This window comes from Haemaphysalis longicornis, unplaced genomic scaffold, assembly GCF_048455015.1.
Source record: "Haemaphysalis longicornis isolate Haplotype H1 unplaced genomic scaffold, Haemaphysalis longicornis Haplotype H1 scaffold_9, whole genome shotgun sequence".
Lineage (NCBI taxonomy): Eukaryota > Metazoa > Arthropoda > Arachnida > Ixodida > Ixodidae > Haemaphysalis > Haemaphysalis longicornis.
Window position 1 is genome coordinate 79,000,764 of NW_027526460.1, and position 65,483 is coordinate 79,066,246.

Below are 65,483 nucleotides of genomic sequence, written 5' to 3' on the forward strand. Positions count from 1 at the left end.
GAAGCTGAGGACTGGCGATACGGCGTTGTTCTACAATGTTGCATCGGCGGATGCCTGCGATGGCGGTCACTGAATGAACAATCATCTGGGGAGGCCGGAAGGCCCGTGACGGGAAAGTGAAAACGGAAACTGCTCTTCCCATCGGCTGCGCCGTAACAGTCGCATCTGTGCTTGCCATAAAAGTTGCGGAACCTCGATCATTTACGTCCCTGCAAGCAGCAAACATTGCGTACTTTACGCTCAATTCAACGATAGTCTGAACAAACCCATTGCGTTTTTTGCATTCGCGCTTATGATCCGCACGAACGATGCATACGTAGGGCACGTAGTCTGAACGCGGCCTTAGGCTATGTTCAGACTACCGACGCAAAAGCCATATCGTGATCTATGGAATTAAAAAAAAAACGGCATGTCACGCAGTTCAGTTGGCTGAGACGTGAAATGACGCCATTATGCAAAGTTATTACGACAGTTGCGGCAGCAGTATGAACCCGGCCTGGTTCATACTTGCCATCATACATAGGGAATGAGGAGTACCATGCTCTCATGCTGTCGTCAGAGTGTACTCGAACATTACTTCTTTGTTACGAGTAGTAATACGACAGACAGTTGTGAGCCCCTCGTCAGGTGATGCAGAAGATAAAAAACATATCCGTGCGATAGTTTTGTAGCCATTCGTCACGTTATGCGAAACCATTCAGGCGCGCCTTTTTGTTATCTCAGAAGTAGATGTATGTATTAACACCTTCTGGTCTGCACACAGGTATACATTTATCTCGCTGCTGATAACCTGAAAGTCAAGTCATCCCTCCTTTCTAAAACTAGGGGCGAGGTGATGAATAACACTATGACCATTACTGCATTTTAAGGTTTTGTTTTTGGCGGCGGCCCCAGCAGCATTTTGGTGGCGGCAGCAGGACTGAAGCCCCTCCTGTAGATTTAAGCCACTCTAATTCTCTCGAGTATATTAAACTTTTAAAACATCGCGTACGAGGATGTCGCTCCATGTGTCCTAGTTTTAATGAGCTTCCATGTAGAGGACAACTGTTTCGACATAAAATCGCCCTTGGACTTTTGGTTTATGACGGAGAAATCTTTACGACGACTTATAGAACGGAAAGAGAAGTGAAGTAATGCTCACAATATATTCTTCTATCTCAAGCATATCCTCCGTTTCGAATATGTGGAGCCTTCTGCGTTTTCGCTTAGCGTAGCATCAAAACGGGACGTCAATCCTCTAAACTTCCAAACTTTACAAGAATAAAAGCTTGTGATCAAAGTTTAGAATACACTTAACATTACAGCTCAAACAATTGTTCCTTCGGGAATATGAGACAAGACAAAAAAGTGCTGAGCAGTTAAAAGATGGTATTGAAGCTACAGCGGATATTTCACTGCTGCATTCTTATATCCGATCGCATGGGAAGCACGGCACCTTTTCTAAAAGAAAACCATTAAAACTCTGAGGAACAAAAATTTCGCCAACAAGGCGAGCTTTAATTTCGCAATGTCCTCCTTGTGGTCAACGGTTTCATTAAAGCTTACCTTGCGGCGTCGCCTTATTATGTTCCACAGCTTGCAGCGTACCGATGAGTGTTTTGCATCCGTATGCACACACAGTTGTACAAACAGCGTTTGCGTAAAAGAATGCACTGTTATTTGTGTCACGTCTGATAGCTACAACAGACGGGCAGACAAAAACTCCAGTGTCAAACTGAAATACCGACACGAGTTTGATATACGTCCCGTCCTTGACGGGGAGAAGTAGATCTACTTCCACTGCCCGTGATTAATGGAAGGAATTATTCGCACGCCATGTCGTATAATCGTGCTCCTCTGCATCTATGGGGAAACTAGGTAGAAGGAATTATTCGCACGCCATGTCGTATAATCGTGCTCCTCTGCATCTATGGGGAAACTAGGTAGCCATATTTACGGGCAAAGAGAGAGAGAGAGAGAGAGAGAGAGAGAGCGCGTACAAATACTACAAAAATACTACAATTACGGCGGTGATACTGAATAATAAATTCTGAAGTTGAATTGCTGAAACTCTTTACCATCCCCTCTTAAAGAAAATTGAGAGAAGCGCGAAAGCTTTGTTACACCAAAACTGCGCCAAAAGTGCGTCAAACTCTTTGCTAGATGTGCGTCCAATTTTCACCTAAACTGCGTCCAATCGATCGCCAAACCTTCAAAGACCCAAATCGCAAACGAAGAACGAATTGATGCGACCATTTTTCGTGCACTAAGTAAACGTCTACGAACGACCTTAATCAGTGGTTCTCAACCATGAACGTACCGAGGACCTTTTGCGGGCTTTCAAAAGTGATGGGGGACCTTACGAGAGTGGCGTAGCCATAAATACTTCTCGAGGGTGGGGAGGGGGGGGGGGGGGGGGGGGTTATAAGTCACCGTTAAAAAAACAACTAAAAAGAAAAAGAGCCTGTCCAACACCATGTCCCTGACAGCTTTCTTCCTTGCCGTATTTATTTTGTTTTTATTCATTAATATATCGATTCGGCGTGTACATATGAAAAAGACTAAACAAGGGGGAGATGCGGCGATTGTAAAATTTTGGGGTGGTTTGCTGGCCCCGATACACCCCCGATACAGCCCCGCGGCACCGATACACCCCCCCGCCCCCCATCCGGCCCTGCTACACACCTGACACACGATGAACTAATGTTGACTGTGTCATAATGTCAAACAATTTTCACTTGCAACTTAGGTAGCCAACATACTTATTAAATTCCCGCCGGTTATGCCTGACTTTTACCCTTATGCGCGTAATATTGCCAAACAACTTGCTCGTGCAACCAATAACCACCCAGCCTTTTGCGCGTTTTGCTTTTCCACACAGCTAGCTTGCCGTGCGAGAAGCCAACCTTAAAACATGGGCTACGAGGAGAAATTTAACGCCAAAGTCCTACAGCGAGCCACCTTTTCTCCTTTCCAGCGAGGTTTAGCAAAAATAAGAAAGAATGCGGTAAGAGGTTTCGAGGAGTGCATCGGGGATGGTTTCGCGGGCCCCTGAAAATACCTCGCAGATCCTCTGGGGCCCATGGACCCCCATTTCAGGAACACTGATTTAAATGATTGGTTGGTTATGAGGTTTAACGCAGCGACGCTACACAGGCGATGAGGCGCGCCGTAGCGGAGGGCTCCGGATTAATTTTGACCGCCTGAGGATCTTGAATGTCTGCCGAAATTTCGAACACACCAGCGTTTTCGCTTTTGGACTCCATCAGAAAAGTGGCATCGCGGCCGGGAGTCGAACCCGCGTCCTTGGGCTCAGCAACACAACGCATTAGCCACTGAGCCACCGCAGCGGGCCGAACGATCTAAATATATACCGATACGTGGTTTGTGAGATAAAGGTTACTATTGTACTCCTTCATGATCGATGCGTGTATGTGTTATCTAGAACCGTTCCTTTTTCGCGATTTTCAAGTAACTGTTTCAACAGCATGGAAGTCCGGTTCAAGCGCGTACGGCGTGTCTAGAGCTTTTCGGTAAGAGCTTTTCGGTTATCAGAGCTATTCGGTCGACTAACAGGTCTATGAGGAAATATGCAGTTGTTTTTTTGACAGAACCTTCTCGGTTCCACAAAGAAAGCTTTCGCTTTAAAATAAATGTTACGTTCACAGAGGAATTGAGAGATAGATAGAGAGATAGAAAACAACCTTTATTGTGTCTGGCGATGGAAGCTGAGCTGGGATGCCTAGCTTGCTACTACAGAGGAATGTGGTGACGTTGATGTTGAAAATGGTGGCGGTGCTGAAGTTGTCGATGTGCTCAAAGGCGTTCAGTCGTTTACAGTGTCTGGTCAAGACGTGTGTTTCGTAGGTACAGGGTCAGAGCTTTTATCGTGCACGAGGAACGTATCGGGCATGACCACGGATCTAATACGTCCCTCAGCTGAAAACGCGCGGAAAGCGGCTGTCTCAAAGACGCTATATGCGACAGTCTATGTGCAATCAACCACATATGTCTGGTGTTAGACTCTTAAAGCATCAGCACAAGTAATTTGATTAACCGTTTGTTCTGAGTAGCTTCCCTGCCAATTTTCTATCAAGTTCCGAAGCTTGGCAATCAAAAGAATCGAATGAGCTCAAACTAGCGGGATATGTCACCCGGCGCACATTTCACTATACTCAGATTGCATGAAAGCCCGCCTTTTTGTGGCGTTCATGCATTCAAGTTTTTAAAAGCGATTTTAACTAAAAAGGCTGACCAAAAATTCCCCTATTCAGGCCTTGACATTTCAGGACTGTTAAAATTTTAATAGACTACTATTTTAAGGCCTAGTTTAGTACCGAATACCGGCAATATCACCATCAAAGCTATGTTTGATTACGTCAAGGCTCATTCGATCACTTGTTTTATAAATTCTTATTCTTCATTGAGGTACTGTTTCCAGTGCGCGTACTTAAGACTACTTCTCAAGCGCCGCTAAAATATCTCGGTCCTGGAAGCACGGAAGTGCCGTCACCTCTTTCGGGACACCCTTACATCGTTGAGTGTAAGCACAGGAGCCTTTTGTCATTTTTTATTTCTCCATAACAACACAGCCGCTTTCCCGTAGTAGAGGTAAGATGTGTCCTCGACTCTAGGCTTTGTCAGCCCCGTCTTTCTTTGAGGTGTCCTCTTTCGGCTTGGCCGCCGTAGCTTGCTCCTTGGCCTCGCTCTTGTTGCCCTGCTCGAGGGCCTGGAGGCCCGCAGCACTTCCAGCCTTGACCTGTTGGAGGTAAGTATTTATTAACACGAAAGTGTCTTATTCCCGGATGAACAAAGGTTTCAATGATGTCATACCCGTCACGAAAATGACGCCAGTTCAACGAAGCAAGCGGCCTGTAAAGGGTGCACCCATGCACACAGGGTCTCCTTGCGGAAAAGCAACCTTTAGAGTACGTTATACTTAAGGTTATTTTCGGGTTTTATATTTTAACACGAAAGTGTTTAATGCACGGATACACGAAAATTTCACTGACGTCGTATCCGTCACGGAAATGACGCCAGTACACCTTTGCCGAACCGACCCGCCAGCGGTGCGTCGCTAACCGAGCACACCCACAAGACAGCCGCCGACTCGCAAATCATACTCAGCCACAGATTTCGCTGCACAGTTCCCTTTCGTGTTTTACCGACTCCTATGACAGCGGAGTCAATCACAGTTCTTATTTATTTATTTATTTATTTATTTATTTATTTATTTATTTATTTATTTATTTATTTATTTATTTATTTATTTATTTATTTATTTATTTATTTATTTATTTATTTATTTATTTATTTATTTATTTATTTATTTATTTAGTGCACCCTTAAGCCACTAAGAGCTTCATTGAGTTAAGCGGCACAGTGGGAAGGAAGTACTTAGCGTTTTTACAAGGGGGAAATAGCAACACGTTTACGACACCTCAAAAAAATTTACGACCCCTCTGTTGACTTGGTATGACTCACACCTTACTCAGTTCATTAATAAAAACGTTTCGAGACTCGGTGCTACGCATCCCGGTAGCTAAGGTCGCTTCTAGCGAGATTCTGTGCTCTCGAAAGCAACGCACTTCGCGTGAATTCACCTATTTTGCCGGTATTTCAAGCAGAAATATCGACTAGGAGGAGATACATGTAGCGGGTGCTCACAATGGTGACCCAGTGGAAGTCCAGGTCTCCCTCCAAGACCATTCGCTCAGTGAGGAAGGGACCCTTGACCACGGTGCCCGGAAGCTCGACGCCATTCAGCTTAGCTGAGCAGCGGCCGTCCTCCACCCCCGTCACGTCCAAGACGACCTCATCTTGTTCGGCGCTCAGAGGAACATCCAGAGACGCATCGCCGAAGACTAGTCGGAACCTGCGCGGTAACGTGAGACCACGACACCGCCGGCGCGCTTGCATTTTTGGGTTAGTGCGCTAGGAAATAACGTTCTTTTTGGAGCTCAAATCCGGTAGAAAAGCAACACTTCAAGTCACGTGGGGTGGGCGTGGCCCTTACTGGGTATGTCGATGTGCAATACAGTGGTTAGCGGCTCGAAATAAACAAATAAATATTCAGACCAACGCCGTTTGCGTGTCAAGCGGAATGCTGCAAAGTGCACGACGATGAGGCAACGTGTATGGCTACCTCCGGAGGAATTTGTTTAAAAAGTTACACTCACAATGCACCCTACTCAGGTACGTTGCTTTGAGCTGAAACGCGCCAATGCTAGGTAGTTTGAGAGTGAGAATACTGATGCCGTCACGTCGACAAAATTAAACAAAAAATGCCCTATAGGATGTGCACTCTTTCGGAAGATTACCACATTTTAATTTCCTTCGTAGCCAAACGCAAAGTGGCCACGAATTTTTTCTGAGCATATGTTTGCCCTGGGTTTTATAAAATGATGCAAGTAAAAGAGAGGAAGACGCAAAAACAGTGGCCTGTAGCTAAATATTGATCAAATGAAAACGGGAAGTCATTCAATATTCCCGTATAATGCTCATGAGATATAGCTGTAAGCTGATCCATGTGAACTTTGGGGTTTTAGAGGAACCAACTTACGATTAAAGAGCGCAGAAGACCAAATTAAATTAGCCACTCACATATTGCGTGGGGAAAATGTTATATAGGGTGGTTGAGTAGGTGTTTTCGCATATACAGGTGAAAATTACGGTAAACGGGCAAGTCACTTTGGATTAACATTTTCTTCGCGACAAATGCACCAACTTTTACGTAGTCACCAAGCATCAAAACAAAACAAAAATAAAGTACTAAGTTTTAGTAGTCATTGCGTCGGTTCTTTACACTGCATTGGTAACAGGTTGGATTAAATCATTTAGGCCTTGTTTTCTTTTCTAAATTTTTGCCACATGCATCCCAACGCGCGTGTCCGCCTTCAAAAATAACGTTAAGTTCCCACTCTTGGCCAAACGCGTTACCCGTCCAGGCCTTTGCTAACGTTTCATACTCAACTCTTTGGCGTTCCTAGGGTTCTTCCCCTTGATTTGGTAACGGTCCCCTTTCAGGATGCCTGCCGACGTAAGTGGTAGAGACAGGGGCACGGGCTGAAAAAATACGATGTAGAGGACGATGTTAGTCAAGAGTAATGATGTAGCAACTTAAACTTTGTTGCTTGAAAGTTTTTTGACAGTTCAGACAGACAGACAGGCAGTTTAGACAGACAGACAGACAGACAGACAGACAGAGAGACAGACAGACAGACAGACAGACAGACACGGACAGACAGACAGACAGACAGACAGACAGACAGACAGACACACAGACACGGACAGACAGACAGACAGACACGGACAGACAGACAGACAGACATGGACAGACAGACAGACAGACAGACATGGACAGACAGACAGACAGACAGACACGGACGGACAGACAGACAGACACACAGACACGGACAGACAGACAGACATGGACAGACAGACAGACACAGACAGACACGGACAGACAGACAGACACACAGACACGGACAGTCAGACAGACATGGACAGACAGACAGACAGACAGACAGACAGACAGACAGACAGACAGACAGACAGACAGACAGACGACCAGTAGGTATTATTCCGCAGTAGTTACTGAAAAACATGCAGCGCTTTTAAAATCAACGTGCAACAACTCATCCCACTGAAGCGAAACTAAAAAAACTTTCTTCGTTACTATACGCGCGGCTCTCCCAGCCTGCACCTTTAGCTTTGCTCCGTGCAGGCATCTGCGGACATGAAAAGCAACAAACAGGAAAAGTGCTGCGTTCGGAACTTCTAGTAGGCATGTCCTCACCAGAGGTTCTTCGTAAACGACACGGATGACCTTGATGTCGATGTCACCCTTGATGTAGAAGCGGTCGTACGGTGTTGCGTCTGCGAACCGGTCGAGCAGCTCAAACAGGGCGTACCTACCGTTGATCCGAACCTGGAGGCCAGGAGGAAGGTGTTAAAGGAAACTTCGTAAAGCAAACTGAATGCCGCAAATCAACAGTAATATAGCACGCCTGGTGGCATAACCATACGCATTCCGCCATGCAAACAGCAAAGTCCTGCAAGCACACACGGTTTCTTCAAGTCGGAGCTGGACACTGCAAGTTTTTGTTTTGTCCTATTTACACTATTTATTCGAATAATGAATGATGAGTGGTTAAGAATAAGCAATTCTACGCAATAAGTTGTGACTGCGCCGCTTCGATCCACCTTTATTCCTTTATTGAGTCCGCGTTCCCCGTAATAAAAAAAAACAAAAAAGTAGGGGAACGAAACCCGCTTCAGCCAAGCTATGGCAGGTTAACAGCCAATAAAAAATAAATAAAAAGGAGCGAAAGTCCAAAGGTATTTTTCCATAAAAACCCGCTTGTAGATGAGAAAAAAAAAGACCAGAGATGCCGAGCGGAACGCGTTCCGCTCCCCGCTAGCAGACGACGCTCGCTTTCCTAGCGCAACTCGCAACCGCAGCGCCGCGGTGGCGAGAGTCGTGGCCGGCCGCATTCTCTCCACGGCCGCGGCGGGAAGATACGGAACTGAAACTAAAGCGTGGCAAACTGTTCGCATGGCGACGCAGTGAAACATGCCCCTCGCGAGGGGCACGATCAAATGCAGAGCATTTCCGGGGGCGCACGACGTTAAGTAGTTTGCGTACTGTTAATGTTGTTGCACTTGTGGCAACTGCTGACGAGAGAGCGCTCGTCAGCAGTAAAATTGGCAGCCTCGGCGCACGTTGAGTCCGAGAGAGGGGAGAGAGTGTCCTTGGAACGTGCCTGGGCGCGCTATCGAATGTTCATCGCGCCGTTAGCGAAACGTCTGAGCAGGGCATGTCGAGGCGAGCGATGCGGGCAACTACGGACGCCAAGAACGGGTGACATCGTGAATTAAAGAAATGCTCTGCATTTAAAAAACAGTGACACTTAGCACAAAACCAAACTCTCCCCACCTACCCAAATCGCAGGGAGGAAACAGGTGAATCACGCACCAATGACAAATGTAAATCAGAATCACTACAAATAAAACAGACACACCAAGGCATCCCGCACACAGGGAAAAGAATAGGTGACCAACACAACTACTATGTAGCTTCGCACAGTCCAGAAAAATGGCCTACGAACAGTATATTGCCGACACCATTCAACAGAAACTGATTGATTGATTGACTGATTGATTGTAAGGTTTAACGCGCCGACGCAACGCGGGCGATGAGGCGCGCCGTAGTGGAGGGCTCCGGAATAATTTTGACCACCTGGGGATCTTTAACGTACGCCGAAATGTCTTGCATATGGGCGTTTTTGCTTTTCGCCTCCATCAGAAAAGCGGCCGCCGCGGCCGGGAATCGAACCCGCGACCTTGTGCTCAGCAACACAACGCCTTAGCCACTGAGCCACCGCGGCGGGTTCAACAGAAAGTGGCGCCTGGGACTAGATTGTCGAAGCATATCTCGCAACGTTTGAAAAAACGGAGAAAAACAGCATGCCACTACACTCTTCACCCTGCAATAAAATGTCCAGGCTGTATTTTGGTGATGTATTATGCTACAAAGGATTTCGTAGATCTATTTTTCTTTTTATTGGGACCGCCCTGGGTGCAAATGTCAGAACAACGCCTATTTATGCATTTCCGCCTAACTTCAAGCACTGCGGCGGAGCGAGAAATACGAAATGACTTCGGTCTCTCTCATTTTTTGCTCGCATCCATTCTTATTACCAAAAGAGAAAGTTGAACAGTCACGCACAATAGCGAGTAAAGAAAAATGGCAGCATCTCCACTCCGTGGATGATGGCGAGGGTGCGGAGTACGGGAACTCGAAATGACATCCAAGTTGCGCCCGAGTGACATCCAATTTGCGCTCCGACCGTCATTCCATTTGAGCCGTGAGTTGCACCTTGATTATTCCCTAAATGAAACTGTAACTCACGGCTCAAACTAAATTTCGCTTGATTTTCGCTTGATGGTGGTGTGCGCACGGATGGACGCGGACGGACAGTTGGAGGTCCTAATGTACTCCGCACCATTACAGGTGAGGGAGTAAGCCCTTTGACCCTCGAGTATTAACTCACAGTTGTAGCCCAATGGGTAAGACGACTGACACTAGCTCTGTCTGGTCTACCAGACACAGGCTCCAATCCTGCCGGTGCCTGTGTCATTTTTTCCGATTGTAAATGCTATGCGCACGGACGCGGACGGACATTGTGAGGTCCTAAGGTACTCTGAACCTAAAAAATGTTGCTCGAATCCACGCCGTGAAAGGTGTTGGACTGCGAAGCAGTAAATTGCAGCCACAACGATTACCCATGCAACGTCACTTGTACTCTCACGCGTGGCTTTACAAAGAATGAAACCACAGTCAAGTGAAATGTACTTAACTGTACTTTCTATTGCTGCACAACGACATTCATGACTACTTTATGCTGTTATTCATCGTTTGGCTGTTCCTGGAATGAACAGAAGGAGGTGCTATACCGGTCTGCCTGTTTATATATGAAAACGTGGTGACATCACTACGTGATTTCTGTGCTGCTGGGCACTTTTGAACTCGGAGCAGCTTACGAAACCGTAATCTTTACAGGAAAGCCCAGTACCCCTGGGTGCATGTATTATGTACTTCCCTTCTTAAGATGATATTCTGCCGACATCGCCACAAGGATTTCCTTGGATGGTAGAGGTGTCGTTCTTCGCAGCAAAACAGACCAGAATTCGTGCGCTAAGCTGCTGTATGGCAACAAAAAAAAAATTTGGCGCAGCTTGTACTAGTGGCGCAAGGCTGGCGAAAGAGCACCGCTGGCGGCCCCTCTCCCTTAGTCGTATACCCGGCTGGTACACTTCACATGAATTTCAGAACTCGCCGCTGAAAGTTCTGCATGACCCGCCGCGGTGCCTGAGTGGCTAAGGCGTTGCGCTGCTGAGCCCGAGGTCGCGGGTTCGATTTCCGGCCGTGGCGGCCGCTTTTCTGATGGAGGTGAAAAGCAGAAACGCCCATGTGCACGAGATTTCGGCGTGCGTTAAAGATGCCCAGGTGGTCAAAATCGATCCGGAGACCTCCACTACGGCCCGCCACATCGCCTGCGTTGCGTCGGCGCGTTGAACCCTACAATCAATCAATCAATCAATCAATCAATCAATCAATCAATCAATCAATCAATCAATCAATCAATCAATCAATCAATCAATCAATCAATCAATCAATCTGCATGACTGCACGCCCCGATTGTTTTGCCCGCAGCCTTTCACATCTCTCCCAAAGTTCACCGCGTTAGTACGCGCTAGAACACGTGGGAACCGGCTTCGCGAACTCGCCATCTGTGCCCCCCGCTTAAGGTGCGAACACGCGGGAACTGGCGAGTAGAACAGAACGCGAGAGGTCACGCCACAAAAGCTGCGAAGAGTGTTCTCAGAGGTGGAGCAGGCTGACGCCGGGTGCTCCTCACAAGGCACATGCACACGTGCGCCCGGATGGGTTGAGTTTTCTTGTAACGCTTTGCGGTGCAACTAAAAGCATAAACAGCCCTGCAGTTAAAATAACACATCGCGTACGCCACAGAACAAAATGCGCCATGAGCGAGTGAAAATATACGGCACGTCACCGGGATGAGTACGCTGGTGAGAAAACTGCTAGCATACCCCAGAACGCAAGTTTTGGGGTATGAATCAAAAGAAAAGGGAATATAAAATGCAATTGCGCTGACAACTTCAACTTCGAAGTTGTTATCGCATTGGCGTTTGTCGCTCGAGCGGTTAGTTTAAGGAATGGGTTAAATGGCACCTGAAACACGCTTTTGGCATGACCAGTGAACTCCCGCAAGCACGAGATTACGTGCACGCTGACGTCTGAGCCGATTATTTCTTCGCTACGAAGAGCATAGAGGTATAACGATGGGACGCTTTTCACCCCTTTCCTGCGCTCACTGTAATTAGGCTTATACTTTCACGAGGATCGAATTATCGCCTGCTTCGCGAATTACTTTCTCTTGGCGAAAGTCTCGCAAGAAATGGAAGCAAAATGTCAAATCCTTCGCACCGAAAATATTAGCTAGCTTACCTCAGTTCAGTTCAGTACAGGTTTTTTTTTTTTTTTTTTCACTTTTTTTGGATAACCTAAGCGAGTGCAGAAACAACAGAGGTCCCGAAGTTAAGAACTGTCGAGGGGACCTCATAAGTTCTAACAGACGAAAAACGTAGTTTTAAGCTCATAACGCGACCGCCACGCATAGTTTGAAATATTTTAAAACAACGCCTTTTGATAAAACAATGACTACACGAAGAAAACCGCCTTTGTGATAACGAACATCCGATTGTCACTGCCACATAACATTCGTCTCACTTACTGTGCCTTCCCATTTCACAGCAGGCGCATAGAATTCAGCAGCCACGATTTTTCGGTCGTATTTACCTAGAATAGGCGGTATTCAATGGCGTGGAATGCATGCAAGCAACCTAGTGCGCGCCGCCATATCTGTGGCCAAGCGTCTGTTGCTAGGCGACGTTGTGCGCACGGCCCGCAGATCAGGTACCCCTCTTCTCCTCCATGCAACCGTGTGAGTGCACCCACGGCCGGGCTAGAGCAGCGGCGTGCGCGCGTTGGTGGCGGAACTTTACTTGGAGACTGGTCTGCATGGTTCTCGCCGCCGCTGCGAAGGCCGCCGCTCTAGTCCGGCCGTGGTGCGCCGTCACTCGTTACGTCGGGCTCCGCGGGATGGCGGTACTTGTCCATGCTAAGCATGACTGTGTTTCACGTTACAAACTCTCCCTCACCGAACGCAAAGTATTGCCTCGAGTTCAATGTGAGTGCGATTAATAACATCTGTGTTGACGCCACCGTTTAGAATCGGATTGGAACGGAGCAAATGACGCACGCCGGTGTTTTCTTCGGCGTGCGGGCGCAGTGGCCCAAGCCGCGCCGTGTCCGTGGCGCATCGGCCATGTCTGTGGCCGTTTCCAGTGTTGCCAAGCTAAGAAATTTACCGCTAACTTTTCAACGAATACCGCCTATAGATTTGCACCACTTCATGTATTCATTCAGTCATATAATTACGTTATACAGTCCCACCCTGCATACTCTGGTTTTTAAAAAGGTTCACCGCAAAGGGTTAGCAACATAGATCTCGGAACTAAGCAAGTGAAGGGTCGGTCATCCTAAGTTGCACTGTTAGGGCGCAGCAAATGCCGGAGCACCTTGCAAGGTTATGTTGCCTATTAAGTAACAACGTCACCAACAACAACAACAACAATTTTTTATTTTGGAGCCGCATTTCGGAAAATTTAGTGCCCGCGAAAGAATTGGTCACTTTGTCCGAGAAACTTAAAATTCCTCAGTAATGGTAGCAACGCTTCCAAGTAAAAGAAAACTTACGTGATCTAAAGACCTTTTTCAACCAATTCGTAATGGGAGCAGCCATTTTATGAACAGTCTGTGCTAGCGCCGACTTGATTGGCGCCGCCGACAGTATTTTCGAACTGCGCATGCGCCGCGCAGTCCTAAACATGACAAGATGTTGTAGAAAAATGAGGCTTATCTTTGAAATAAAGCAAGGAAGTTGCGTTCACTTTACCTGGTTCCTATTACGATACGGCTCAAAAATAAAAATTAAACCCAGCTCCACCCATTACGAAATCTGCTGAAACAGTGGAGGTGTGGTACTTCTGTGTCGGATCGAACATCAATAGGCGCTCGCACGAGAACGGCGGCGCCGTGGCCGCGATAGTTCTACGCTACGCACACGGGAATCGGCAGATAAGGGTCAGTGACGGGAGGCTCCCTCTCCTAGCGGGAGGGAGAGTAACCCGCCCCTGTGAGACCACGGCGCCCTCTATCGGTGGGTTAGGGAACCTTCCCCCACCCTTGCGTGACGCAGGACCTACAGCAGACGGATGAAGAAAACGCTTGAGCTAGAAAGTCTCCACAGTTAAAAGTACGGAAATTTTAAGCCCAAACAGCACGAAACTACGGATGCCGACCTGGGCTACCGAACGCCCACAACGACGCTGTCCGGCGAAGGGTTGGGCTGATCCGCTTCAGGAAAGTGACCTCAAAAATGCATCGCCGAAAATATGTAGAAGATAACCAAGATACGTTTCACGTATAGAAATTCGCCTCCCATTCTTTGAGATGTCGTTCAAGATGAAATTCTGGTTGTTCACCACCCGTGCATCGATTTGTATACACACCACGAGGTATCGGTCCTTGACGTCGTAGAGGAACTTGGTACGAGTCTCCTCTCCCAAATTATAGTAGAAGTCGTTGTTGCCGGCCGCCTCCGTCTTGGTGTTGTAGTCCTCGAGCAAGTATTGCAGCTTGCCCTCGGTAAACTGCTCAATCGTCACTTCGTACAGCGGGAAGTCCATAGTCTTGCTCCACCACCAGTCGTATACGGCACTGCAACGTTTTTGTTTTTTTCGTAGTCATACTTTCTCCTGTTCCTTTACGCCCACAGACACTACGTACTGCGGTCAGCCCGGTGTGCCCTAAAGGAATTCATAAACGCCCCAGCGAATGTCTAAGCGCGTACCTGCTTTGGGCAATTTCATAAGAGCCTGACGTCTGAATGTTTGGACTTTTATTGATTTACTGCGCGAGTGATGTGTATAAGCATGTTTCTAGATTTCAGTAATTCTAGAGGTTTTGACGAGTTACATACAAAACCCGGCTTCTTTGTAGCTCCTATTATTACATGTGCTAACACACCGTCCCATAATAAAAATTCCCTGGCATTCAGCTTTGGTCTAGGACCGTTGTATGCTGTTCTTGACCAAACAGCTGGCTGTACTAAATATCTGCATGAACACTGAAGTTACGCCGTGACGAGGGGAAAGTGCATGCGTAAGGTGAGCCTGGATGCGAAAAGGCGGCGTTTCAATCCCGAAACAATGCGATAAATAAAAAGTCGGGAGATGCCTGCACAAGCGCACGGAGCTGTCTCCTATAATGCTTTCAGACAGTGGTTGAAACCCTTCTCCAAATGCTAATTTATACCTACTGAACAACCCTCTAGCCGTTGCGTTTTTCTAAGTTACTGGGTAACGTATCGGGCTTAGGGGCTGATGTTTTAGATAACGCATCAGCAATAGTCAAGCTTGATAGGTGTTTTCTTTTTTGTTTGTCACGCTGCACATTACAATACCTTTGGTGATTTGTCTAAAGCAACGACTGAAAGGCAAAAGTTCTTCGAACAGGTAAATTATGTTGCCTTCTGTTTTGCATTAGTAAAGGGCACAGTTTTCGGTGGTGTTTGGATTCCGGCCGACATTACCGGTATTCATTACTATTTATGACATGCACAAATTGTATCCTGTTTGCTGCTTGATTAGCTCGGTATTTCAAACAGGTGTCATTCAAAAAATAAAACTTTAAATGATGAGGAATGTGAGCTACCAAAGTGAAACACTCGTGCATAAAAAATGCTGTATGCAAGCATTTAAAGATATTTCCATTTTCTAAAGCTGCTGTTTCTACAAAAATGCATCTGTCCGGTCGTCAACAATACCTTTGTATGAGCTGTAGTTTCTACTGAGCCTTTGTAGTCAATCTTTTATGCAATAACACCAGGCAGTGTATTTTCATTTAATTCGCTAAACCGCATAGAGGTTTGAAGCATTAACGCCTAAAAAGGTACGAACAGTCGGGAACCATTTCAAGCATTGCCGCTGGTATAAATTCGAGGGGAATTCAGTGCCGTCAATGTTCTACGCTTGGCCCTGCAAGAGACACCGTCTCTACTGTACCGTAACGTGTTTACTAATGTCGTCGGTGGGGCTGGTCTTGCAGACCAAGTAGGAACATGATGGTCACTCTGCTAAAATTAGCCTTTTTTATCTGTTACCAGAACAAAACATCTCGCAGTAGTCTTAGCAAAGGTATTGTCGTAACTAATAAAACCGCCCTCACAAGCAGAGTACGCATTGTTTCCGACCCCTCTTAACAAAATGTCACTGATTGCTGACGCCCAAATCGCCTGTACCAGCCAGGCAAATTAAAAACATCCCTATAGACTTATGAAGGATTTATACTTAGATTCACCGATCTCTTACCCTTTTTTTTCATTGTGAGATGGAAAAATACGAAAGCATGGTTCAAGGCGCATTTACCACAACTCTGCGCGCAATCTCCGTTAGGAGGTATTTCCCTACTTTGAACGGTAAGCTTGATTGTTCTAATAAGCATGAATTATGTACAAGATGACGCTATGCGCGGATTACCTGCGTAGCCCTTAAATATTCGAGGTGCGTGTCCCAAAAACCAATGAACCGATAAACCATGGAACCGCGTCACTGCGCCCTCGAAGAGCGGTTTGCCTTGATTCGTCTGGCTACAACTTCAAACTACGTTCCGCCAGCGCCACTTGCTACAACCGAGCGATGCCAGAACCATTGGTTTAGCAGGCAAACAAAAGTAAAAGTCCACGCGGGGTCCGTAGTAGAGCTCGGAAAGACGATGAGCTGACTGGGCGGGCGGGTGATGCAGGCGGCCTTCCTTTATTTTCTCACCAACTGCCGGGCGAAAAATCTATATCTGCTTGTTTACCTTCTATCTCCTGGCTCTTACTTGTCTTTCTTTCTCGGTGGTTCTCTTATTATCCTCCGATCAGCTCGCTGTATGTGTTTTGCAAGATTCCTTTTCCAATATTTTGCCCCCACCAACTCTCGTTTCAATTACTCTCTTTGCTTCCGATATGCGAACTGCTTGTAAGTCTTTTCGTAAGATATTTTTGCTTCTTCTCCTTTCGCAGTAGCATCTGCGGTAGCAGTATCGAAAGCGTCCGCATGTTCGAAACGCTCAATATTACGCAAATAGTGTTTTTCATTACATTAGATTCGCAACACCAAATTCCGCCGCATGGTGGACCTTTTGAGTTGGCTTCTTTGCACTACCAAAATGTTGTGCAAAAATGGCAGCATCTCCAATCCGTCGATGATGGCGAGGGTGCGGGGTACCGGGACTCGAAATGACATCCAAGTTGCGCCCCGAGTGACATCCGATTTGTGCCCTGACCGTCATTCGATTTGAGCCGTGCGTTGCTCCTTGATTATTCCCTAAATGAAACTGCAACTCACGGATCAAATCTAATTTCGCTTGATTTTCGCTTGATAGTGGTGTGCGCACGGATGGACGCGGACGGACATTGGGAGGTCCTAAGGTACTCCGCACCGTTGCAGGTGAGGGAGTAAGCCGTTTGGCTATCGGGTACTAACTCACGGTCGTAGCCCAATGGGTAAGACGACTGACACTAACTCTGCCTCGTCTACCAGACACAGGCTGCAATTCTTCCGGTGCCTGTGTGATTTTTTTTGCGATTGTAAATGCTATGCGCACGGCCACCGACGTACATTGTGCGGTCCTAAGGTAATCCGCACCTAAAAGCCTTACGTGTGCAGGCATTGCCCGAAACCGGTGTAGGCTAACCTTTGTCTGTCTTAGCCGCAAAAGAACGCGGTTGGCTCATAATTTATCAGCCTAAAGGCAAAAAAAAGGTCCCTGCCAGTATGCTGGAATGACTGAAGAATAAGAAGTTATTACTTGTTGAAATGTTTGCACTAAGGTACACGCTTAGGCAACCCTGCAGTTCAGCTTCACCACAATAGACGAAATTGACCAATCCATGCAGTGAACAATGAAATTACGGCGAATGTCGACGCCGACATCATTGAAATGATTCGTCTTCGCTGTTGCCTTACGCATTGTAAGCATGCACAGAGTTCTGTAATGCGCAGTGGCACAGTGGCACAGCGCAGATCACGTTTCTGTGTCACATTGAATGAACGTTGCTGCCATTCCCCAGATTTTCTTTGTAGGTGACATAGAATGGTCACTCCAATGAATTGTAGTGAATTGAACCACGGTACTGCCTAAGAGTGTACTCGTCCTACTAGGCACAACCATGTCTATCTAGCCCATCCAATGGTTCGAGGGACAGTGAAATATATTCCGATCATGTTGAGGAAACAATATTGATTCACGGCAATGTATGCTAATTATTGTTTCAAGATTGATTACCACCTACGGTGCACCGTACACGAGGCGTCTGGTGAGTAATGGTTGGAAATGCGTACCGTGTCGGCTTCCAGTACGCCTAACCCGCGACGGGCAACATGGCGGACTAGTTGAGCGCGTTGGGTCAGTGTTAGCGGTGTTGGGGGCTGGTTATAAAGCTACCACTGTTTAGGTAAGTGTGCAGCCCGAGCATTCTTTGTGAGGCGACATTAGGTACCGCGTGGTCGAGGAGGAGGCGTGAGGAACGCTGATTCGTCTGGAGTACATTTGAGCTTCTGGCCTCTACACGTACTTCTGGGTGATCTAGATAGCAGTTTGGTGCGTTCTCTTGTGCACCGTACTTCTATCCGAAATCTTTCCGTTGCTCCATAGGCGTACATGTTTCCTATTGAACATTTGTTAGAAGGTCACAGGTCGTTATTATTTCGACACAAGGTTGGTTATACTGCCCATGGAAAAACGCCTTCCCAGCAGTTATTTAGCGTAATTCAACTTTAAATTGTCCGAAGTTCAGTTACTTTGTCTTGGTAATGTTGGCTTTCCCAGACTGGCGCAGTGTGCCGCAGTGAAGTTTTACGGGAGGACGCATGACATCTCCCCAAGCAGCATTCTTTGCTGCCTCCTAAACAACCATAACAATAAGAAAAAATGGCTGCGGCTTAGCTCCGCTAACCTTGGACATGCAAAGCAAAAGCTTGGCTTATTCTGGTTCAGTCTTGGCTTCGTTGGTTAACCTTTGATTTAGCTGTATTTCCGACCACGTCTCAAAGCCGTTCGGGTCCGTGCAACGCTCATAGGAGGAGGCCCGGGGAACACGGTGTTCATTCATGGCGAACACACCGTTCCTCTTCGCCGGGCGCGAGACGAGACACGTTGCCCGAAACAACTCAGCGCCGCATGCATGGGAGGCTGCGGGGGTGGTTGCCTGGCACTGCCGCAGCGGCGGTGGTGACCGCTGTCGGCGCCTGCAGGAGCCAACAGCGGGCCCGGCGAATCACGAGATGCGCTTAGAGGGGTGTGTCGCCGGGGTGTGTCTCGGGTCAAAAGGTCATTTGCGCATCGTCCACGAAATCGCTGGACGAAAATAGTAAGGCGTTGCTTTAAAAAAACAGACGTATTGGATACGTCAATGAGTATGGGCGAAGATAATCGGCTGGAAAAGAACGTCTAGGAACCATCTGACAGTTCCCAGTGAAAGCGTTGTGAGATATTTTTTTTTTACGTTTCACGACCAGTGGTGACACAGTTGACCAGCACCGAACTCTTCACCAAGCTTAGCTTGGTAGAGAGATCCTGGTTAGCCGACCCAGACCAAGGTACCATGGACTTAAGGACCCATTCCCCTTCCTATCCGCAGGCGCTTTCCCAGACGTTAGCGGTGGTAGGGTTTCCTGAGTAAAATTTATTCCTCCCATTCATCAAAGTCATAGTAACCATAGACCAGTCATTTTTAAAAGCAACGCACGCTCTCTAAGTAAATCTTCAAAGAACCTCGCCTACAACCTAACCACATAAAACATTTTTTTAATCTTTCCTAGTTTTTCAACGCATTTTTGTTCAAAAGCTGAAACAGCGTATGTGCGCAGTCATTTGTACGTCGTACTGCCGTGTGCCATGTTATACATCGAAGAAACAGCCTTCACGGTAGTGGGATACCAGTATAGAGCATTTTTAATTCGATTAAGGGCTTAAAAACTCTACAAAACAGTGGGGTCAAATCGCTGCAGTCATTCTTGCAGTGTCCAGCTCATGCGCCCGTGAAGAAATCGACAACTAATTTCAGAACACGAAGGTGCGCTTTGTGTAAATGAACATGTCTTCCATCATTACTATCATTTTTTGTTTTAACGTAGCGTCGCCTTCGAATGCACTACTCTGTCTCCTGCCTGCGCCATCTTTTATAACGCGAGCGGACAAGGCCTGACTCAACTTAGAACGTTTAACTCAACGCTAGCTAATGGCTTCTTGTTCGAAGAGCTCTTTAAAGTGATATCATTGAATTAATCTGGCAGGAACGAGTGTGAAGCCCCGTTCCAAGCAACTTGTAGCCCAAATGACTTAACTCAAGAACAACCAAAAATATTGCTACACCTTCGTACTGTTATGTCTCCCCCCCTAAATGTAGCGACGTCTCCCCACTGCTAGGTCTCCCCCAAATACTGCTAGTACCTCCCCCTTAAATATTGCAACCTCTCACCATAACTACCTCTACTAATAAATTGTCACTACGTTACCCCATTTCTACCCCTCCAAAAATTATTGCTACCTCTAACCATTGCTACTACCTCTACGCAAAATGTTTCGCCATATCTCCCCATTGCTACACCTCCCCAAACAATATTGGAACCTCTACCCATCCCTACGCATCAAGTATATTGCTTCCTCTACACATTTTCACCAGTGCCCACCATTTGTACTACATCTCCACATGGCTACATGTCTAAAATATTGCTGCCGCTCCTCGTTACTACGTCTTTTGAATGATATTGCTACATGTCCCCCAAAACAATGCTTCAAAGTCCCCAGAATGCTGCGAAGTCCCAGAAGTCCCAAGAACAAATATTCTTCCCCCAGAATATTTCTGCCTCTCCCCATTGCTAGCTTTGTCAAAAATATTTCTCCTACCTATTGCCACCACTCCCTAAGAATACTCCTACATCTGTCACATTGCTCCCTGTCCCCCAAAAATGGATAAATCTCTACACTCCTACATTTCTTCAAAAGTGTTTCTGCCTCTCCCTATCGCTACCTCTCCAGAAAAGGGTAGTGCTACTTTTCTTGTACTACACTTTCTTTAATTGATTGCACTGACCACAAGAGGCGACCGCAAGTTGTGTATGCCTTTCGCAATGCTCCCCCGCCCCGCGCTTGCAAAAACGGGGAGCTCCTGTTCCCGTTTTACGCACTAAAACTTAAACGCAGTTCTCAGTCGCGACGCTACCCGATAGCCACGCGCATTTTGTTAGGCGCGCACAGAATCTAAAATTAGTGACTGAAAAATATCGCACCGCACAAATAAAGAAGGAACGGCAACAGCGAAACAGTACAGACCGAAATGAGCGGCAATGGTTTGCTCGCGGCCTTGTCGAAAGTTTCCTGGGTCGTTTCTGCTTTAAGGACGACCTTATTCGAGCCCGCTTCGGAAGCTTCAGGATCGTCGGTGCCACTTTCGTCTGGATCAGCCGCCTCAACTTTCTGGAGAGGAGAAGCGATTGTACGGCGTAAACAGGAACGTTGTGAATTTAGGAAACAATTGTTAAAGTGCCTTCGAGAAACTCCAAGTGCATTGCCTCACGGACCAAAACTGAATGAATGAAGTGTACGCATCTGTGCGTGCGTAAGCGTGGTTGGTTTTCTGGCTTTCTGGAGTGATTTGTTTCCTGTTTGTTACTTCCACCTTTGCCTACTTTGTGCCGGTAACCTCCGCCATACAAGGCTTCGATTGTATGATTATAGGCCATTATTTTACGGTCATGCGTTCTCACTGCGTCAGTAAAGGTGTGCTGAATAATTTTGTTGCCTTCCTGGTCTCGCCTTACAGCCCTTATTTCCGTGTTTTCTTCTGTAAATTTAGTTTACTAAAGCGCACACTTTATGTTCGAATTTTCAATTAAATAGACGCAGTTTTAAAGGCAATGATTAAAAATTGTCGCTCTTTCACTCTTGCTGCAACAACCTCATAATGCGATGCCTGCCCTTCCGTTTGTATCTTCTTAGCACGCCCCTTTATTTATCACTTCTGAAAAAAGAAAATACTCAAGTATAAGCATCTAATAACTTCTGAAACATTTCCACTGCATCGCGGTGTTCAAGGTAGTGCAGACGCATCATTAACAGTGCTTTTTCAAACACATTGCCCCAGCGGACGTGGTCTGTGAGAGAGGATCTGTCAAAATGGATTGCCTTAGGATGTACAGCGGGAGAGGGGCCCATACTGACCGCTGGGAACGTTTTCGATTCCTTCATTTCGAGGTGGAACTGGATCTTGTGCGGGGCGCCGGGTTCGAAGCTGTAGCCCTTCTCTGGAATCTCGTAACGTCTCAGGTCGTAGTCGTCCAGAGTATGGCACAACTGCCCCGGCTTGTACTGCTCCGACGTCAGCTCCAGCAAGGGCATATCCATTCGCGCGCTCCACCAGAACTCGAACGAAACGCTGCAAATGGCGCCCGAAACCCCTCTAGGCATCCGCTCGTTTTTTGTATTAAAATTCCACTGACGTAATCTCCACCCTCACATTAAGGAAAACCGGAGTGACCATCACTGTTTTCTTTTTACTGCAAAGCTCGCATTCCACGAAAAGGGAAATTCGCTCAAGCAGGGATAGAGCAAGGTTCTAAAATTGATGAGCACGAAGTAGGGAGATCTGCGGAAACCTAGGGAAATAGGGAAAGTACGGAGACCAATGGAAGCCTAGGGAATCAGGGAGACCTAGGTAAGATTGGTCAACGAAGTAGGGAAAAAGGAGCGCTGAGCCGCATTTTGCATGTGTTTCCAGCCTCGTATGGGTTGGAAACGAACCGTTTCTAAGGGAATGTCCATGCGTGCGCTCCACCAGTCACGAAATGGTGTGTGATCACAACTTTAACTAACTAGTATATTCATCTCATATAAACAGCGCGTTACATGACAAGAGACAGAGGTGAACACAACGTAGCCGTCAGTAAAAGGCGCTTAAACTTTTTAGACGCGCCTTTAATGTTCTCACAAGAAAAGGGCTCATTCGTAGTGCGTAACTGATGGGGATCGGCGCGGCTGCTTTTTGCCTACGTCATCCACTGAGACAGGCATGCTGGGATACACAAGAAACAAAATAGCGTAAATTAAGATAAGCGGCTGGCCACGAGAGTAAGAGTTCGGTGGATATAGTATAAACCCTTCCTTTCATCACCACTTTTAAAAGTTTCCCATATATTCCCAGAACGGGTTCGAGTGCTCCTCTGAAAAGGCTGTGTGTGATTTTCTGGTTGGCAGCATGTTAAATTTCACTAGGACTGGCGACTCTCCCATAATACACCGGTGACCTAACCCTCCCTTCCCTGACATCGCAGTTTAACCGTAGTATTCAGAAATGTCATGTTCTGCTCAATTCTGGAGGACGCTGGACAGTAAAATTAAAAATTGTAAAGCGTGTACGTCGCGCGACATCAGCTTGTTTTTTGCACATTGAAAACCAGCGTGTGAGTTGAAGAGAAAAAGGATGTTCGTATACGTCTTCATATCCTTGGGGAAGGTGGCCTCCATGAAAATATCGTTGAACTTTTGGATGCCTCCTGGGAGATGCAATGCCACGGGAGTTTTCTGCAAAACAGGAGAGACTACATTGTTAGCGCAAATCTGATCCAATTATATGTACCAATTTGTTGCAACTTAGCTGGGTGGTACACTCCGTTTTTTTTATAGTGCCTCGCCTTCAGAATCGTCTACCTTGAGTTTTCATTGAGTGCTTAGACTTTAGTTCCTTAATCACAGCATCCTACACACAATTATCGCGCTTACTTTGACTTGATAAGAAAGACAAATATAAGGTGTAGAAGCTGTTCACCAATCAGTATATGAAAAAATAATCTGGCGCAAAGCTTGAGAACACGTCAATCGGCAGATCACAATACGTGAGTGAGATACGCTCTTACCAGTAAAAGTTATGTCCGCGCCCCAAGTACTTGGTTTGTAGTTTCGACCCCTTCCCATTTACCTTGTTCCAACTTAATAAGCTAGTAAAAGTTTTAGTCACTCTCTTCAAGAGTGGCCGCTCTGTGGGTTAAAATTTCTACCCCCTCGTAACCTTCTGAAATACCGAATTTGCGCGATTATAACGCGCCCCCGGTTGTAACGTGAAGGTACATTTGTATATGAAAACATCATTTCACACCAATTTTGGCACCCGTATATAGACATGACACGTGTAGCCCGAACCAACCCATTCCCGTTTGAACCCGTAACGCTTGAATTCATTCCCAAAACGCCCTTCCCGTTTGATCCGCGCCGTGTGCGCCCGTTGCCGAAAGAACCTTCCCGTTTGGGCCCTTGCCGTTTCAAACCGTATCGTTCGCGTTGCTATTTTTGAAAGTGTTTCCCAAGATATGCGTCCAAGGGAAGGGTCGTGCAGTACTGTAAAAACGTCTATGAAGCAATTTATCTAGAATTGAGCATACGGCAAATATTTCCGGCGTATAAAGGTTTGCAAATACCTGAGTCCCACAATGTACTGTTGAAGCTTTTTGACAAAGTAAATGCTTCCGCGTTTCTCGTTCGTGTCGTTCCGTGCGTGTCGTTTATACGGGATCAAAAAGTTTGTTCGTGTATTCAAGGCTCTGATCAGAAAAGAAACAATGGCGTCGAAATAATTATTATGCTCTCGACAGCCTTTTCCCAATAGTGGTGCTCCTAGCGGCCCCCACGGCTAACTAATCAGTCACAGTCGGGAAGACTTCGCTGTCAAAAAACTTGTGAACAGACCCCCCTGCATCGATCCCGACAGTTGCACGTTTTTTTTATAATCAAGAAGCGTGCAGCCAAGTGGAAATGCAACTACTGCAAGGAGTCATTCGCCGAAACTGCGTACATTGTATGTGATGCATGTCTGTGATGTAGTATCAAATAAAAGTTCCTAAGCTGGCAGCTGGCTCAGCAAAAACAAAATTTGGAGCATTAGGTGAATGACTCCCTAAATGTTATGTATTACATTTGCTTTTCCACGTGCGGCACGCTCACCTATGTACTAGCCGTAAAAATAACACGCAAAAGAATAAAGCTTGATGTGCTTTTAACGCCTGGAGGAAATATGTGTTCCAACCATTTCCTCCAAGAGAAAATTTCAGCTTTAGACTTGAAGGAGCCATGAAGACAAAATACAAGTTGGATGTATTAGAAAGACTGCCTAGTCCCGATAACAACGATTCCAATATCATCGCAATCTTCGAACAAATAACGGAGATATTAAAGAAAACGTGTGACGCAGTCGCGACCCCCTAGCCAATTTCCCGCAACTTTTCTATGACGTCACGGAACCTTGTTTGTGCGATTGGCGGCCGCCTAACTGAGCTGTCGCGACGACACCTGACTGGACGTCTGTAATGGGGCCTCTAGTTCCATTTGACCGCATCACTTGAATGCCAACGTGCAGTTAAAGGGACACTGAAGTTATATGTAAACATTGCGGGATTACTAGCGCAAATTGTAGTCCGGAGTCCCCAGGCCATGTTTCGACCACTCTAGGCGCGTTTACGCGATTTTATTTAGTAGAAAAACTAATTCGAAAATGCTGTCCTCCTCTCTTTACGCTCGCCCATTTTCTGTGGCGTTTTCGTGTGACGTCAGGAGGGGATGAGCTGGCAATTGGCTGCGCGCTACTGCACGGCTCCCCGGCCTTCAGACAGAGTCAGTCGGCCCAGCGTTTCGTCCGCCGGCCGCCGGCGGGTCGTCGCAATCAAGGAGGTTAAAAAAAATTGCTTGGTCGCAATTCGTTCGCTTAGTTGAAACGAAGCCAGGACACGTTTGTGAATGGAAGAATGTGCCTTTCTTTACTTGGTTTGTTTGTACACTGTATCTAGCTCCAAGTCAAGGCCGCTTCACACAAGTGCTGCACAAGCGCACATGCGACGCTTCGCTGACTGGTACGCCAGTAGGAAAATATAAGGCCTCTTGAAGGCAGGAGAAGAGTCAGCGAAGTCAATATAGGTACTAAGGAAATAAAATCAACTGATATTTTTACCGTACAGCGTAAAACTAGGGCGCGGGAAGCACTTTTTTGCGCTGGGCGAACAAGCACAGCGGTCAGGAGCACGACTACGCATCTGCGAACGGTTTTCCGTCTACGAAATGCAATTGCTAGACGTGAGCTACTGTGGAAACTCGAGCGACGCTTACTGCACGAGCGCAGTACAACAAATAGTCACCTAAGCTGCTTGAAATGCCAAAACTAAATAAAAGTGTAAACTGGTTGTACAATATATACCCTATATTAGAAAGGCCTTCGCAACCCGCTTCGTGGCTCAGTGGTTTGGGGTGCTGGGTATGTCGCCGCAGCTGTTTTGCAAGTCACGAGTTCGAATCCCCGTGGTTACGTGCCTTTTTTTTTGTAACTTAACTTTTTTGTTTTCCGCCGATGTTTTCTATATTGAGTTCACCTTTTTCTGGGCCGCAACATTCATGGCTACACGAAGTAGTTCACAAAGCGCGCGCAGGCTGGCACTGGTGCGCTAGCGAGTTCTCGTTGGCGTGCTGTTGCCATAAGCACCGACTGCTTGCAGGCAGTGGGCACAGGCCAGAATGAGCAGACCCTTGGCCTGCTGCGAACACGCTTTCTACGATACAGGCATGAGGGAGGCAAGCTCCAAATATGGGGGAAAAGCGCATGACATTTGGGCGTCTGCGGGTACGCGGAGGGCGTTCATGCACTGCGTAGGTCTCGGCTAGTGAATGCTACGACTACAAGCCGTCCTGGGAGGCTTATCTTGTGCATTTTACAGCCGACAACACGGCAGAAGCGCGGTACGATGATTACTGAGGTATTGAGAGTGCCCATCCAACAACGCAATTGGTTATGTTTTACAGAACCGAAACCGAAACCGAAACTTGTTTGATTGCTAACCTTGGGCATCGTCCAATCACGGCGCCCCTCCTCCCAACGTCACAGCCTTAGTTGGTGCGGCCGCCGCAAACCGCGCATGGTAGTTTTTCTTCTTTCGCGCTTTGTAAAATAATTACCGATTTGTCAACCGGATAAACGATGAAAAGTGTGCTAATTTGAGCCAGTCTACGCAGTGCAAGCAAAAACGGGAGCTTGACAAATTCACTTCAGTGTCCCTTTAACGCACTGAAAATTATGTTTTATTGTTGGCCCGTATGACGTCATTCTTGCTCATAACACGTCACTGTGGCGCAAAATTTAAAAGTTTTTAAATACTTCTTGCTTTTTTTTCCCTTAAAAACATCTTTTGTGGCTGTAATGGAGCTGAGTGAGATATTGAATTCTAGTTCTTTCAAATTAAACGAAGTTGTATTTTCTCTTCATGGCTCCTTTAAAGGACCATTGTTACGAATCAGCGCGCCGCTGTGCTTCAAGCTTCGTGCAACGCTTTTCTGCTATGGAGTGAAGCTTCCACTACGTGCGCCTTTCGAGTAGGCGTTTCAGTGTTGGTGACTCAGGCTTGCCGCGACAGCCAACGGATCCCAACGAGCCGCAGTATTCCTGGGAAGTCCGGATCGCTGGCGCCTCGCTGTCGGCGGGATTCAAACTTAAGCGGGGGCAGACAAGGCATGCAGAGACTTGTCCGAAGGACGCGGTAGCCTCAGCGGAGAAACCGTCCCTCCCCCTCTCTGCGACCGACTCCTCACGAACTCTGGAGAGACCGTCTCTACCATTTCTCGCCGTGTGAAAAAACTTGAGGGAACGCGAACGCTTGTTTGACCGTTAGCTCTTCGGGTATAAATAAGAGCCCCCCGAAGCGCAGATGTTCATTCCTGTTGGAGCAGTGAATCAATGCTGTCACTCTACTCGAGTCATGTTCTGTAACCTCGTCCGTCGGGGTATTGTTTCTGTCTTGCCATGCAGTAAACAAGTTAAGTTTGCCGTCGGCTACTTGTCATCTTCAAGGCAGCAACATTGGATAGCTGCTTCCTTCCCCACGCTACAGAAGCCACAGTAAGCCTCCCAGCCTTCACGAGAGCCTCCAGCCTTCTCTCTACCATGCAAGCCACAAAAGAGCACTGTAGTTTGAGTAAACTTGTGTTATATCGTACAGCAATAAAAATTTGATGGAAAGTAGCGCAAAGGCAATCGATTACGTTTCTGCAATCGCTAAGTTATTTTTCTTGGGCTTTAATTGACCACTGCAATCAATTACGTTTTAAAGGACGTAATTGTAATTGTAAAAGGATACCTATTTTCTGTAACGTGTACACGCTGGTTCCGAACACACAAATAGCGCGATTTCTTTCCGTGCATATCAAAATGACGCATGGCGTAGTTTCGAAAACAAAGTTGAGAAGTGTGGCGTTCCAAATATACCAATAGCGCGACACTACTGGAACTCAACGCAGAGTATTTTTTTCAATTTTCGATGTTCTGGTTCACATTTTCGTGTTTGTACCTCATTTGTTCACGACTGTGCCTGTAAAAGGCATGTAAGAGACATGTAAGAGGCATGTAAGCGGCATGTCACCACGTGAAAAACATGACGCACGGAACAGCAAAAATCGCTTGTGCTTCATAAACTTGCTTATCCAGCTTCTGCTGGCATGAAAACAAAAGCGGAAAACTTTGAGAGCTGATTTCGGGGTCGAACCCAATTGTAATGCGCACGTAAATTTCAAGGGTACTTTTAGCGAAAAGACGTGCGCGTTAGAATGGTGCGAATACGGTAAAGTTGTCGCTTGAGGGCTTCCGGGTATACAAGGTGATCAGAGTGAGGTCGACAGCTTTTTTTTTTTTAATTAAGCGCTTAGCTTTACGTGAAGACCCCCTCTACAGTCAGCTTATGCGCCCAGGGGACACAAAATCAGGTGGTAACTATTGATGTCGGTGGCGTAATTAACCAAAATTCAATAATTAACTTATTAGCGGCTCCAGTAAGCAGGCATGTTTGCAATAAAAAGCTAGATGCAATCGTGTTTCTGTGCAGTTCCATTTGACAGAATTCTTCTAACGCATCTGTACTCCGAGATATCGAACAGCAAAGTTTAATTGCCGTTTGAATGATTACGCATGCAAGACAGCGAAGGCCGGCGCAAAGGTTCGCCCCTTTGTTTTGCGTTTGGATAGTGGTTCCGAGTACTGCAGATTGCGATAACGCCAGCCAAGACTGAAAGGGTGCCTGTTATCAATTTTGTCTATGCCCCCACACCGTTGTCAAACTAAACACCGTACACTGCCGGCACGTCACAAAAGGGAGGAGCTTTGCGCCGGCCTTCACTGTCTAGCATGGGTAATTATGCGAACGGCAATTAAACTTCGCAGTTCGATACCTCGGAGTACGGATGCGCTAGAAGAATTCAGCCAAATGAAACTACGCAGAAACACAATTGCGTTTAACTTGTCAATACAAACATGCCTGCTTACTACGGCCACTAAAAAGTTAATTGTTCAATTTTAGTTAATTACGTGACCGATATCAATAATTACCACCTCATTCTCTGTCCCCCTCGGCACACAACCTCACTGTAAAGGTACTGTTCACGTGAAACCAACTGAGTAATTTACAAACAACCTGTCGACAACTTTGATCACCCTGTATAGGGCCTGAATATTGTCCTTGTACATTTGCTGGTGGAAGCGAGGCCATACACAGAGTGGGTGGCGATAAGAGAGAGGAGATAGTGGGTAGGTACATTTTGACTGCTCGGGCATCATATACCCTCTATGGTCAACGTCAGGCATGGTTGCAGTGATATATACAGTGCGAGGCCACTTGATAGAAGTGACAAATATTTGGCCACGTATCTGCTCTCTCGGCTGCTTGTGCCAACCCTGGCCCGCAAATGCCTCTCTTCTCTCTCTCGTTCACGCCTCATGCTATTCGCCTCTCCTTCCATCCTCCCACAATAAATACGGAGGAGGCTCGCTAAAGCCAATTCAATTTTCCCGCTTACAACACCTCGCGCCATCTACTGAAAACTTTTCTTACTGTTAACTTGAGAACTCTGCTGCACGGTGCAGGCTCGGGAGAGCTCTTTTTGTACTTTTGAGTAAAAATATAGTTTTCCACCCGTATCTTTCATTATCGGTCGCAAACATCAAGCACTCATTTATTATCAATTCAAAGAACACTGCGAGTAGCAGTTGTGCATTAATGTTTTGCCTTAAATATGGCTAATGTCTTTTTATTGGTCAGCCACGTTGACAACTATGAAGCGCTTTTCCAGATTTGTTGGTTCGGAAAGGTTTTGGATATAAAAACGTCTCGTTCAAGAATTCTCGAACTTTTCTCCCGATAGTTGAATCTAGGGACAGACAGACAGACAGACAAACAGACGAAAATTTTCGGGTTTAAGTATCCCAGATAGGCTATCATCTTCACAAATTAAAAGCATGCATGGTCAACACGTTCCGTGCGGCGCGTGCGTACTTGTCATCAAGGAAGAATGCTAATCGCCGCCGACTCACCGGGTTGTAAATGTGAATGCCGGGTCTGGTCTCAGCCTTCTTAAACTCATCCTTGCTCTCTTCGCAGTAGTATGCGTTGTCCGATAGCACGTGAGACATCCTTCTAGATGGTCGCTCCTACAGACCGCAGGAGACGGTCGCACTGTCCGAGATTCCAGGCAGGCCCAGGTATACCTGCCACATGATGGGTGACACAGAAAAGGGCGGCAAGGCAGCGGATTTAAACTGGATAACTAGCGACACCTGAGATGGTAAGTACAATGTCACTGAAAAAGCAGAAATTTATTGTGGCTTTCGGCGCGGACGCTACACCTGGCGTAAGGGCAACTACCGCAGTGGAGGGTTGTGAAATAATAAAAATTCACGCATCTCCAAGAAGTGAATCATGACGAGTAGGCGAAGCACTGGGTATCGTTCTTACCGTAAATCAGCCGTGAGAGTGCTTACTGCTTCTAAAACGATTTCCAATCCAGCCCAATCCAATACAATTCAATTCAATCCAATTCAATCCAACCCAAATTCACTCCAATTCAATCCAATCCAATCCAATGCTCTTCGCGCATGCGCATCATGGCTCTCCAGGAGCACTCTCTCCCTCTCTATCCGTCTCTCTTTCTCTAACCTTTTGTGGACCTTTTATTTTGTTCTTGTTAACCTTGTCTGAACCTTTTGTTCACAGATGTTTCGATTTAGACGATGCTGTGCGTCTCTCTCTCTCTCTCTCTCTCTCTCTCTCTCTCTCTCTCTCTCTCTCTCTCTCTCTCTCTCTCTCTCTCTCTCTCTCTCTCTCTCTCTCTCTCTCTCTCTCCCTCTCTCTCTCTCTCTCTATAACATTTTGTGAACTTTTATTTTGTTCTTGTTAACTTTTTGTGAACCTTTTGCTCACAGATGTTTCGATTTATACGGTGCTGTGCAGCGAACACGGACGCCGTACAAGCCTCGGCCTTAAGGCGCTTCGCCCCTAAAACAACTTTAGTTTCTTTAAACAAAATTTTCTACTGAAAAATGTTTCTTTTTTGCTACCGTTAGAAAAACAGTCGGCACACCTGGCTGTTTTTCTCAACACTAACACTGTATTCTACAGGATGTTTATTTCTATGCCATATATTGGATGTAACCTGTGTGCGCCCTTTGCGATATATGATCTTCCTTCATGTCTCTTTCCTCAGTTTCTTCCCTTTTTGCAATTTCTGCACCATGTACCAAGCCGTATACCAACTTCGTAGGATAACTCAGCCATTACCGTCCGCAAGAAAATCCCAGGACATTTAAGCATTTCTTTTGGGTTTGTAATTCGAAAGCAAGAATGCCCAGTTGAACGTTTGAAACGCCTTGCTTCCGCCTCGCTTTGTTAAAGAAATTCGTAATCTTGTAGCTTGAAACGCTTTTCCTCCCTATCCACTTCCGCTTTAGCGCTTTTGAATGGCTTCGATCTGTCTCTTACGCGTTCCGCCGCTGCTCATTCCAGGCGCTGTGTGACGGACGAATTGTTAAACGTGGTGAATTTCGCTGCCTGTTTGTTCGCTGCCTTCTTCATTGTGCACTGTACTGGCGTGTACCTTGCCCTATGGAACGCCTCACGATGAAATGCCTCGTGATATGGAACGCTTAAACCAATACACCAGGCGAAGCGTCGGTGCCAGCGAGAGCGTGCCCTCACAGAGAAACGCACCCCTTGTTCCCGACCACCACGTACGCAGACGCCGCGGAGCGCCCATACGCAGACGGCTTCGCTCTGGCCGTAATTATTCGCCCCAACTAACCTCAGTCACTTCCCTAGCTCTACGTACCTCTTGCACCGCAACAGCGGGGGATGCTGCAATAGCCCTGGCCCATTAAACCAGGCCGCAGCCACACATCATAACTGATCCGAAGACCAGAGTCCCAAACTTCATTCGCGGCAGCATTTCGGCGACGGCGCTCAAAATTCTCCTCCGAAATCCCCCTACCTAACCGGTCGACATCGTTTAAACCCCGGTTCACACTGCGGTAGGAGGCGACGAGGCGGCACACAGAGTAGCATGAAAACTCACTAGCCATGCTGGGCTCGCCCCCCCTTTCCCCTCGCAACCACGGCGCTCGGTTGGCTCGCTATCGAATGCCGGGGTTCCAAGAAGTCACGGAGCGTTACCGCCTCTCCCACATTCAGACAAATTCCGCGTCAGTCATTCCCTTCTCCACAAGATCCATCCTTTTAAGTTCCCTTCTCCCTTTGTGTCTACCTTGACATTCTCACTGACTCCATGTAGGCCTGTCCTCTCCACCCAGCCCTCCTCCCCCATCTCCAGTATCGAGCAGTGGGAGGACGCACTGGGCTGCTCTCAACCCTGGGTGCAACTACTTCTGGTTGACCGAGGCGCCCACGTCGCTGCCATTTGAACCACCTGATCCTAATCCAGTTTGCTTTGGAAATAAACGGGTTTTCCTTTCTCTGTCTCCAAGAAACTATTTAGCTGTTAACGTTGGCGTCCACCTCTACGTCGAAGCCAGATTTAAATGCGAAAGCATTAAATGGCCAATCGAGAGAAAAATCATGAGCTATTACGATCTGTGAAGGCGGATGACAAGCAAAGATGGGGTGACACAGGATTTTGAACAACGGTGCGAACTCTTGGCGGAAGTTGGCGAGTGGCTAGGTGTTCCTCGACGCCATTCAATCTTGGTAGATGGTCTAGGAGTGGGGAAGGGGAGGGTAGGGGTTTTAAATGAATCTGTGCGGGGTGGAGGATCACGGCATGGCATTTTTAAGCAGAATATAGACGTCCCGAGATTCTGGAAATTTCCTACGTGCTGACATCCGGGGTTCGGAATATGCACGGACTCCCCATCCTGACGAGCAAAAGAAGGAAAAGTCCAAATGGAAAACGGGACCGTTATGGTTACATGATCAGCCGGAAGAATTGAAGTGGTAAACAAACAAACAAACAAACACACAAACAAACAAACAAACAAACAAACAAACAAACAAACAAAACAAACTGACAAACAAACAAGGACCGCACACACACGGGCGCTTCGCACTTCGAAGAGACGGAGATTAAGCTGACTTTGCTGCAAGGCGTATTTGAGGACTGAGAACAAAATTCAGTGTCCTCCCACTATGTGAAGAAGGATGACCAGCGAAGCTGGACCCAGTCCATGGAGTGCATAAAACGCAACACGCTTGTTTGCAATTTTCGTGTGAGCATGCTTCCGAGATAATTAGCTGAATGAAACTTGGATGGACTCGAGCCAAATTACAGCGGGAAAAGACGGGGTTGTAAGTCTTCCTCCAATGTCATAGCCATCTTACTGCCTTGCACGAAGCTTCTAAAAAACCCTGACAAATAAATAATTTCTAGCTCCACCTTTGCATCGACAAAACAACTTTAAATAGCCTTTTACGATGTTACTTATTTGTTTGCAGCAACAGGCGCCTTCTGAGCTTATTAACGACTGAGCAAGTAACGACTGAGCCCTTCTCCGCTGTACATGACAGAACGCTCGCTGAATCTTCCCTGTATCGTTCCAATTTTAGTATATGTACTTTGGAAGTACATATACTAAAGCTCTTCATCTGGAATGTACGTGCCACTTACGGGTGAACTGTTTTCATTTCGTCTGGAGCGACCAACATCATCTACAGCGGCTGAGCTATATGCCCTTAAAGAAACGATTGTTTACGTCCTACGCCACCAGCCGCGTCAGTGGAGCATCTTTACAGACTCCAAGGCAGCTCTGCAAATTCTCTCAAGGAGGAGCAGGTCTTCCCCTCACCATACCGCAGCCGCCGATATCTCCTACCTTCACCACCTCGCTTGCATTGCTGGACACACTATAAAATGGCAATGGATACCTGGCCACAGTGGTATTATTGGAAACCAGAAAGCCGATGAAGCGGCCCGTATGGGCCTTAACCACCGGAAATACCACAAAAAGTACTGTACAAAAACAGACGCTTCCACCATGGCCCATCGCTTTGCAGTAAGTGAAAGAAACAGGCTATGGCGCAGCAACGAACCCAATAACGAAGTATTTTTGCACGCGATTGACGCTGAATTGACATCAAAACTTCCAAGAGAGCTCCCTCGTAGGCTGGAGACATTATATCATCGCCTATGACTGAACTCGGCCTACACCAACAGTTACATCTTTCGCCTCGGACTGACGACCAACCCGTACTGCGATAACTGTTCTTCCATAGAAACCGTCGAACATATTTTATCAGAATGTTGTGGCCTACTTGGCACCAAGATCCCGTTTTTTTTTTTAAGATATTGAACGCCTAGATCAAGGGCCGGTAACTTTGAAGACCATCTTAGGACCATGGACTTGCCCCTCGAAGCAGCGTCAGGCCCTAAAAAGTTGGTTTTCATATTTGGAGGACATTGGCCACATTTCAAAATTGTAAATTCTGTGACACAATCTAAAAAATAGTCCGCCAAGCCCGCCAAACCACGCCAGTGTTTTTTGTTTGCTATCGTTTTTTTTTTCTGCCCACCTCTCTCTAGGGCCTGTTCTCCCTACATCCCCGACCCCTAGCAGAGAAGCATGTAGGTGATCGCAAACGCCGGCAAAACTCTCTGCTTTTTCAATAAAGAGCCTTCTCTCTCGCTCGCTGAAGCACGGCTCTCCTAGACACCATACTCGGGTACGAGTTAAGAACGGCAATAGCTCATGTAGTTTGTCACTCCGCCGTAGCGACGGGCCCGGATGTCAGCGCGCGCGCGTGTGTTAAAAGGAGATTGCGCTAGGATATTGCGAGAAATGAGATTGCGCTTGCGATTTTGCGGAGACTACGAGATTGAAAATATATATATATATGTGGTTGTTCCCTCTTCCCTAGGAACCGGTAAAACACCAAAATGAAATGTGCCTTCACAGGCGCATTTGAATGTTTGTTGTGCATCGATATGAACTTGCACGTCGCTATTTATATTTCGTGAGTATGGCACCGTTAGACGCATCAACGTTAGACACTGGATTGGACGCGTCAAAGCATTGCAGAAATACGACTGAAATCACATGCGCTCGCAAACCGTCCGTGCGAACGAAACCAAACGGGTTGTCAGCGAATCTTTTAGTGAACACACGGTCCGCTGCAGCGAAAGGAGCAGCGGGCCGTGTCACGAGCGCGACATCCGCGAGTCAGCGTCGATCTTAGTCCGTGGTCGTCGCCTTACAGGCTTCTCCGCAGGCTACGCTGCGCGTCCCCCGTACATGTCGGCGCTGGCATCGAGGCGCCAACTGTCAGCGTTCACTAGCGTCACGATTCACTACTTCGCTTTGCCCCTCCTAGACGGCAGCATCATCTGAGGGGAAGGTTATAAGGCGCGTTTGTCGTCTTATTACGCGTCTGCACAGAGCGCAGTCGGGAGCGCGTTTCGTACCTCCCGTTGGGGCGGAAGACGCTCGAAACCCGGCGCTGCCGCGTCATTCGAAGCTTTACTGGCGATGTCATTTCCGTGAGGGATATGACATCAGATCTTCGTGAACCCCGGCATAAAACACTTTCGTGATAAAAAGATTGCGTGACATCCTCCGCTCTTTCTCGCATAGTTTGCTTGTCGTCGATGCAGCGATTTATCAGCCGATTAAATTCGAAAAATCCGGAAAACGACTCGCGTCACGTTCAACATACTCGCAGTAACGCACCCTTTCCGCCACGCAAGGGAACAACCGGCTCGGGTAATGAGGCGCCGCGGCAACTTCGTTATCGTTCTTAAGTTTTACCTGAGTATAGCGCCAGAGTTCCGTCCAGTGTATGTTAGTATGAAACATGATAGCGACATGCGGCGGACACTCTATACCGCTGTCTACGCCAGTGTGCCGCACACGAAATTAAGAACTGAAAGAAAAAAACAGCTAAACGAGCAAAAAGCGAACATTTCTCCGAGCGGAAAACCAGAAGAAGCAACCAGCAGCTTTCAATCGAACGTTGAAGGGACCCTGCAACACTTTTTTTATTTTTTTTACATCCACGATGCTTTCAGAACGTATTCAACAAACACATCCAGTACTTAGAATGAGGTTGCCACAAAGTTTCCCAGCGAAGAAGTACGACACTGTGCCCATCAGATAACCTAGAAACATGCTCAAAAGATTTTTCTCTCTTTCTTCATCTTGGCGTTCTACGACCGCTGGAGGTGACGGAGCCGCTATTGGCCGGTTTTGCTTCAGTTGTAGCAATAAACGGCATGCGATGTCCCCTTAAAAAGAAAGCCACAAAAGCAAAGCAGAAACAAAGGCATTTCTGCTGCGACGAGCAAATCGCGCAGCGCCGCTCCGGGCTGCGGTAACTGTAGCTTTCGTAGTTCTTCCAGACGCGAAAGAAAGTGTGATAGCGTTTATGGGAAGTGTTGCACAGTCCCTTTAAAGTTTACAGAATTATTTCAACTCGAAAGAAGTGCTTTGGTGTCCTGGGAGTTTTCCGTAAACGCGTAAGCGTTTTTATGTTGACTTTACTGGGAAACCTATCCGTCCGCCTGTAATACTTAGGTGTGGCCTTTTTGCTGCATAAAAAAATAGTATTAATAAATGGGCGTACGGTCGCAATATGTTCTTTCTGTTTCTGAGAGCATTTCTTTATTGCAATGCATTAATCTGAAGCAGTGAAGCCGACCTAAAACCTAAAACCTAAAAGCTGACCTAGCATAGAAATACATGAGGTCCAAAGGAAGGGCTGAATGAAAGACGCTGGGGATTCATAAATTGATATCAGACTGTTTACGTTACCCCTAAAATGTCTTCACATCAAGGAATTTCCGTAAAACAGTAATGATGACTTTAAAGAGGCTGGGTGAACTGCGTTTCACACAGGTATAAAGGGTCTTATGCGGAGTCTTAGTTATTAATACACTAAGACTGGATACATCCATATCTGGCTTTTGGATTTCCTGTGAAAAACAGTCTTCCTAGCAATATATTTGTACAAAATAGGGAACCCAACTTTAAATTGGCTCGGTATACAGGACGAAGGCTCGTCCATATATCCGACAATCTCGACTTGGGAGTTTCTGCAAATTTTTTTAGTTCTTTTTTTTTGTTTCAGTGGGGTTATTGTTAAAAAAAATAGATATTAGGGCCAAGACAAAAGTAACCTCAGATGACTTATACATGACTATTTATGCCCAATTTGAAAATTTCTGAGGCTTGGAAACAGCGGGCGTAAACGATTCCGAACTAAGTTATGGGGTACAGAGCAAACCATTTCCATTTTTTTTCCGTGTCCCCCCCCCCCTTCCCAAAAGAAAACAATAAATTTGTGGAGAACAACACCCGCACGCGCAAAAATATGGCAGGTTTACAGCCAATTAGATATAAATGAACAGGGGAAAGCGCCCGAAATGTAAATTTCAAAAAACAAATACATTTCGGGCGCTTTACCCTGTTCAGTTACGGGGTAAAGAGCGAACCAATTTAACCCTCAGCCAGCCCACCGTTCTGAAGCGCTTATTCCCGCTTTCGATGGCGGTCTTAATATATATGACCCATAACTAACGGCCGAACCCTTCGATGTTTCGAAAGCATAGAAAGACTTTTCTAAGGGTAAAAATATGGCAGCGTATTCCATGTCTCCTCGACGGCTCCGCTATTATTGCCGCGTTGTGGAGTGATGACACTGTGTGCCGTGCTGTCGGTAGACATGACGTCATCCTTTATGACGATCGGGAAGAGGAAGCCGGGCAATCTTTCGGTTGAGTAAGAAATGCCGTAGATCGGCTTCCCCACGACGCTCCAGTACGGCAAATCAGAGCTACCAAATGCACAAATTACGCGTCTGTCGCGGCCCAGCATGTCATATTAGTAAACAATAAACTCTGCGCATGGGCAACAACGCAAGGCATCAACCTGAGGTGTTTTGCCAGGACATAATTTATTTTTTACTCCAACGGCGTGCTGTGCCCAGACGCACGCCAAATTCGTACATTTGGTCGCGCTGATTTCCCGTGCTCGTGCGTCGTATACTATAGTGAAGTCTATATGCTGCTAGTTTTTATAGTGCAGCGACGTACTGGTCCCGACAATGATGCACCTTCACGCAGGTGCTGTCATGCCCAGAAGTTCATGAACCACGGGATACCAAACTTGAGGTAATTTCAATTCATCGTTACCAGCGAGAAACGTGTGCGCGTGCATTATTGATAATTTCCTAGTTATACTAAAAAAATGAACACTCGATGCCAGGCGCATACACCGGAGAGAAACTTCCCTAAGGTGGTTTCTCCAGTGCCACATAAACTTCTGCTGAAAAGGGTGTGTACGTGCGGGCAAAATTTACCTTGAAGATCAAGGTATACGCACCACAAAAAATGTAGTTCTACGTATATTTTTAAAACATGTCTATGCTATTCTGGAAGCGTTATGGGACTTCCTGGCGGGGAAAATGTCCGTACGAATGTAGCAGGCGTTTGGGCTGTTTAATGCCGTTACTCATAAACTTAATTCCGGGACAGGTGCATTACAGAAACATGTGATAAATAGCTTGGCAATGCTTCCAACATTACAAGATTACGCAGGCGAAGCGAAATCACCAACAAAAAAAACGTAAAATTTCAGAGGTTATATAATTGAAGAGCTGCATATTATTTGATGCATGCTTACGAGCAAGCGAGAAGCTGAAAGAGCGGTGGGTTTTTTCTTTGGCTATGTTCAGAACACCGACGTAGCAGCCATATCGTGCGCAAAAAAAAAAAAAAAACGGCGTTTCACGCAGTTTGGTGGGCTGAGACGTCAAATGACGTCATTATTTAAAGATCTTACGGTAGTTGTGCCACCAGTCTGAAGTCTTTACTAAGTTTTTGATTCTAACACTCGAAGCTTAGAAATACATCAATTTAGCTTTGAGACACCGGAAAAATCTAATGGCACGTATGAACCAGTCGACAGTGACATCCACGGTTCGACAAATCGAAAATCACTAACCTGATTTCACAGTAACGTCACCTGGCAACGGTGGCACCGCCGTTCGCACTGCTTTAGCTCCCCAATGGCGGTGTTCTGGCATCGGCTTCTGATGAAACCGTAGACAGATTTCCACCTAACATGGCAGATATGTGTTTCTAGAACCTTCCAGGCATTTTATGTAACGCGCAAAACTGAATAGGCCGGCGAGTGCGCAGCTGGTGGGAAAAGAATCGGGTAGTATGTTGGCATACCTGAGCCATTCGTTTATGGATTAATACGTTCGGAGTGTGCGTACGTCATTGCATTACCATTTTGTTCCGCGCACAGGCTGTCGTCAGCTTCACCAAGTGTACCGCATATCGACAATAATATATAGCTGATGGTGTTTTTTGAAAAAGAAAAACTAACAACCACGCTTAAATGCACACAAAATTCTTCCCTTCTTAAGACAACCTTTTGTTCATTCATAATTAACTTTGCGGCTGCGCTTTTCAATACGAAGAATAGCACTCATTCTGCTCTCCTCAACGCTTGGTTCATCAAAAAGGTTGAACGACGTTCTCGACCGGGTTGGAACTTGAATTCCACTCTAAAGGATGAGTGCGCCCAGGATTACGCTCACAAGTGGTAGTTGCGGCCGTTCCGACCAGAACACACTCAACGACGAGATTATAATCCCGCTTATTGTGTTTTTGACAGAGCGTGATGTATCCGCGGTGCGGGTATGCGTTAACGTAAAGGAGAGAGAAATCATGCACCCCTCGGTTTAACGACGACGATGCTTGAACGCGAAGCTTCCTCATGATGAAGTTTTTGGCGGGCCGATCCCACACTGCAAGTATGTGCTATCCTGCAGGTGCGCACCTCTTTTCTAGAAGAACCGCAACAACACTCTTATATGCACTCCGTAGGCCTAACGACTGGCACTGGGGCCTATATCGTGAATCAGAACCTGCTGCTTGGCGTACAGGGAGTAATTTTTAGAGCGAGTGCCGCTTCAAGATGTTAAACCTTCAAATGTGACGCCAGTCCTTACGTCCTAAACCGCGAATTCCGACATTAGGCCTAACGTTCTGCGGCTAACAGCCTTACGGCATGCGACCGACTGCGCCTGCGTCGGCGGAGCTCTACGGGATTAGAGAAGCACTTCAAAAGATTCTGCGCCAGCCGCCGACATGTTGCACCGTTTTCTCTGATTCGAGGGCAGCATTTCAAAGTTTACAACGCGCTAGCTGTTTCAGCTTTCACGAACATGTCCAGCGCGACGTAAAGTATTTGCACCATCTCGCATACGTCGCTGGACATCGCGTTACCTTCCAATGGCTTCCAGGCCACAGCGGCATCATGGGAAACGAGAAAGCGGACGAGGCTGCCCGCAGGGGCCTACAAATGAGAAAAAGAAAGAAAATTTTCTTCACGAAGCATGCTGCCGCCGCAGTGACGAAGGCACTAGCTCTGTCGGAAAGGAACTGTTTATGGTCCTTGCATCAGAATCATTGCGGTTTTTTTACATTCCATAGACCCATATGTCAGAATGCGGTTGCCAGAGCGTCTACCCCGCCACTTGGAGACGTTGCTGCATAGGCTTCGCCTTCATGCAGCACTAACAAATTCCTATCTACATCGGATCGGCCAGACATCAAGCCCATATTGCGATAATTGTGGTTCACTTGAAACTGACGAACGCATATTACTTGAATGTTCTGCCTATGCCGACTCAAGGTGCCGTTTACAACATACAATTCATTGCCTCTACCCTGGATCATTGACTTTAAGATTGGTACTTGGACCATGGCCCTCTCCCTCCGCTCAGCGCAAAATCTTGTCCGCGCTATTCGAATTCCTCCAGGACATTAGTGTGTCCACGAAATTGTAGTCGTTCCTCCATCTCAAGAACCTTTGAACTCAATACATTGAAAAAGGATCATATTTCATTTTTTTCTCTACTACTACTCTCCTCTCCTTCACTACACCTACTACCTTTTCCCCTCTCCTCCATTCCCCGCAGAGTAGCATGCCGGCGAACTGATGTCGGCAAACCTCTCTGCATTTTCCTCTTTAATAAAGAGTTTCTCTCTCTCTCATTCTGATCGTGGGCTGTGGGTAACGGCTGTCGATGTTCACTTCAGAATATGACGTTAGGCCTAAATACGTCGCGCCGTCGCACGCCTCCGTCACCTCCTCCCTCTGCTGCACATCAACCTCTAGCGGAGGGGGCCGAACAGAGCTGCATCCAAGCTTCGCAGGGAAGCGTATTGATTTTTCTACACTCCATCTACGATGATCCCCCTTTTAGTGTCCTTGGACCTTTTTATGCCTAGAGGACTAACTTTAAGTGACGTGTTAGGCCCTTGGTCTAACTTTAAACGAGGATGTCGAGTGACAAAAGCTATATTGTATTTCCTGCAAAGAAGAGGACTGGTTCAGACTCTCTGAACAGGACTCTATTAATGAGCGCATTATCGTCACCATAGTCATCATCATCATCACTTCATCGATTTCGGTTTTTTTTTCATACATCTGGTGTAGCAAGCTCCCCCCCTTCACCAGGCTAACCTCGCCAGTATCATTAAAGACTATTCTCTCTCTCTCTCTCCATCGCCAGAGGAAGTTGGCTTTCCTGCAGTGCGGTTTCTCATACGAACATCATGAGTGAAAGGCTGAAAGCTTCGCTTTAAAATGAGGAGTCGAAGCCTTGTCTGCGGACACTCTATGTGTAAATATTAACACTGTTTCCTTTGTATGGCATGTTTGTGTTGGGTTGTGTTGCTGAGCACGAGGACGCGGGGTCGATTCCCGGCCGCGGCGGCCGCTTTTCTCATGGAGGTGAAAAGCAAAAATGCCCATGTGTACGAGATTTCGGCGCACGTTAAAGATCCCCAGGTGGTCAAAAGTTATCCGTAGCCCTCCACTACAGCGTGCCTCATCGCCTTCGTTGCGTCGGCGCGTTAAACCATACAATCAATCAATCAATCAATCAATCAATCAATCAATCAATCAATCAATCAATCAATCAATCAATCAATCAATCAATCAATCAATCACATTTGTGTTGGCGGATTGCTTTCCGCTTCCTCTTCCTCTTCCTCTGCCCAGTCCCTACTTCCACCGCGTGGAACTGACCTCCCCAGTGGGCTCGCTGGCTGGGAGGAGGTCTTGCTGCGGAGGCTTCGAGTTGGGGTGGAGTTATCCCCAGCAGTTACCCACGCTTGGCCTATACGATATCACGCCCCGTTCGCGGACACCTGCCCCTTCTGTGTGACTCCTGCTTCAGAAGCTGGCGTTGAACACCTGTTGTGGACTTGCTCAGGTCTTCAAAACGCCGAATGAAACACCTCCGAGGCACACGGCTCCATCCCGGCAAACCCCCAGATCTCAAGCGCTGGTAATGGGGACCCCAGCACCGGTCTCGTCCTGGATTTTTGCGTAAAACTGGTGCAAGGTTGTACCTCTATCCTGTTATGCTGTAGGGCAACCTCTCGCTATTAAAAATCACGTCTACTCCTCCAACATTCTCGGTGTCAAGTTCAAATTGGAGCCCTGGCGGGGGAAAATGCTAATCGCAGAATAAAATGCTAATATATTATCAGCAAAGCCTGTTCAAGTATTTAGATAAAACAAGCCAAAGAAAGGATTCACGTGATCTAATTTCAGCATTCACGGGTAATAAAGTCAAAAGTAAAGTCAGAGAAGTTTTCATTTGCGCTTGTGCACCTTTTATGTCCCTTCGAGTCTGAATTCTCTTCGCTCCGAACTGTTCTCGCTCAGCAACCGTGCTCACATTCGATCCGCATTTTTTTTTATTTATCTGATTGACATACATGCTCGCGCATTTTGTTGCGTTTTTTCTACTCCTACTTTGTGTTCATTGCTCTTAATTGTTTTATTTGTTTTTTTCTTTATTAACGATATATTTGTGTATAGATGGTATTTGTTGAAAAGTTTAGCGGTCAATTTCTTCGCTTGGCAACACTGGAAACGGCCAGAAATGGCCGATGCGCCACGGACATGAACAAGTCCCGCCATCCCGTGGAGCCCGACGTAACGAGTGACCGCGCACTCACACGGTTGCATGGAGAAGAAGAGGGGTGCCTGATCTAGGCGCCGTGCGCACAACGTCGCCTAGCAACAGACGCTTGGCCACAGATATGGCGGCGCACTCGCTAGGTTGCCTGCATGTATTCCACGCCATTGAATACCGGCCATAGCTGGGTCCACGTTGTGTGGCCAACTGCCGGGCATGGCCCTAGAAGCATTTTCTTGCTTGGGCTGGCCGGCACATGTAACCGATTCGTTGATGAAATAAATATTATGATTGTTATTATTGAAGCGGTGACACCTCTCACGAATTTGGGCATTTTCAGGGCAATTAAGCAACTGGTGCCGCTGCAGTGGTGAATGGTATACTTTTGTTCACGGCTATGCAACCTACCGTTGTTGGCCAGCGATCCTTTACACTTATTAAGCGGCCTCGTAAACCGTCAGAAATCAAGCAAAAGGTTTCTGCATGCTAGGAGTTTTATTGAGTTCGCATATATCGAGTCGATGTATCCGTATTCCTTAGTTGGGGTAATCCCCCTTGAATATGTGCAATAATTGGAGCGCTTATTCACTACTATTGGTGCTTCAACTGCTTTTTGTATATTGAATTCTTCTCGCTTGACTTCACTGTTACCTTTGTACATTTTTTGTGTAATTTTTATTTAAGGTATTCTTTGTATTTTCCCGCTTTCATGTTCTCCTTCTAGTTTGTTGCTTCTTTTGTTAAATGGTGTTCCTGGAAATCCTGTTATCCTCCCCCCCCCTTATGTAATGCCTCCGGGCCCTTGAGGGTATAATAAATGAAATGAAATGAAATGCCTGCACCGGGGGATCGCGCAAGGCTTTATAAAGCAGCTGTTCATATCTATAATTTATAAGCATTATTCGACGAATAATTTAGGTCAATAATGACGGCCCCCAAAGCACCAAAATCGCGCCACCCTGGGTACCTCAAGCATGCAGACGAAATTACCCCTACCCACTAAGGGGGTTTGCTAATGCTTTTATAAAACCGATTTTTTTTTTATTGCGAGAGATTGCCCTACGGCATCAGAGAAAGTTTTTAAAGGTACAAAACTGCACCCGTTTCCCGCAAGAACCTATGAGACCGGTTCTGGGCTCCCATATTAAGCTTAAGATCTGGGGGTCTCCCAAGATGGAGCCCCGTGTTTCGGAGGTGTTGCATTCGGGCGTTTCTATGATCTGTACAAGTCCACAACATGTGTTCAACGTCGCTTTCTGACGCAGGAACGATTATAACGTAAAATCTCCCATTCAGCTACCAATCGCCCTGTCACCCTCTATAGGCGACTAAATTTATTCAGTGATAACCATAGTTGACGCTCTACTCAGTGCCCCGGCACATCCTGCTGTCCGAAGTACGCCCGACCTCCCTGCGAGCTTGAGCTTGCCCGGACTCCTCTACCCCAACCGGGAGCGCCGTCAAGTTTTGGCAGGAGCTTGACGCGAGTTTTCTGATTCAGCTGCTTCGCTTACTCGCGCCACCTCGGGCATACCGCCTGAGCGCCACACCGGAAGTCTTCCGCAGGGGACGTTTCCGCTGTGCTACTTCCGATCCGCAAGTGCCCAGTACCTTGTTTCCCCATTTTACAGTTCAAGTGGAATAAAGACATGAAACAACAACCTCTTCCACATGCTGCACATCAAACTTTAGCGGAGCGGCCCAAAGGAGCTTTGGCCAAGCTTCGCAGGGGAGCGTTTATTGTTCTACACTTTACTCGCGGCCATGATAATCGTGACAGAAAATTGGCTTTCCTGCAGTGCGTTTGTGCACACAGACATCATGAGTGCGGTCCTGAAAACTTCGCTATAAAAGAACGCCCTTTTGTTTGCATGGGTGATCCTGGATATCCACAGCAGAAGCCCGGTGCGTTAAGGCCCAACCACTTGCACGCCTAAAATCGCCGTACTCGCGCAACGACGTACGACTGCGGCGACATACGCCGCTGCCTTTACGCCGACCGACGACGTCAGAGAGGGCGATTTGCTACATATCGCCGCAACGGGCGCATAAACTACAGTGAACTAGAATACTTGTAGCGTAAACCAATGCGCCACCAAGTGTGGCTAGACTACCCCGGACTCGGCGTTGTGGCGGACAGCTCAACTACATTTCAACAGAAATAAAGCAAATTCCTTGATTGCGGGGTTTAACGTGCCGACGCAACGCAGGCGATGAGGCGCGCCGTAATGGAGGGCTCCAGCATAATTTTGACCACCTGGAATCTTTTACGTGCGCAGAAATCTCGTACACACGGGCGTTTTTGCGTTTCGCCTCCATCAGAAAAGCGGCCGCCGCGGCCGGGAATCGAACCCGCGACCTGATGCTCAGCAGCACAACGCCTTAGCCACTGAGCCACCGCGGCGAGTAAACTAAAGCAAATATTGCCTATTCTAACCAAATTGCGTACATTTAATACAGAAACAACTAAAAATATTCTTGGGAGATTGAAAAACGCTAAGCTTTGATATGCCCACTTGGCCGGCACAAAACTCACCGCCGGATTTAGCGTAAACTCCCTTGCTCTCACAGTTGCTCATTGCCTCGCGTGTTTTTTCTCCTTGTCTGCTTTCCGTGTTTTACAAATTACTTCGTTTTATCACATCATTATTAATTCATCATCATCATCATCATCATCATCATCATCACCAGCCTATCTACGCCTACTGCAGGGCAATGGCCTCTCCCATTATTCTCCAATTACCTCGGTCCTGTGCCAACCGTGACCAATTTATCCCCGTAAACTTCTTGATCTCATGTGCCCATCTAACTTTCTGCCGCCCCCTGCAACGCTTGCCTTCTCTAGGGATCCACTCTGTAACCCTTAATGACCAGCGGTTATCTTGCCTTCGCATTACATGCCCTGTCCGCGTCCATTTCTTCTTCTTAATTTCTACTAATATGTCTTTAACACCAGTTTGCTCCCTGAACCACTCCGCTATCTTCTTGTCCCTTAATGTTACACCTATCATTGTCCGCTCCATTGCCCGCTGAGTCGTTCTCAATTTAAGTTGAACCCTCTTAGTGAGCCTCCAAGTTTCTGCCCCGTAGGTGAGTACCGGTAAGATGCAGCTGTCGTACGCTTTCTTCTTCAGCGACAATGGTAGTCTGCTATTCATTATCTGAGAATGTCTGCCATATGCACCCCACCCCATTCTGATCCTTCTAATTATCTCTGCCTCATGGTTGGGATCTGGGCTCACAACTTGGTCAAAGTAGATATATTCGCTTACTACTTCCACTGCCTCGCCACCTATCTCAAACCGCTGTGCTGTCCCGATGTTATTGATCATTACTTTAGTTTTCTGCATATTAATTTTCAGGCCCACGGTTCGACTCTGTTCATCCAGTGCGGAAAGCATGCTTTGCAATTCGTCCCCCGAGTTACTTAGCAAGGCAACGTCATCAGCAAATCTGAGGTTACTGAGGTATTCTCCATTAACCCTTACTCCCACCTGTTCCCAATCCAACGTTCTGAATACTTCTTGTAAGCATGCTGTGAATAACATTGGAGAGATTGTGTCTCCTTGTCTGACACCCTTCCTTATAGGTATTTTACTGCTCTCCTTATGGAGGATGATGGTAGCTGTAGACCCATTATAGATATCCTCTAGTATTCTTACATAATGCTCATCTACCCCCTGGTTCCGTAATGCCTGAATGACTGCTAGGGTTTCGACCGAGTCAAATGCTTTCTCATAATCTATGAAGGCTATATATAAGGGTTCAGTATACTCAGCGCACTTCTCTATCACCTGATTGATCGTGTGAATATGGTCCATTGTTGAATAACCTTTACGGAACCCTTCTTGTTCTTTAGGTTGACTGAAATCTAAGGTTGCAGAGATTCGGTTAGCGATTACCTTGGTAAATACCTTGTAGACGACTGACAGTAAGCTGATCGGCCTGTAATTTTTCAAGTCCTTCATGTCGCCTTTCTTATGGATTAGGATGATGTTCACGTTCTTCCCCGCTTCCGGTACCATTGCGGTCATTAGGCATTGCGTATACAGGTTTGCCAGTTTTTCAAGTACAATTTCTCCGCCATCCTTCAAGAGGTCTGCTGTTATCTGATCCTCACCAGATTAACCTATACCAAATTATTTCTTCTGCTCCATTATTTTGCCTCGCATGATTGATTGTAATAAAAACATAACTCTTCTTGTCCAATCCCCCTAAGTGGGTATGCACCATTTTTCGGGCCATCACCACCACCACCTCACGTATGCTAGTGTTTTCTGTCTCCGCAGGACGGATTCGTGTCGGCCTAAACAGCTCTGCTGTTAAAATGATAATGAAGCTTTGCTTGGCTCTACCTCAACTCCGCCGGCCGGTGTTGCGCCTCAAATTTCCGTATCTACAACAAAACTGGCTTGTCACGAACAGATTACATACTCCCCACACTACAGATGTCATCGACGATCAGTCACAACAAAACCAAACGACCGCAGCTCACCCGCAGTAAAATATTTCAGAAGTGTTTTTTCCTAACACCATAGAACAATAAAACTGTTTGCCCGTCCATCACCTCCAATATAGAATGTACAAGTGTTGGTGCGTTTGAACGTATATTGTATAATCACAGAGAGAATGAGAGAATGAGAGAGAGAGAGAGAGAGAGAGAGAGATAGAGAGAGAGAGAGGGAGGGAGGGAGGGAGGGAGGGAGGGAGGGAGGGAGGGAGGGAGGGAGGGAGGGAGGGAGGGAGGGAATAAATTTAATGGAAAACGGCGATGTTAGGAATTTTCAACGGAAACACACGAAGGACGACGGAAGAATGTTACACCACGAGCGCTCCTTTCTTCGTCCTTCGTGTGTCTGTGTTGCAAATTCTTGAGACGAACCAACAAGCCCAACACGTTCTTGGCGACGTTTGCCCAGCTATCACGCTGACTTGCTACGCGAAATGATAGAAGAAAAAAACAGGAAGAAATAATGCTAAAAATGAAGAGATGTCGTGTGATGCGCGCAAAATTCTCAGTCACAAACAAAAAGTTTTTTACAAAAACTGTGTCCAGTTCTTTGCTCCGAAGAAACCCCAAGAGAGCTTTGGTTGCACGTGGAGCCTTACAGGGACCCGAACAGCGACCCAAAACAGCCCTGAACGAAAGTCCCGAGTCAAGGGGCCTGCACAAAGATAATATACGTTTTTCCTGTGCTTGGTGTACCTTGAACACATGCGTATACCATAATGGATGTCTTCTCCTGTGTCACAGGGGGGTATAAAGATGAATATGCCTGCTGGATTTTGTAGACGTAACGTTCTGTGTAGGTCACATTCAAACGCAGTCTATACAGAATGGCTTCCTCGCCCTTGCTAAGCCCTGGTAGCATCCTTAAGGTGCCCTTGGGGTCAATCAGGTGAAGAGCTGAGTATTGCTGCCTTGCGTGAGCCCAGATAGACATGTGCGGTTTCCTTGCGCTTTATGATGCGAGTATTGCCGCTTCCGTTGTCGTTAACGGCGTCAGCAGAGCTTGAGTGCAGAGGCTGTGAGCAGGCGGCTTTGTCAGCTGCATCGTTGCTGCCAACTCCGCACTGCACAGAAAGCAAAGGGTGCACAGCGTGGAACGAACAAACGAAAGCGAGAGAGAGAGAGAGAGAGATCACTTTATTGAGCCTTAACCGGGTTCACGGGAGCGGTGTGGCCGTCGGTTTGAGGCCGGTGGCGACGTTGTCAGCGCAGGTGACCAGACGTATCTGGACCTCTGGGTCCGAGCTGCCCAGCGCTCCCTCCCACTGCTCGTCACTAACTATGGAGGGAAAGGGATCTTGAGGGCAGGCCCACAAAGAGTGGACCATTGTGGCTGGGTCCTCACAGAGTGGACAGTTTGGCGAGGGGAATTGCGAGGGGTGAATGCGATGCAGTAGTGCTCTGCAGGCCAAAGAGTTTGTCTGCAGGAGTCTCCATAAGCGCTCCTGATGGTTGGTAAGCTCAGGGTGGGCAGGAGGGTACCGACGGCGAGAGAGGCGGTAATGCGCGGTTATATCGTGGTACGTGATTAACTGATCCCTGGCTGACCTGGCACCGTGGTAGGGGACGAGGCTGGCACCGGCACGGATGGTCAATCCTCGTGCTGCATTGTGCTCTGCCTCATTGCCCCCCAAACCAGTGTGCGCCGGGGTCCAGACGATGTCTACCAGGGAGGACGGGGGATTTCGAAGGATAATTTTGGATGCCACGGACGATATCTACCCGCGGGCGAGGTTTTGGATGGCCGTTTTCGAATCGGTGATTATAATTGTAGGTGTCGGCCGGGTTGTTAGTGCGAGCGCTATTGCCGGCTCCTCTGCCGCCGCAGGGGTGCTTGTGTGTACGGTTAGAGAGTTAACAGGGGGGTCATTCGGGCTGTTAATTACGGCGAGAGCAAAGGCGCCGTGATAGTGGTATTCTGCCGCATCCACATACATAATGTCAGGTTTGGTGGGAAATTTTTTCTACCTCTGTGGTAGGTGGGGTGCATGTTCCTCGGAAGAGGGCGGACGCCGATGCAGTCTCGGATAGGCCGGGGAATAGGAATAGCCGGTTCGGAACAGACTGGGGCCCTGATATCAAGTCGGACCAGTATATGCTGTCCAGTGGACGTAGTTGAGAGGCGACGGAGCTGATTGATATGGTGTGCCTGGACCAGCTCCTGGGCAGTATTATGAACCCCGAGGCCCTCAAGTCTGGCAGTGGATGAACTCTGAGGAATTTGTAGTGCAGCTTTATATGCCTTTCTGATGAGACAATTAATTTTGGTAATTTCGGCGTTCGAAACACGAAGGTAGGGGAGAGAATATGTTATACGACTAATCATAAAGGCTTGGACAAGCCTGAAGACCATGGTGGCGTCCGGTAATTCGTCGGATGAGTCCGATTGTCTGATTAACGTGTGAGCTTAATTGCGAGATAAATTTTGTGTTGCTGCGATTACGCTGCATGATAAGACCGAGGACTTTGAGGGTGCGCACCTCTGGGATCAAATGTTCATTCAGGTAAATTTTGATGTCGGGAGAATTTTGAGAAGTTGGTTTGGCTGGTAGGAGGAGAAGCTCCGATTTTGCGGGAGAGCACTCCAGGCCCGCAGACTGTGCTTCCGCATTCACGACTCGTGCGCCTTGCTGCAATGTGTTTTCAATGAATGCGTCGCTACCCCCAGTGACCCATAACGTTATATCCTCCGCATATAGGCTAAAATGAAGTTGTGGAATCTTTTCAAGCTTTTTCGGAATGTTGAGGCGAGCCAAATTAAATAATAGAGGAGAAAGAATGGCGCCTTGTGGAGTCCCTACGGAAGAGAGAGTCAGCACTCCAGATTTAATGTCCCCTATTTGAACGAACGCTGTACGCGCCGTTAGAAACTTACGCACCGCTGCTGAGCACGAGGTCGCGGGTTCGATTCCCGGCGGCGGCGGCCGCTTTTCTGATAGAGGCGAAAAGCAAAAACGCCCGTGTGTACGAGATTTCGGCGCACGTTAAAGATCCCCAGGTGGTCAAAATTAATCCGGAGCCCTCCACTACGGCGCGCCTCATCGCCTGCGCTGCGTCGGCGCGTTAAACCCTACAATCAATCAAAACTTACGCACGTAGGCCAATGCTACTTTTTCTAGTTTCGGTTCTATTATTGCGCGCCTAGAGGCAGTGGCGCTGGGGAAACACTCCTCCCCTCATTTTTTTTTTTTTCCGCTTCTCTCCGGCGCGACTGGGGGCGCGCATGCGCGATAACGGTCACCGCAGTTGCTGCTTCCGCACGGCGAGAAGCGAGGCCGACGCGCGTCTCATGTAGTGAGCGATTTCTCGTATGTGCTCCCTCGGACATTACGGTGCTGCAAAAGGGACGCCAAGAACACCAGGATGAATCGTAACGCGAAGACTCTTCGAGTGCTGTTAGCAAAAGGTGAGAACGTCGTTCGTATGCCGTACGTGAAGCTGAGCTGGAGCTGAAGGATAGGACTTGTGTCGTGCGTGTGCTGTGCTTGAAGACAGACAACCTTGTCTGTGTTGTATTGGTCATCGGTGTTTCTCGCCGCACGTCGCGTTTGCGCACGTAACGCGAATAAAGTGTTCAAGTGATATTCGAGCTGGCGTCGTTACTGCTCAAGCGGCGTGGCTTCGTGCCGTCGGAGCGAGGCTTGCCCGTTGGAGGCAGCGGGGTCGCGGCGGCGGCAGCGGCGGTTGCCGGGTGGGAATGGGGGGGGACACGGGGAGGGGGGAAGGAATCCAACCGGCATGAGAGGGGAGAGCTTACCTCTCCCCCACGCAAGCTGCGTGCCCTCGCATTGTTGCCATGGCAAATATAACGCCTTCAAGGCCAACATGGCGGTGGCGTTGCTAGGGCAACAACAACGCGGTAATGTTTCCCCAGGCCCACCAGGGGAGAATATGCCGCACGAGTCGCAATTAGCCCGGACGCTGGGTTGAAGGCTAAGAGTCCGCCTCCTGGTTGTACACACGCTCTCCAGGGGATATTGTTTCCAAGCCACGCAAGATGGCGCTGTGGGTGACTCGATCAAATGCTTTGGTAAGATCCAGCGCAAGAATCGCAGCAGTATCAAGTCGGGTTGAAGGGTTGATTACCTCACGGGAAAGTTGCAGAAGGACATCCTGAGTAGAAAGTCCAGGGCGGAAGCCAATCATCGAGTGTGGAAGAGCGTTGGTGGGATTCAGGCGAAGCGTTAGGCGGGAGAGGATGATATGCTCCAGGACCTTACCAGCACATGAAGTTAGAGATATGGGTCGGAGATGATCTATAGTAAGGGGCTTTCCAGGTTTCGGGATAAGCGTGACCTTGACATGTTTCCATTCGGAATGAAGTGCCCCGCATTCCCAAAAATAATTGAAGTATCGCGTGAGAGCCGATATTGAGGGATCGTCCAGGTTGCGCAGCATTTTGTTGGTTACTCCGTCTGGCCCCGGTGCCGAGCGTGGGCGAATAGCCAGAAGAGCGCTGCGCACTTCCGCCTCCATGATGGCGGCATCTAGGTTATGATTAGGTGATCCATGATATGGTGGAAGTGGCTGAGAGTCTCCCGTGGGAATATATAAAGAGCAAGCTCTATTCATTAGTTCCTGATTTGTACCCGGGAATTTTAAATGCAGAGCATTTTAGTAACTCACGATGTCACCCGCGTTGGCGTCCGTAGTCCGCATCACTACGTAGTCCGCACCCTACACTATATAAAGAAATAATACCTTCCGGCGCCAGGTTTCGATCCCACGACTCTGCGGGCGGAACGCAAGGTACACGGCACTTTACCGACTGCTCCACGGAGCCGACACAGAATGGAAGGTTACGCACGCGCCTTATATCCTTGACTCATTCAACCGTCGGCCACAGGTGCGCCCTCTCCCCCGCGTCCTCCTCGCCTTCTCTCCGCTCGCAACACCCCCTCTCGCCGCGTTCGGTTCGCGTTCATGTGGTGGCGCGATTTCGGCGATATAACACTCTCTCGCGAAGGGCATTGGATTGGATTGGATTGGATTGGATTGGATTGGCTTGGCTTGGCTTGGCTTGGCTTGGATTTGGATTGGGTTGGATTAAAGTGGATTGTGTTGGATTGTGTTGCGTCATAGCCGCGCCACGTTGCGTCGTAGCCTCTCCACGTTGCGTAATAGCCGCGGCAGGGGGTTCACAGCACGTTTCACGTTTCACCATCGACTTCATCGACAATGTCTACGCTGGAAGACAACAATTACAACAACAACAACCAATACGTAATCCATAAGACTTGCAGGCACGCCCCCCGCGGAAATGCTCTGCATTTGATCGTGCCCCTCGCGAGGGGGATGTTTTTGTATGATCGCTGTGAGCCGATTACCTTGTTCTGTTTTTGTGCGAGTGGGATCCAGGAGGTATCTCAAAAGGGACCAGGTTCTCCGCATACCAAGGCTGCCTTTCATGTTATTGCAAATTTCATCCCAATGACTTTGAGCAAGTTGTACAGAATAGTTCTCTATTTCTTTGTTTAGGTGAGCCATTTTCAGTTTTAATTTTCTGTTGCGCTTATTTTTCCGCCATCTGCGCTGGATGCTTCGAAATGCGTTCTGTAAGTGTTGCAAGTGGGAATCCACCGTTTCGGATGGAGTGCCGGAGTCTACAGGAGTGCTCGTGGTTCGTGCGTCAGTAACGAGCTGCTTTACCCACCGTTCAAGGCCCGAAGGGGTGATTTCTGGAGGCTCGTGGGCTTGCCGCACCTCGCGAAATTCGTTCCAGTTTGGCAAATGTGTCTGCCGTGGACGGGGCCTCAGGGGGCCTTTTAAATTTACATCAGTTTGGAGAATAAAGTGATCGCTACCTAATGAGTCATTGGTGTTAGACCAGCATGCGCTGATGACGTTATAAGTGAAGGTTAGGTCTGGGGAGGAATCTCTCTGTACGCTGTTTCCAATTCTAGTGGGGGACATTGGATCCGATTCTGTAGTAAGCCGATGTGCTTGGATGTGATCCCAGAGGAGCCTGCCCTTGCGAGAACAGTGAGGGTATCCCCAGGTGGTGTGTGGCTCATTGAAGTCGCCAACAATAATAAGAGCATGAGGCCCTACTGTTTGCTTAGTGAGAGTAAACAAGTGGCTAAATGTGTGTCCTGTTGAACGAGGGCCGCTGTAGATGTTGAGAACATATAGGCGCTCAGCCTCCCGTTTACTTGGGTAGAGAACCACTAAATCGTGGGGAACAGAAATGCTATCAAATTGTATCCGTCCGGCAGGGATATTGCGGTGGACTAAAACAGCTGTAGCATGATTATTATTGCTCTGAAAAGCCCTGTAACCTGGGAGCTTGGCCATGATACCTACTTCTTGCAAGGCTATCACATTAGGGGGAGATTCGGCTGCCTGTATCAGGAGTTGTAAGACACGCCGTTTACGACGGAATCCCCTGCCAATCCACTGCCACACACGAGTGGACCCCATGTTGTTACTGAGAAGCGGGGTTGGGAATAGGGACAGGGATAGGGACGGAGAGGGAATTGATTTTATTGACTATGTCGCGTATGCTGGAGTGCAGTTCACAGCGCAGGGCTTCGATATTGGCGTGCAAGTTTGTTACACTGGTTTGAAGTGTCTCATGAATACTAAAGAATTCGGCTTTCTGTTCCGTTAACGCCTGCTTGCAGGAAGCCTCAACCTGTGTGATGTGATTCGTAACTGATTCTTCAAGGGAGGGAGGGACTGATTCAGGAAGAGAGTCGTCCGACACCGCCTTGCGCTTGGGAGGGGGAGGAGTGGGCAGGGCGGGGGTGTCCTGCAAGGCGGAATCACGCGCTTTCAGGGCTTGGTTCTCCTGGCGGATAGCAGTCTTTTCCTGCCTGAGGAGGGAGATTTCAGCCCGAATCGCGTTAAGCTCTCTAAATATGTCGGCGGAGGGTATTGGAGCAGGAGGGGGGGGGAGGGGGGGGAATTAGATGAGCCGTGGTCGGTAGTGACGGAGCAGCTCACCTGTGAGTCTGGAGCGGCTCGTTGTACACCGACAGGCACGTGTCCACGTTTGGGAGGAGGCATCAGTGGAAGGCCCGCGTGTGCACAAGTCGCGCGTCCTGGCAATCGATCGGATCGTCGAGTAAGTCCACCCGGAGGCACGGACGTTGACGTTTGTTGCTTCTGCTGGCCTTGCTTGTGACTCAAAAATTGTTCCGCCGAGGCGATCTGAGCATAGGTGGGAGCTTTTCGTCGCGGTTGGTATCGACGCGGGCAATCGGCGGAGCCAGTGACGTGGGGTCCTTCACAGACAATGCACTTCGGGGTGCACGGATGAGATTCGACGGGATTGGTAGCCCCACAGCGAGGACAGCGAGGGGGATCACGGACTTTGGGGCACACATCCTGTCGATGGCCGGAGGACCAGCAAATAAGGCACGCCTCTGTCTTTCGACGAAAAGGCTTGCAGCGGTACAGTGTTGAGCGGTACCGGATCCAGAAAGGGACATTGTGGCCATCGAATAATATTGGGCCATGTTGGATGAATTCAGACCCTTGGCGTCCAGGATGGGGAGGTCAGGGTTGTAATTGCATATGCTGTCGTGCACTTGTTGGGGGGTATCATCTTCGGATATATTAAATATAACTCCTGTGACCGTGTTGGCTGGAGCGGCCACGTGTGTGGAGATCTCATATTGGAGCCCTCGAAGCGAAAGGACGCAATGCTTGCGTACCTGTGGGCGCGTTCTTCAGACGGTGTGCTAACTATAACATAGTTAGCAACATACTGGGGTCGTATTTGGTCCTCTGTGTTGGGTGCAATTCCTGCCTGGGCTTGAATAGCATCAGCGAGGGTAGCTGGAGGGACAGAAGTGAGGGCCAGTCCACCACGCGGGCGCAGGACGATCTTGATATCATCAGCTGGGAGCGGCGTCGCCGGCGGTGTGCGTTGCGCTGGCCGCCTTCGCTGAGATCGCTGAGTTGAGGGGGTTGCAGTGGGGCTTACTTGTTTATCAGCGATGGCAGAGTCAGCATGTAGAGCCTGCTGACGGCGGCGAACTTCTGCCCAGCCAGGTCTTTCAAACTCCTCGGGGTCCATTTCTTCTCCTTCGACTACGTTCTCCATGAGCGAGACTTGGCCGTGGCGCGCTGCAGTTGGCGGCGAGGAGCGCACGTGCAGCAGCGGCGCCGAGGCGAGGATGCTAGGCCCGATCAGGCATAGCAGAGCCGTTGGCTTGGAGCTGAATTCAGGATGTCGTTGGCGTGCTCAAAATACACCACGTACCACAAGAATGGTGTCCAGGGGGTCCCTGTGATGTACCGAACGCCGTAGTGTACAATTCGTCGCCAAGGCAGGCGATTTGCCTGCTGGACAGGGTCAGTAGTCAGAGCCGATGTGCGGTGCGACTGCAACTCACGGCCCCCTAGCGGAATTCAATGAAAGCGAAGAACGAGTATAGGTGGGAGAAGAGTTCTCTAGATCTCGAGTGCTCGAGCGAGGTGTCCCTCAGGGCGCCGTCTTAAGCCGGATACTGTTCAACATCTTGATGGCTGACCTTCCCAGGGTGCTTCGCAAGGTTCCGTGGGTAAGAACTACCATTTATGCCGATGACGTGACGCTCTGGACGACAAAAGGTGATATCGCAACACAGCAACGAACCATCCAGCAAGGCATTGACGTCACAGTGGAATTTCTTCGAAATCGTGGTCTTGAACTTTCAGCAGAAAAAACAACTTAAATGGTATGCACACGTATGCGGAGACCCCCGGACATCCAACTCCACCTTCATGGCCGAGCTGTGCACAGAGTTTTTACAGCCCGCATTCTGGGCCTCATAGTTGACGCCAACCTACGCAACCAAAGTCAAGTTAGTGCACTAAGAGATAATTGCCTACGACTACTCGACATACTCAAACGGTGCGCAGGTTATGAGTGGGGTTGTTCTACCAAGACGCTCCTTCGCCTACACCAAGGTCTCATTCAATCTAGGATACTATACGTCCTACCGCACCTCTGCCCTACCAAGACCCAAGCTAATAAGCTCGAGCTTTTGAACAGGCGGGGCATAAAAATAGCCCTTGGCCTTCCAGCCCAGACTCCCAGCTTGCACCTCTACACGGAGGCTGGCATGAACACCCTTGCCGACCTCACCTCCGACAGGCATCTAGCACAGCAGCATCGCCTAGCTATGACACCAGGACGTTGCATCATTAAGCAACATCTCAAACTGCAACCGTCAGGACCCAGAAGGCAGTTTCCGCAAGCACCGTGGACAGAAGATGTGCCCGCATGTGCTCCAATCCCTGGACACCACACCGGCCTTCATGGCTGGAGGGCCGAACAACGAAAACTGACCCGAGCATCCTTGGCACTTAAACGGCTAGACGAGGAGTATAACACCGCTCTCAGAATTTTCACCGACGGCTCAGTTGACCCAGTCACTGGGCGTGCGGGTGCTGCCTTCGTGTGTCCAGAATGCGATGAAAAACGTAAGCTACACCTTTTCGACAACACGACACCTGAGATGGCCGAGCTGATAGCCATTCAGAAAGCTGTCCAGTGGCTAGAAACGCAAGAACGTTTCAAAGAATCGGTGATTCTTACAGACGCGATCAATGTCCTACGCCGTCTAAAACGACCAGATGAAACCTCCGAGGTCATCTTAAATATCCGGCAACGCGTCAGCACGCTGCGGACCCGCGGACGTCTTGTGACCTTTTTCTGGATACCGGCCCACGCGGGAATCTCAGGCAATGGCAAGGCTCACGCACTTGCGCAACAAGCCGCAAGGGACACATGAACTGGGAAAAGCGGCATCACCCGGGCTTACCCCGTCTCTTCTGAGCATGGACATTCTCCTGAGCTTCCTTCGGTCATAGTGCCATCACCTGCATCTCAGGATGAACAGACGGATGAGAACTGTGAAAACACAGCGGAGGAACGTTCACCTACTTCGATCTCGGAATTTTACACCCGCCGCAAGGTGTAAAGGAAGTTGCAACTACGAGCGTCTCTAGGAGTGAAGCGCCCAGTCATACCTCAGCATTGCCCCCGGAAATGGCACACGATCATTCACAGGATTAGAACTGGATCGGCAAGAACCCCACACTTTCGCGCCACAAGATTCGGCAGCCTAGATGACCCCGAGTGTTCGCGGTGCTCAGCCAACAATGAGATTGCACACATCCTGTGGGGCTGTCCTCGTTTTGCCGACTGTCGCGAACAAGCCTTCAAAACCGTAGGATTGGCAATCCCACCGAGCCTTGATGATTGGCTTTATCCAGGCAGTTCCAATCAGAGCGAAGAACGGCGCCTGCTCGTCGCTCTACGAAACTTCGTCGAGGAATCTGGTCTTCACCATTTCCTTTGATTCCACACCCAATTGGATGTACCCTTGGATGTATCCTACTTTTTCCCCAACTCCCATTACCTAATCCCTCTCCCCTAGACACCAAAATTCGCTAAAGCGTAACATGGCGTCTTTGTATCCCTTGTACATAAAATAAATGCGTGTTACCACCACCACTGTGCTAGGTCCCGGAAGCGTATTTCTAAACGCTGTGGTTCACAGCCCCTCCCCTCCTCTCCCTCCCCCCGTGACAGGAGGGATGTCAGTTCCCGCGATGCAAAGCGCTAATTAAACGGGGTCATAGGTTACGCCCCGAATTTAAATCAACCTAAAGTATACCAAATCCTCATTATTATTCAAAACAACGCGCAGAATTATACGTTGAAAACATTCTTGCGCTAAAAAACTGAAAATATCTACCCTCCCCTCTTAAAGAAAGTTTAGAGAAGCGTGAAAGCGACGATTTTTCGCGCACTGGGTAAGCGCACCTACGAAGGATCTAAATGTACACTGATAAGTGGTATATGAGATAAAAGGTGTACTAGTGCACTCTTTCTTCGTGATCGATGCGTGTATCGTCTTATCCAGAATCATTCCTTTTTCCTGATTTTCAACTGACCGTTTTAACACAATGGAAGCCCGGTTTCACGCATTCAGAGTTGTCCTAGCGGATAATTGTCGTAGTATTTATTTCGGGATACTTTCGATAACGCAACAGTTAGAGCCGTTTTCTTTACTCACACTCCCTTCGTAGATGAGCATGTTTCACTGCAGGACGGGCAATGTTGGAAAGTGAGCTTACAAAAACGAAGCTTGCACGGGTATCCTGAAAGTCTCCTTCACTTCTAAACACAATTGCATCCATGGTAAGTCATATTTCAGAAGGGCCTTCATATCAAAATATGAAGGCCCTAGGACGGTTTTTTTTTCTTTTTTTCTTGCGAGCTTCTCGGCCGAACAACCATTCTATGGGGAAATGCATAAGCGTTTTTACAGAACGCCATAAGTTCCACCAAGAAAGCTTTCGCTTTAAAAAAAAGTTACACCATCTTCCCGAGGGGAACCCTGAGGTGATGCGAAGCATCGCGGAGTTCCCTTTATTTTCACTTGCGTTGGTTACCCACACCGCGTGAACGTTGTTGGAAACTCCGCGATTATTCGCATCACCTCAGGGTTCCCCTCTGACAAACGGCTCTGTTAACTGGTTGGCTGATGCTGGCTGAACTTGTGTCAGCCAATCCGCTAGCAGGACTGTCGGTACTCATCAGACGCCGGAGCGAGACTCATCCGACGAAGCAACTGAGGCAGCAGCGCGTACACGCGGTTATATATAGCGCTGGCGTGGAGACGAGGACGGAGGGAGAGGCGCCCATGCGCGCGATATCGCGCAGCTGGCGTAGAGAGGAGGACGGAGTGAGAAGCGCGCTATCGCACAGCTGGCGTGGAGAGGAGGACGGAGGGAGTAGCGCGCTATCGCGCAGCTGGCGTGGAGAGGAGGACGGAGTGAGAAGCGCATTATCGCGCAGCTGGCGTGGAGAAGGGGATGAGGAGGAGAGGTGCGGACGCCAACGGACAACGGACATAGCCCCGAGAAAAAGATGCTTTGCATCTAAAAAATGGCGGTGGCTTAGCTCAGCTAACCGTGGATATGAAAGCAAAAGCTTAGCTTAGTCTGGTTGAGTCTTGGTTTCGCTTGCTTAACCTTTGGTTTAGCTGTATTGCCGACCACATCTCAAAGCCGTTCGGTTCCGTGCAACGCTCTCAGAGAGAGGCCGTGCGAATGCGGTGAACGCGGCGTTTATTCATGGCGAACACACCGTTCCTCTTCGCCGGGCGCGAGACGAATCATGTTGCCCGAAACGATCCAGCGCCGCACGTATGGGAGGCTGCGGGGGTGGTCGGCTGCCGGCGCAGCGGCGGCGGCGACCGCCACTCTCGTGCTGCGCAGACCGACTGAAAACGTGGCCTTGTGCGCAGCACCGACAGCGGGCCCGGCGAATCACGCGATGCGCTTCCAGGGGTGTGTGGCCGGGGGTGTGTCACCGATCAAAAGGTCACCTTGCGCATCCTCCACGAACTCGCTGGACGAAAGTAGTAAAGATGTGCTATAAAATGGTTAGTCCCTGAGGGGCTTGTTCCCAGGAAGTCAGCGCCAGTTCAAAGAACTCTACCTCGAGGCCACTCTGGCCGAAAAGCGGGGCCCTTTTACCAGTGGCTCAAGAGAATAGCGCGTGAAGTGACATCACACATGTCACGTTGGGACGATATTTAGTTTCGAGATACGTACAAGCCAGCCACTTCCGGTGCGATGCAGGATGTTAAAGGGACCGTGCAACCCTTTCTTGAACTTTTTTTGAAATCTTAAATGCTTGCAGAACGTAGTCACCCAACACACCCAGTACTTAAATTAGGCGGTCGCAAAGTACCTCAGCCAAAAATTGCTTCGCTATGCCAATGAGATAGATAACTTGTAAACTCGCTGAAAAAAATTTTTATTTTTTTCCCGGTCTTCACGTTCTTCGACGGCTCGAATTACGTCACTAAGGCCACGTAGCGGCTGTTGGCCGCTTTTCCTTTGGTTGCAGCAATGAACCCCTTCCGATAGCAACTTTAAAAAATCCACAAAAACAAAGCAGTTCTGATGCGACGAGCAAATGACGCAGTGCCGCTCCGTGCTGGCGATAACTATAGCTTTTGAAATGGTTCCAGACGCGAAGAAAATTGTGAAAGCGCTCATCGGAAGTGTTGCAGGGTCCTTTTAATGTAAGCGTGTTGATATGGGGTGGCCCGCCCCTAAAACGGCCTAAAAACACCAAACCACTCTCACTTACGAAAACAATGCGTAGAACCGAGCCGAGGTAACATTTCACTCTAAAAAAAAAGAAAAACATGGGTGCTGCAAAAATACTGCAGCGATTACAGCCTCGGCAATTCACACTAAAACCTCTGGTTGTACCCCTTATGCTACTGAGATCGCAAAGCAAAGGTGCTTTATCGGTTGCGCCAGAGAATAGAAGAAGTGTTAGAAACATACCAGTAGGCGGCTCTGGGTCCATCCGGGAAAGTAGAAAGCGGTTAAATAGATAGAAGAAAGACTAGAAGGCTAACGATGACATACGGAAAGAACACTAAAGAATCCAAAAGAGCCAAGGTAACGAAAACAGAGGCAAGGCAGATAGAAACGAATAAATGGAGAGAAAAATGGAAGCTTACACGTCGTTAGAAATGTACAGGGCTGAGAAATTGGACATCAGAGAGGAACATTTCAACGATAATTCCAAGGGGAGTGCTTTGTTTTTTGAGGCTATAGCAGGTTGCTTTCGAACTAAGAGCTTTGTGGGGAAGTATTCACAAAATGATGGCGTATGCGGGGTCTGCGGAAAAAAAAAAAATTCCCTCGCACTTCCCCGAGGGGGAGAGTGTGTAAGTGCGAATGCACGGTTGTTGATTGCGCGATTACGGTGGATATCGTGATCTTAATGAGTAGTCGAGAGATTACACACACGCACACAACTACAAAGAAAGATATTTCACTCGTTATTGCTGGTACCGTTGCCCGGTCCGCCATCATCGTTATCGAGATGCAGGACCAGCGACCGCTCTCGACGACGGCGCGCGCTCGACTAATACCCTTCCGCGCCACGCGGCCGCTACACGAGCGCTCTCACGCGTCGGAATGCGGAGTGCCCGCTACGCGAGCGAGAGCTCTCCCGCCCGAAGTGTAGAGGAGGCGCCCAACACCCGCAGTCACTGAGCGGAGAGAGGAGGAGGAGAGTAGCGCGCGCCCATCTCCCCCCGTTGCTAGGGAAGACGAGGAGCGCGCGCACCCGCAGCTGTTGCTATGCGGACGACGGCGGCGGACGATTCAGGCTCGCTTAAGAAGTGTATTCGCACTTAAAACAGGAACTATGCTGCACATAGTGTTAGAATGCGAGGGTATCCATCCAAATCTACATGAGGGGAATGTTCGGCTTCCAGAGGCCCTAGAATTTGGGGGTAGTACAGAGGGAGTTAACTTCAGGGCTGTTGAGACGACGAAAAGAAGATTAGAATGTTGGTTGCCGAAAAGCAGAGAGGGGAATATTGCCTAGGACAGTTACCGCCTGTTACAGGAAAAAAAAGTATTTTGTGCATAATAACATTTTTTGCCTGCCCTAAGAGCAGCGCTAGTAATAAACGAAGAGTATAAAGCATAGGTATATTAGTTTTTTTGGTAAGATGACACGTCATCACCCTGCTACAAAGGGGAGGCGAATAGCAATCATCATGATCGTCGTCGTTGTCATCATCATCATCATAATCATCAGTAGGCTATAATGGACACCATCAAAGCCCTCTCTGCCACTTCACTACAAATAAGTCGTCTTTTTTCACCAATTTCGCATCGGTTAGTGGAAGCCTTTATTATAAGCCGTATCACGCATGTCCCTCCATACCTCTTCCTCAAAAACGCTGAACGATGTAAGATTGACTGCATAATATGCAAAGCCTATAAAGAGGCCGCTGGCATCCCCATTACGGCATCCACCGAATGCTTCATGGCTATGGGTATCCATAATACTCTAATGGAACTTGTAGAAGCGCAGCACGCAGCCCAATACTAGCGATTATCTAGAAGTCACCAGGACGCCTTCTACTCCAGAAACTAGGCATGCCGTACGCCAGCCAACGTGGAACCAAGACTTCGCCACCTCCTCACTTTCAAAAGGCGATCTACGTCTCCCCCATACCCATCTGGTCTGTGTCCTGCCTCCAGATGGGTATGGGGCACTGCAGTTAAGCTTCCGGGTTACAAGGCGTTCCAATGTATAACAAATCCAAAAACGGCGGTCTTGGTTCAACGGAATGTGCCAGCTCAAAGATCTCAATTCGATAGCGTTGGTATCGCACATGATCTTGTCGTCTTATTTCCCCCTAAACGAGATGCACTTAAGATATACATACTTAACGTATACAGCAGCCCCAAAGATACTGGGCACAAATTTGGTCACTTATTTTCTCTCGCTAAGCAGGCAGCCCAGAATCACATGCTGATCATAGCCGGGGACTTCAATGCCCCTCATACTGCTTGGGGATACTCTCATTGTACAAAGAAGGGTCGCCTGCTATGGGAACAAATACAAGCAAACAGGCTTGTTATTGAGTCAGATTCCTCAATCCCCACCAGAATTGGCAATAGCGTACAAAAAGACTCCTCCCCAGACCTCACTCTCACTCACAAAATCAAGCGCTGCCATTGGACCTGCACTGATTCATCACTGGGCAGCGATCACTTAATTATTCAAACAGATATCTTCCTTGACGTTACCATTCCGCCGCGAACCAGAAAAACCTATTTCACTAATTGGGATGAATTCCGCAACGTCCGTGCTGATAACACCTCGCAAGAAGTTAGCACCGACATCTTCCAGGACTGGGTAGACAGAATCATCTCCGATGCCCGACTTGTAAGCACTCGCTTAGACCCAGAAATTCCTTCGGATGTAGTAGATTCCCGGCTACAACACATGTGGGAAGCATTCAATAGCATACAACGCCGCTGGCGCAACAACAAGCACAACCGCAAACTCCGCCTGAAGCTAGCTGAGTTAACCGAGTCCATACAAAACCATGCTGCCGAATTAGCGCGAGATCAATGGGCCCAGATCTGTGATCAGATGAAGGGAAACTTAAGTATGAAACGCACATGGTCACTTCTCAGACATCTTCTAGATCCCGAACGGTCCAAGACAACCCAGTTGAATCGACTATCCGCCATAGTTCATAATTTCCCGGGCACAAATCAGCAACTCCTCAATAAGGTACGCTCTCTTTACATCCCGACAGGCGATAGACAGGCTCTTCCGTCCTATTCAGGGGAAGCTAATGCTGAACTAGATGTGGAAATAACGGAAGCGGAGGTACGAGCCGCCCTCCTCCACATTCGCCCAGGGTCGGCCCCAGGACCAGACGGCATCACAAATAAGATGCTCCGTAATCTAGACGACCAATCTATTTCAACCCTTACAAAATACTATAACCATTTTTGGAAACTCGGCGTTCTACCCCAGTCCTGGAAGCACGCAAAAATTGCACTGATACCTAAACCGGGGAAGCCGCTCAATATTGAACATCTTCGGCCCATCTCCCTCACTTCATGCATTGGAAAAGTTCTAGAGCACATTATCCATGTTCGCCTTACGAATTATCTCAACTCTACTAATTTTCTTCCTCACTCCATGATTGGCTTTAGATCAGGATTGTCGACTCAGGATATTCTTCTTCAACTATCCCGGGAAGTAATTACCCCTCCGTCAAAAATGGACACGGCCGCTGTACTTGCCCTAGACCTCACGAAGGCATTTGACCGGGTATCACACAAGGCAATCTTGCAAGGGCTGGCAACAGCCTCCCCTGGAGAAAGTACTTACAACTACGTCAGGGACTTCCTCACGTCTCGCACTGCAATTATTCAGGTCGGAGACGTCACATCAAACGTTGTTGAACTCCCCTCAGTTGGCACTCCGCAGGGCGCCGTACTGTCTCCGCTTTTGTTTAATCTCGCCCTCCTCAACATCCCCAAGAGGTTGGAAAGAATCCCGCACCTTCACTTTAGCCTGTACGCGGATGACATTACACTCTGGGCACCGAGTGGTAGCGATGCCCTCATAGAAGAAGCCCTACAAGCAGGTGCACAGGTGGTTGTCGAGGAGGCGGGTGCGGCAGGACTCAGCTGTTCACCTCAGAAATCTCAGCTCCTTCTTCTACCCGCGAAGCGTAAATCGAAAGCTCCACCGGACATAAAAATTCAGATTGGGACCAACACCGTTCCAACAGTAGAAAGTGTTAAAATTCTTGGTCTTTTCATACAGCGTAACAGATCAAACACTCAATTTATATCGCAAATTACATCGCATGTAAACCAAACTATCGGCCTAATTCGACGAATAACCACCCGTAACAAAGGACTTAAGGAGACAGAAAGACTCCAGCTGGTACAAGCTTTCGTGATAAGCCGCATCACCTACTCACTCCCTTATCTTAATGTAACAAAAACCGAACTGCAGAAAATTGATTGCCTCATTAGAAAAGCTTATAAGGCGGCGTTACAAGTGCCCATGCACGCATCCACTGCTCGACTCGTACGTCTGGGGGTTTATAATACCGCGGAGGAACTCGTGGAAGCACATCATATTAATCAACTGCGGAGGCTTTCGGCCACCTCCACCGGAAGGCACATACTAGATCGTCTGAAGCTGCACGCCCCTCTAATTACTGATAAGAGACTCCCCATTCCGCGTGATACGCACGCGTGTCTTAGAGTCCGCCCCATACCGCGCAATATGCACCCCATTCATCACAAGGGTCGCAGGGAGCATAGAGCACGAGAGCTGTGCCGGCGCTTCCCAATAAATCCAGGCATACTTTATGTCGACGCGGCGGACTATCGACACCACGCCGCATACGCAGTGGCAGTAGTCGACCGACCGAATGCCCCCCCTGTCACCTCCCTCTCCGTCCGTACCACCTGTCCCGCGACGGCGGAAGAGACGGCAATTGCACTAGCCTTAACTCAACGGCCAGCCCCCGCAATCGTAATCTCTGATTCGAAGACGGCCGTCCAAAATTTCGGCCTGGGTCTAATAACCCCGCAGGCCCTCCAAATTCTCTCCAAAAATCCACCCACCACCCCCATAGAACTGATCTGGACCCCAGCCCACACCGGTATGGGGGGTAACGAGGCGGCC

At 48.1% G+C, this 65,483-nt stretch overlaps 1 protein-coding gene across 1 annotated transcript; it reads right to left on the reverse strand.

Annotated features, from left to right (window-relative positions):
- Positions 1-4,609: 4,609 nt before the first annotated feature.
- On the reverse strand, positions 4,610-39,079 carry LOC144153280 (uncharacterized). The gene is made up of 8 exons (XM_077684932.1): positions 38,967-39,079; positions 30,063-30,236; positions 23,169-23,257; positions 14,140-14,347; positions 7,778-7,909; positions 6,953-7,044; positions 5,647-5,854; positions 4,610-4,738 (listed from the first exon to the last, which is right to left on the reverse strand). Exons 2-8 carry the CDS (start codon positions 30,159-30,161, stop codon positions 4,610-4,612), a joined length of 957 nt encoding a protein of 318 aa, XP_077541058.1. The 5' UTR covers positions 30,162-30,236; positions 38,967-39,079.
- Positions 39,080-65,483: the final 26,404 nt, after the last annotated feature.

Bases quoted from the DNA above. Each gene is read 5' to 3' on its own strand.
- LOC144153280 (XM_077684932.1), bottom strand. From the start codon at position 30,161: ATGTCTCACGTGCTATCGGACAACGCATACTACTGCGAAGAGAGCAAG. The intron at 23,258-30,062 runs GTGAGTCGGCGG...CCTGTTTTGCAG, and splicing joins GCATTCACATTTACAACCCG to AAAACTCCCGTGGCATTGCA. The intron at 4,739-5,646 runs GTGAGCACCCGC...TACCTCCAACAG, and splicing joins ACTTCCACTGGGTCACCATT to GTCAAGGCTGGAAGTGCTGC.